This window comes from Gossypium hirsutum, chromosome A09 (assembly GCF_007990345.1).
Source record: "Gossypium hirsutum isolate 1008001.06 chromosome A09, Gossypium_hirsutum_v2.1, whole genome shotgun sequence".
Taxonomy (NCBI): domain Eukaryota; kingdom Viridiplantae; phylum Streptophyta; class Magnoliopsida; order Malvales; family Malvaceae; genus Gossypium; species Gossypium hirsutum.
The window spans coordinates 9260393-9332481 of NC_053432.1; the positions used below are offsets into that span (position 1 = coordinate 9260393).

A 72089-nucleotide genomic window follows, 5' to 3' on the forward strand; every position below is an offset into this window, starting at 1 on the left:
TATGTAAAGTAATTTTACTAGGTAAGTTATGTTTACATATATTCGAACTTACTAAGCATATCGTGCTCATGTTATTATGTTTTTCTTGTAGATTACGAAAAGTCTAGTTGATCGGGAGTTCAAGTTGGGGCAACATACTATCCATCTCTCATCTTGGTAGATGTTTTGAGTTATTTTGGAAGTTGGTTATGAATGGCATGTATTACGATCTTTTGGTTTATTTGTTCATGTTGTTATGTTTAGTATTTAAAATGGTGTTACTTTGTAGTCATGTATATATGTTTGGTATTTTGGTTTAATGGTATTGTAATAAATGCTTTTCGTCTTTGGTGAATGCTTTATGATTATATATAAATGTTGTTTAAAGGATGTGAAGAAATGGAATATTTAAGCAGTGTTAAGTACATATTTTAGATATTGCCTTGGGATGAAATTGTGTGATTGTTGGAAGTAGTCATGAATGATTTGAATTAATGATAAATTAGGTATGTGATTATCCTTGTTCAATGTGAATTTGAATGCAATATAGCTTAGCGTGTGATAGGTGTTTGATTTGGTTTATTTCGACAAATGAATTGTGGTGTCAATGAGGGCACATTGGTTAGGCACCTAGGTTGATTGATTTTGGCATGTTTTAGGTGTGTTTAATTGAGTTTTAATGTGTGAATGTGTTTGGAAATGGTATGTCTTGGTGTGTAAGAAAAGGCTATTAAATTGGCTTGCATTAAGGGTTATTTTGGCAGCACACGGCCTGAGACACTGGCTATCACACTGTCGTGTGCCACACAGGGTCACACACACTACCATGTGTCATTTAAATTTTAAGTGCAGGACGAACAACACAGTCATAGAGAGTTACACTGCCTGGTGACATGGCCGTGTGACTTTACTTCGAATACACACACGGTCTGGCACACGGTCGTGTGACCCCATTTCGAATACCCACACGGCCGAACACACGGGCTAGGATATGACCATGTGTCCCATAGTTCAAATGTTACACGGTTGGCCACACGACCATGTTTTGAGTCACACAACCTAGGCTTTGTCACACGACCATGTGAACTCTATTTCCAAAATTTTCTGTTTTGTTTCAAATTAATCTTTAAATGTTCCTAAATTATTTTTAAGGCCCCGTAGACTCGGTTTAAGGCTCATAAGTGCACTTATACTATAAATGAAGTGTGTATTTGAATGTTGGTTTGTAAATTGAATAATTATTTTTGTTTGAAGTTAAATGTTTCGAATTGTATTCTAATACTTCGTAACCCTAATTTGGCAACAGAGACAGGTTAAAGGTATTACAGGGCTACTCATCTATAGCCTTTGCCTTTGCTTAATCCCACAACATCTCAACCTCGCCTTTAATTACTTAATTTGGTGACCGAATGTTAAAAGGAGAAAAACCTAAAATTTCAAATTTTCTCTTAGCATGAACGACATAAAGGAAGAAGAAAATGAAATGGTTTTATCTCTCTCATAACTCATTATATATACTTGGATTAATGAACTAATTAAACTTAATTAGAAAACAAATCTTATTTAATTAACTAAATAAATAACACTAATCATCATTTAATATACTTAGTGGAAATAGATGAAGTAAATTGTTGTTATCCACTAACACATTAATAATAATGGTTAAATAATCATTAGGTCGTTTGCATAATTTTTAATTAAGCCCTCAAATATATTTTTTTTAAAATTAAAACATAATAGCGATTGTACATTTACGATTTAATTCTTATACTATAATTAATAATTTTCTCGACTTAATTACTTGATTGTTCAACAATATATATTTTTGGTGACAACCGTTCAACAATATATTTTCATACTAAATATGTAGATCCTTCTATTCATAAATTCATCAACTCAATTTACAAAATTCGATTTCAAAACTACATTTTTTGACATTAGTTAAAATCAAGTCATTGTAAAAAGATAGAGGAAATCGAAGAAAGGGAAAAAGAGATTTTAGAGAGAGAGAAGAAATAATATGAAAGAAAAAGAAATGTGTTGAGAGGAGAGAATGAAAAAATATCTTTTTTATTTTTTGGCAAGTGTGATATTCTAATTGGTTAAAGTGCTTTTTAATGAAAATATAAGTTGGATAAAAAAATATAACGGAATAATAGTTTAAATATATTTTTAACAAAAAAAATTAAGTACCTAAATGAAAAAAAATCATAATATAGGTGTAAAATTTTCATTCAAGTTTTTTTATAAAAAACCCAAACACGTCCTAAGGCTTAACACTATGTTTGGATAAATAATTATAAAAGAAAAATAAAGAAAATGGAAAGAAAGGAAGATTAAGGGACGGATATTATATAAGATAAAATTAGTAAAGTAAATGAATATGTATATTTTGATAATAAATAAGGCAACTAAGTGCCTTTAGTTAGCCTTTACAAAGGAATTACCTAATATATCTTCTAACAAAAAATTTTTAATATGAAAATCAATAATTGAAAGTTTGAATTTTCCTCTCGAACAAGTTCTAACGATCCAATTAGTAATCACGTTTCCTCCTCTTTGACTAAATTGGAACTTCATTGTTTGAAAGTACCTATTACCTGCAAAGATCTTCCAAACCAAAGACAACAAGTTACCTTCCTTAAATTTATTTGCAAGGTACTCCAAAGTAAAGGAATATTTATAATCATTAAATTAATAAAATGATTGATTATAATAATTCTGTTTTTCAATTATACCCTTTTGTAAGTAAGATTGGTCAACTAAAAACATTTTACTAGTAGATAGTGAGAGATCTCTTTTTCTTATTCTTCTTCAATTTTCTCTATCAGATACGTAATCGGAGCCGCCATCTTTCTAGGAAGCACCTCGTTGTGACATCTGCAAATGCAGCTTCAACACTTTCAGGCATTAAGGTATTTTCTTTCTTTTCTCAAATCTTTTACTTTTTAAAAAAAAATTCATTTTCTATATGAATTAAATTTACCGATCGTTTTTATTTTACTCTCAGAAAGAAAGCATTTTGGGATTTAGTTTTTGAGTTCTCACTTCTCAAAAATGAGCGTTTTGACTAAGTAGAGCTGTAGCAGAGCCATGAATCCTTGGGTTCTTCATCTCCAAAAACTGGGTCTCAAGCTTAAGTGTCCTCCCCGTTTGAACTTGTTTAAGCGGCCACTGTTGCTCCCTTGCAGTAGTGGAATCTATAGAAATTTGGGTTCTGCAAACAATCTCATTCCATTGAAGATGGGTAGGCAAAAAGGAAAATTTTGATAAGTGCAACATTCAAAGACGTGCTACAGATGAACAATAAGATGGGGTTGATTTGCTATGATCAGTTTGAACAGAAGATGCATGTCCACAACTTGTGTATTGAATGGGCACCTGGAACTATGCTGACTTTCTTTTGTCAACTAACTAAAGAATGACAATAGTTGATTCTTTTTAGCTAGAAAATGTCACTAACTTACTAAGCTTTCTCTTTTAGAAGTTACAACTTGCGTTGAGGTGGAATTGAATAGGCGATGCGTTTACTGAAAATTAATATAAAAATAACGGTGATGATAAAATTAAATACTGTAGTAATTCTGTAGTGTGAAACAAAAAGTAAACTAAATATATTGCACCGCACCCTACTGCCCATCTAAATCAACCCTTAAACTCATTTCTTTGTATTGGAATAGTTATACGAGCTCTTTTGAGTTGGGCTGTATTGTTGGAGAATTGATTGAAATGTAAATGTTCTGTGTTTGGCACGCCAGGGAAATATTATTTCTATTCTCAATAAATAAACATGAGGTTTTCCGTTCTTTTAATTGCTGATTCAGAGTTCATTTGAAGTTGAGTTTTGAAATATTTTTGATGAGCGAACTATTTTAAAAGAAAGAATATAAAAGAGTGTTGTTTCATAAAGATAACATGAATGTGGTTAAAACCATTAAAGATAAATAATCAACAATTGTGAATTCAATATTGGTTAGAAGAATCAAATAAATATTAAAATATGAAAGACTGTAATAATTGAACTGCTGATGGGATTGTAAAATTGATTTCTAATAATAAGAAATGTGTCTAAGTTTTTGAGAAAATTCTTTTAAGGGATTTTGCAAGACTTATGTTGAGATAAAACAAATGAATTTTTAATTTCTAATAATTTAGTATAAGCACTTTGAATTTTGTGAAAATCAATTTCTCCAAAAATCAATCCATCTTTCAAAATCCACTTTCCAGAAATTTTTTTCACTCTAACAATAACACCCTAGGTAATTTAAGTAAAATTAAGGGTTCAATACCTTTTCCTTTCCCTTGATCGAAAAAAAATAAAATAAATAACACTAATTATTTAATTATTAGTAATATTAATCAAATAAAAAATATAAAATAATGTAAAATTATTTTAATTTTTAATTTTATATGGTACAAACGAATTAAGAATTGAACTTAAATTATAAAATTTGCATAGAATATTAATTAAAATTAAATACTTGTTGGATAAATAATGATATAATAATATAATATAATAAAAAATAAAATTTTTTCTTTATTGAATTATCTATTTATAATTTTTATATATTTTTAAAAATATAGACTGAATTTTGCACACCTATCCTACGTAAAAAGAATAAAAAACCGCAGGAAGTGTTTGTTTCGCATGAAAATGTCGCGCCCAAAATAGTAAAATACACCTCAATGCACCAAATCAAACCCTAAAACCCTCCATTTTGTTGCCACCAAAGCGTTCTCCCCCCCACCCTTAAACCCTAAACCCCAGAAAATTCGAAACCGAACTCCTTTCTTACTCTACAATGGCAATGTTCTCACTAGCTATCAGAGCTCGAGCCAAAGCTAACCCTCTCCTAACACGGAGAGCCTTACATTTTCGCAACTTTTGCAACGGCCGTTTTGGTTTATCGACGTCGGAGTCCAACCCGCCTGACCGGCCAGTGGCGGGGACCAAGTTTCTCGAGTCTTTCAAAGAAGAGTTCGAAATTGGATCTCGGGTAATTTCGCTTGAAACGGGTAAAATTGCTCGTTTTGCTAATGGGGCCGTTGTTTTGGGCATGGAAGAGACCAAAGTTTTGTCCACTGTTGCTGCCGCTAAAGGCGACGCTGTTCGAGACTTTCTACCGCTTACTGTAAGTAATATTATTCAATTTTGTCTTCTCTTTTTCTTCCTAATCTAGGGACAATTTGAACATCTTTAATGTTTTAGTTCTCATTTTGGGTTAAATTTAATCTTGGGTCATTGTTATTTAATAATGTTTTGTTCCATACAAATGTTCTAAGTTTGCTCAGCTATTTAGGTTCTGTTTGGATTGTAATTTTGCTTTTTGATGTTTACTTTTTGATTTTAGTTTTATATATGGCGTTCTTTACTTTCTATTGAAACAAATAGAAAATAGAGAAAGCATGAACCTTAGTATGTCCTTGAAGAGGGTTCTAATTATGGGTGAAAGAGCAAGTTATTGATTTTTTAAAGGGATATGAAATCTGGGTTTGCAGAATTGTGCTTGGTTATTTGTTTATTACTATTTGGTTATTGCTTCATCAGAAGTTGTTCTATAAAGAGTAGAAAGCAAATTTATGATGAAAACATGACCTAAAATCAAACCCCAATTTTAACATAGTTATTCATATAAAAGTAAAACCATGTATTTCCTTGTGTAGAAAATACAATTTTTCTTTTTTAGTTCTTATGAACTTATATTTTCTGATTTTGCATCTAAATCAAGATTTTTTTGCATTTTGATCTTGTAAGCAAGAACGCCCAACAAAATTAATAAGGGGCTCTATTAACTATTGAATTGTAATTGATCATTTGGTTATTCATGGAGTAGACATTTCTTGAATGTTAGGGGCTTGCTAGTGTGTGGTCTCATTGGGAATTTTCTTCTTTTAAGGTTGATTATCAAGAGAAGCAATTTGCTCAAGGTCTGATTCCAAACACATTCATGCGGAGGGAGGGTGCTCCAAAAGAACGTGAACTTTTATGTGGTCGTCTCATTGATAGGCCCATACGGCCTCTTTTTTCCGCTGGCTTTTACCATGAGATCCAGGTGTTGTTACTTTTCAGATTCAAACATGTGCATGTATAAATATATTTCAGTTGTCAATTTGATTGGCATTGCCGTATTCAATAGGTAATGGCAAGTGTTCTTTCTTCTGATGGCAAACAAGATCCAGATGTGTTGGCAGCTAATGCGACTTCTGCTGCTCTTATGTTATCAGATATTCCATGGGGTGGACCCATTGGAGTGGTACGGATAGGGAGAATTTGCGGGCAGTTTATTGTTAATCCAACAATGGATGAGGTATAAACATAAGCTTTTGTTTAGTTATGGATGCTGATTAAGGTGCCTCTTTTGTGATTATTATAGGTAGTCTTAGGTCAAGTGTAGAGTTTTGACTTAATTGTAATTTCCGACTTACCTTTTGTTTTTTATATATTGTAATGAGTTAGTTGTTAGATGCTCATCGTAAAGTTATCTCATTGCAAAGTTCTTGCTTATGTAGGACATGTTTAGTTGTGTCATTATTAATTCATGGTGTTTACCTTCTTTGTTTACCTCGTGAAGTAAATCATCTGGTTGGAAACTAGCTAATAACTAAAACACTTATTGGAATCATGGCTAGTTAGAAAGGCATAGTGTAGGGGCAAATAAAGGTAAAGACTGGTCTCAGTGGCATGTGGTATAGTTTGTTTATTTATTCAGGTTTACTCATACTGCTAGGTTTTCTTAAATTCTGGCGGATTGTATGAGATGCTATTGTTATAGTTGGACCATGTTGGGATGGTGCTTTCAGTGTAGCTCTTATAGGCTTTTAGCAGATGTGGAGTTGCTCAAGATTGCTTTGGATGCTTATATGAACTTTCAATTTCCCCACCTCCCTTCCCTTAGGATCTGGATTAAAATTTTTTTTCGTTCAGTTTTCCCTCAGTTGGTATTCCCTTATATTTCCCAGTTTGTTGTCATTTCTTGGGTTCTGCTCTGGTCTCACCTTGATGGTCCTTTGATACAATTTTAATGTGTCATGCACATTGTATATAATGCTATTTATTGTTATTTGGCGAGGAAAGTTGTTACAAGTTTGTCTAACCTATATTGAAGTTGCTTTTAGGCTTTGTAACCCCTGTAAATCTGGTTACAATGAATATAGATCTGTCAGTTACCCTCCTCTGATAAGTCCTTATTTGATGTGGTTCAGCTTAGTTTAAGTGATCTCAACTTGGTATATGCATGTACGAGGGACAAAACCTTGATGATTGATGTGCAAGCTCGCGAAATCACTGAGAAAGATTTAGAAGCTGGTTTAAGGCTGGCTCATCCGGAAGTGAGTCACAGGCTTGTCATAAACTTTTCTTGTGTATCAATTAATGGAAAATGGCTTTAAGATGGTTTATTGATTCAGGCAGTTAAATATCTGGAACCTCAAATCAGACTGGCTGCAAAAGCTGGCAAACAAAAGAAGGAATACAAATTATCCATGGTCTCAGAACAATTCTTTGAGAAAGTTAGAAAGCTGGCGGAAGCACCAATTGATGCTGTTTTTACAGATCCTTCCTATGGAAAGGTGATTACATTTCTCCTTTCACCTATCTTTCTCTAGATATGAAAATGTTACTTATATACACAGATTCATTAGAGTTTCTTGTTTTTAATTAATTTATTTTAATGTATTATTGGGTTTCATGCTGTGGTAATTTGTAATAATATAGTTTGAACGTGGCGAGGCTTTAGAGAAGATAACACAAGATGTAAAAAGTGCACTTGGAGAAGAATGCGATGAGCAAAGCTTAAAAGTTCTGCCAAAGGTTGTGGACACTGTCAGGAAAAAGGTGAGCTCTGGATAAAGCTGTTAAATGAGTTTCTTTTTCATCTTTTTGGCTTGACAAAAGATTTGATTGCATAACAAGTATAACTTTAGACTTTTGGTGATCTTGAGCAATCTTCTAGTTTCTGATGATAAGTAAATGGGAATTTAAACTTCCTTAAAACTGAAGAAGGGGGATGAAAATTGGATGAGTTTTGCTTCACTCTTATATTATTGCCTATCCTTGTTCTTGAACCTCTTGAAGTTGCCATAGCTCAAGTTGAATGAAAATATCAGGTTGTTCGCAAAAGAATTATTTCTGATGGATTTAGACTTGATGGAAGACATCTTGATGAAGTTCGGCCAATATACTGTGAGGCTGGCCATTTGCCTATATTACATGGATCTGCTCTTTTTAACCGTGGGGATACTCAGGTTAAGGAACAGTTATCCTTGTCTCTACTTCTACATTCTAGATATCCGTAGGTTTGACCTTTCTTTGTAGTGGAGACTTATATTTGATGTTTTATTTCAGGTTCTTTGTACTGTGACACTTGGGGCACCTCAGGATGCCCAACGCTTGGACTCCTTGGTTGGTCCCCCAACGAAGCGCTTCATGCTTCACTATAGTTTTCCACCGTTTTGTATCGATGAAATTGGTAAACGAGCTGGCTTGAACAGACGTGAAGTAGGGCATGGTAAACCAATTTCTTAATCACAAAATATGTGTTGTATGTAAAAACGTTTTACCATTTAGATGAGCTTTTGCTTGTCTCTTTTGTTACCCTTAGGAACTCTTGCGGAGAAAGCTCTTCTTGCTGTATTGCCTCCTGAAGATGATTTTCCATACACTGTTCGAATTAATTCTGAAGTCATGGCTTCAGATGGTTCAACATCTATGGCTACTGTTTGTGGAGGTATCAATTTCACTCTGTAAATCAGTTATATTTATTTCCTTTAAACCTTTAGCCTGATGGGGTTTCTTAATACAGGCAGTATGGCTTTGATGGATGCTGGCATTCCATTACGAGAACATGTTGCAGGTGTTTCAGTCGGTCTTGTTACTGATGTTGACCGAGAAAGTGGTGAAATTACGGAGTATCGTATATTGACTGATATTTTGGTGAGATGTTTTACTTGACCAATTTTGGCATATTGTTTAGGTGACAGATCTTGGTTGCTTTTATTTTATTGAATAATAAAACCTTTAAAAAGATGTTAGAAACCAACACTAGAAACTTTTCTACCTTTGATTATGTATGGAGTGGTTTTTTTCTTCATTCTCTTATTAACTTAATGATTGCCTCTAGTTCTAAGGAGTATGGACCAAGGAGTTAGCTACATGGTACCAAGGTCTTGTTGGTAAATACTTTTGTGACAATAATGTGAAGTTGGTAAAGTTCATTAAAACAGTGATTTCTCTAGGGTCTTGAAGATCATCTGGGAGACATGGATTTCAAGATTGCTGGGACAAGGAATGGAGTTACAGCAATTCAATTGGACATAAAACCTGCTGGGATTCCTTTAGATATAATATGCGAGTCTTTGGAGCCTGCACGTAAAGGACGCCTTCAAATCCTTGATCACATGGAACAAGAGATTAGCGTGCCTCGAAATCAAGATGATAGAAATTCTCCTCGTCTAGGTTCAAGTTTTGATTATGTTTGTTAGCTTTTGGTTTTGTACTCAAGTAGCTCAGATACTCTGCAACAATTGATTTTATACTCAACTGTAAATAATGCTCTGTGATGCAGTAACTTTGAAGTTTAGCAATGATGCTATTCGGCGATTTATTGGGCCTTTAGGTGCTCTCAAAAGAAAAATTGAAGAGGAAACTGGTGGGTGTTGAACTTGAAAAACATTTTGCATTTGGTTGGGGATGTAATCTGATTTTGGTTGTGGTTAAGTTTTTTGATCATTTCTGCCATGATGGTACTCTTCCTAGAATAATGATATGAATTATTCTTGTAGTTCATAATTGTTTCCTTCGTTAATACCAGTCATTGAGGATATAGATTTTCACTCTTCACATTGGACATGGAAGAGGATTTATTTTGTTAGACTCAAGCATCAGTTGGACAGCTATGAAAATTATATTTATGCTGAAGATTAAATAGTTCTTTTCAATTATGGATGACTGAAGGACACATCTTTTGTGTACTTTGCTGATTACATTTTATTGCTGCAAATTATTGTTGCATATTGTTCATTCAAGTTGATGCTTTTCAAAATTCAGGTGCTCGGATCTCTGTTGGTGATGGGACAATTACTATAGCTGCTAAAAATCAGGCTGTGATGGAAAAAGTGCAAGATAAGGTATTCATAGCATTCCTTATTTTAATTAATGTCCGATATTCCTGTAGTTTGTTTTAGATATATGCAAACCTTTTAATACTTATTCATTGTACTTATTACTTCCAATTCTAAAAGTCGTTGAAGGCTTTTTTGCAAATTTAATGTACTATAATATCAGTACTCACTTTGGCTAGCTAAAAGTAGACAATTTTTTGAGGAATGGTGATTATTTTCAAATTTAAATGCTTGAACCCTTTTGGTATGCTGCTTCAATACTTCCTGTCTATGTTGCTCGGACTCGGGTACAGATTTTGGGTGCTGCTTTGTTTCTAGATGTCTTACTCAATTGTCTTGAACTTAAGACAAGGGGTTACAACAGAAAAGGGTCCAAGATCTGGACACATACCATTCACTCTAGGATTATTTTGGTCCATCTTGCTGCTAGTTTACAATATCATGAGCTTGCCTGTTCTTCATGCTTTATCCTAATTAAGTTCCTTGAGTGATCTTTTGTGCTACAGGTTGATTTCATCGTTGGCCGTGAAATCGTAGTTGGAGGAATCTATAAAGGTATTGTGATGTCAATTAAAGAATATGGTGCCTTTGTGGAGTTTAATGGTGGACAGCAAGGTCTGCTACACATTTCTGAGCTATCACATGAACCGGTAGGTGACAAAACATTACCATTGATTTAACCATTACTTTTTCTAAATGCCCTTTCAGCCTTTCTGATTTCTAGGTTTTGGATGTGGTTCTCTCTTATTGGTTTTTTGGCTCATATATATGGTTGCTCAGGGTCTTGGTCATTTATTTAAGTTTGAAGGATTGGTGAACTTGATGCTTTTTGTTTTGCTCTCAAATTGGATCGCTATTTAATAACTATAATTCACATTAAGCATGTATCTGGTATGATAATCAATTTTTGCATCAGTCAACATGAAAAAAATTCAGAAACTAATGAGAACGCTTCAGAATACTTATCCATATTATGTTTAGGGTTTAGGCATGTTTTTAATGGATGGTTTATTTTATAAAGCTTTTGCGTCAATATGGAAGGCCACACCAACTTACATGTATCTTTCATCAGGTGTCTCGTGTTTCAGACGTGGTGTCTGTTGGCCAGCAAATTTCTTTGATGTGCATAGGACAAGATGTTCGTGGTAATATAAAATTATCTCGTAAAGCAACTTTACCCCGGCCTGAATCCGAGACAAAAAGTGTAGTTGAAGGATCTGCTCCTGTTACTAAAGAAAAACCTAATATTTGGGCATCACCTGAGAACATGTCAAAAGGTGAACAGCTGGAGTCCACTCTCGAGGAGCTGGTGCCGAGTAAAATGGAGAATACTGAATCAAACCGATCCGCCTCTTTAATGCCATCAGTAGTAATTCGAAGTGCTGCGGAGTGTGACGAGGAGGAGAAGTCTGCTGGTTTGAGTAAGACTTCCAAAAGTGCTCCTAAACCAAAGGGCACGTTGAAAAAGGGTAGTAAACAGAAAAAGATCCAGTCTTCTGATAACATGCCTGATTTGTCTCTCAGTATTATGTTATCGGAATCCTTATCCCGAATGGGAGGGAATCAAGAAGTTACTTCTCAAGATGAAGGTGAGGCTAATCTGAGTGATCAGAATGACAAGGAAACTGGTGGTAACACTCCAGTGACACCTCAAAAACTGAAGCTAGGAACAAAAGTTACTGCTAAGATTTATCAAATTCGAGCACGTGGTTTAGTTCTCGATTTGGGTGGTGGAATTCGTGGCATGTACAAGTATGAGGTACGGTCCTTATTTTAAGAAAAAAATCGTCTCTTTCCATGTACCACCCTTTTTCAAGTATGGCCTTTTATTATCATTTTTTGGTTGGCTCAATTCTAATGTTCTATGTTACTTGGGCATCTGTGTTTGATACAAGCATGTGTCTAATACGAGAATATTCAATTTTTTCCAAGTTTTATTTATGTATTTAGAGAGTTTTTGGAGGGTCATTTCCCCATGCTTGTGTCTGAAAATATGTTGAATACAGGTGTTGGGACACTGGTACTTCAAGAAAAATAAAAAGTAGAAGCAACATAGCTAATGTTTTAAAACCATTCCATTTTCTTGATAGGTGCTCTATCAACTTACAGTTTAATTATTTATTTAGTTGACTTTGGCAAATCTAGATGATGATGTCCAATCATCGTACTAGTGGAATTTGTTGATCTGTTTTATCTCGGCACCCCGTGATCTCTGCTCTCTTTTAGATATTGGTTGATTAATTCAGGTCTTGTTCTAATTTTCAAGACCATCCCATTATCGGTTTCCTTTCTATAGACAGGTGCTCAAAAGAACATTTCTTTGTTAGAAATATCTAAGTTGTGGTTGCCACACTGAGTATATTTGCTTCAGCCTTTGAACCTGCTAACCTATTTTCATTTCCTTGCAGTCCAATGGTGAGAGGGAGTTTACTGTAGGTGACGAATTGCTAGTCCAATGTTCAAGTTTTACAAGTAAAGGTATCCCGGTCATGTCTATGGTGGAGGAAGAATGATAGCACATTGACAGTCCTTGCTGGGAATAATGTTCTTATAGATGTAGACGAGATTGGTGTTCGATGGATATTCTTGTTCCAATGGCTGAATATTATTGAATTATCGACACTGTTTTGGTGAACAAGCATCTGCAAAGGTGGATCAATGAATATAAATTTACCCTGAAGTACACGAGGAAGCTTTCTTGGTGGCTGTACAAGCAAGGTAGTCTTTACAGCTGGGCGAACCATAATACTTCAAAGATTTCATTTTTCGTTTTTTGCATGACATACTTTTGCATGGGCCCTGTACGATGCATGGTTTGCACTCTTAAACCTCGGGGATTTTGAAATTTTGGAGAATAGACTGTATTTGGGAATTTGAAGATATAGAGGAAATTGTAGCTCCTAACCAGATTAGGTTCATTGATTATGAGGTTGGATCCTTCATTGTTGGTATATAAATATTATGAGTCGGGCATAACAATGATTGTAACTTGTGAGCAGGGTTATTGTACCGTATCGATATTGATAAAATTATTGAAGATATTACCTTTGTACTGTTTTGATTTTTGTTGCCCGAGATGCAATCTTTCTCCCTGTTTAGAGCCCATGTTTGTAAGGTGTGCCAAAAGTTGAACTTGAATTAAAAACGAAAGATGTGCAATTTTTGGTCTTCCAAACTGTCTACTAATGCATAATTAATTTTTTTTTTGTAATTTTGTTTAATCACAGGAATCAAATCACTAGCAATAAGGGTTTGATTCTTTGAAATCCTGGGTTCCTATTGGAGCCAACATAAAGCTGTTAACCCTCTTTCAATTTTGAAGCAATAACATGCAAACGTTAATTAAGCCTATTTCTTTTAACTTCAATGGCATATTATAGCTAGTAGTGTGCATGGGTCAGGCCGGGTTGGGGCCGGGCTGGGCTTAGATAAATTTTAGGCTCATTTTTTAAGCTTGGGCCCGGTTCGGTCTGAAATATGGGCTTAAAAATTTGTCCAAGCCCAGTCTGAAATAAAATTGTTAAGTCCGAGAATGGCCCGGCCCATATTAATTTTTTTAACTTATTTCATTAAATAAAAAATTTTAAAATATAATAAATCATTAAATACATTTAAAACAAATATTAAAACAAGAAAACAAATAAAAAATTATATTAAAACAATTTTTAAAACAATACAGAAATTGAAAATATAATAAAAATTGATTATATTAAAAATAAAAATAAAATGTAAATATGATTAAAAATAAAAAAATATATTTACTATTAATTCGGGCCGGGCCAAGTCGGGCTTGGGCCAAAAAAGTTTTACCTGAGTCCAGCCCGTTTTCTAAACGAGCCTTGTTTTTTTTGCCCAAACTCATATTTCGGGCCTATATTTTTACCCGAATCCTCCTATTTTTTAGACGGGCCTTCGGGCCAGGTCGGGTAACCCAGACCATGCACACCTATAATTATAGCCGACAATAGAAAGATACAAAACCTTGCCTACCCTCTTCCGTTAAATTAAATCCCACAAAGTTCCTAGCTCAGAAGAGCCTTAGCTTTGACAGTTCCGGGAATGAAAGTTATTGTAGGGAGACTAGAACCTGGCAACTCAATTCTCCGATCTTACACCAAGAAGCTCCCAATCCTCTCCCTAAATGTTTTAGCTATAGCTGCAACAACTATATATCATGGCACCCTTATATACAGCCCTTAACTGCCTGCTCAAATTTTGCCGATGCAAGGTTCCACGATAAATTAAAAATGTACGATGCAGCATACATCATCCTTGAAATCTAGATCATATCTGTGAGTTAGGAAAGATTAGAATGTCGGAATATGTTTAGGATCCGTCATTTCCGATCTCAAGAGCTCCAAGATATCATGAATCTCTGCTGATTTCAAGTGTGTTCCATCTTCCGAATAAAAGGAATGCAGATGGCTTCTCACCTCAATCCAACTGAAGCCAACACTCTTTTTCAATCCCTTCTCCCTCATTAGTTTCCTAATATTTGAAACATCAATCCATCTCCCCGCTGAAGCATATATGTTGGACAACAAGATGAATCCAGCGGAGTTTTTCTCTGCTAGTTCGACAAGTTTTCTAGCTGTTCTCTCTGCTATCTCTTCGTTTCTGTATGTCTTACAACCACTTATTAAAGCTGCTAGTGCACTAGCTTCGGGTTGAAATGGCATGGAGTTAATTAATTCTTCAGCTTCAGATAGGCGTCCAGATCGAGACAGCATATCCACAACGCATGTGTAATGTCTTCCCTTCGGCCTTATACCATATTCCAATTCCATTGCACCAAAGAACTCGAGTCCTTTATCGACAAATCCGCAATGAGAACATGCAAATAGAACTGATAAAAGCATGAGTTCGTTAGGAGCAACAGAGGAATTTCTTTTCATTTCTTTGAACAAAGCAAGAGATTCTTTTGCAAAACCACTTTCCGCTAGACCTTGAATCATAACAGTCCATGAGAACTCATTTCTCTCCGACATTCTATCAAAGACCTGCTTAGAGTTTTCAATATCTCCACATTTTGCATACATATCAGTTAAGGCAGTGCCCAAGTAAACATCATATTGAAAACCAAGTTTTAAGATCTTTCCATGAACATCCCTGCCTTTCTCTAACGAGGTCAGACTTGCACAAGCACAAAGCACACTCGAAAAAGTGGGCTTTGTCGGAGTCTCCCCTGACAAAAGCATCTCATTGAAAACTTCGAACACCATATCGAATTGCTTATATTCTACATAACCACCAATAAAAGCCCCCCAGGAGATGTTATTTCGAGCAGGCATGTTATCAAATAAATACTTAGCTTCATCCATTTGACCATTCGTACTATAGCCACCGATCATCGAATTCCACAAAACAACATTTTTGTTTTCGATCAAGTCAAAAACTAGCCGTCCGTCTTTAGTTTCCCCACACTTACAGTACAAGTCAACAAGAGAGCAAGCAATAAAAAGATCTCCCTCAATCCCGATTTTCATAACATGTGCATGAAGGTTCTTTCCTGCTTGTAAACTCTCAAGGCTAGCCAATGCACAAAGAATACTAGAGAAACACGAGATTGTCGGCTTAAATCCTTCTCGAACCATGTTTCGAAAGAGTTTCAGTGCCTCTATATGATCGCCATACTGACTATACCTCGCAATTATTGCACTCCAAGAAACTTCATTTCTTTGTGGCATCTCATCAAAAATCCTCCTTGCCTCTCCCAACTCTCCCCTCTCGACGTACATATCGAGTATTGCTGTCCAAGAAACAACATCTCTTGTTTCCATTCGATCGAACACCCTCCCAGCCTGGTCAAATTCATGCATTCTTAAACACAATGTTATCAAAGAGTTGGAAACCGATACATTATTCTCGAACCCGGTTTTAATTATCAACCCCAAAACACTCATTCCCAAATCAAAATCACCCATTTCTATACATGCGCTAACTATAGAACTAAAAGTAACTTGATTTGGCTTAACACCAGATTCAAGCAATCTTACAAAAAGCTTCAAACCATGAAAACTTGACCCGTTTTTAACGAACCCAGTAATTGCAGCTGTCCACGAAACCACACTTTTAAATGGGTTCCTTTCGAAATACCACATTGATTCTTCCAATCTTCCATATTTCATTAACCCTGAAATCAATAACGTCCATGTAATATCGTTTCTTTCAGGCATTTCGTCGAACACTTTCCGTGCTTCACTCAAATTCCCCAACTGAATATTAGCCTTAATCAAACAATTTTGAACAACTAAATCGAACCCATTAAAGTCCTTTATAATCTGATTAGCTTCAGACAATTTCCTGAATTCAAGGTACATTATTAATAACTTGATAGCTATACATCTCTCTGATGAAACACCATTCTTGAGTAAATGGCAATGGAAGACAGTTCCTCCAGCAACCAAGCCTTTGTTTGAGAATATCTTTAACAAAGAAACACATTTTTGAATATAGGAGTTGAAGCTTTTGCTTGGATTCGTCAAGAAAAGGTTCTTCAACGCAGTTTTCATCCCACTAAAAGTTGCGAGGGAAACAATTTTCTTCTATGAAATTTGGTTTCTATTTAGAGGAGAGATTTCCACGTGTTAAGCTACGATTGGTTGTTGGAATGAAAAAAAGCCATTTAAGAAAAGGTTAAATCACTTTCTGGATTTTAAATTACAATTTTTATGGGACTGAATATTTCTTCTTTTTTCAAATTATTCACATTCGACTCAACTTTTTTTATTAGCACTGAATTTAGAAATTATTTTCATGAGTTTGAATTTTTTTATATTATTCATTGAAAATTTTAAAATTCAAGCTACAATTATTAAGTTAAAATCTTACTAAATCAATTGTTAAGTTTAAGATTTAATTTTAAAAAATTTAGGTCCTAATATAAAAATAATTGACAATTTCAAGCCTCAAATGTTGATTTAACCTTAAAACAAATATCTTTTTTCTTTACAGCTGAACGAAAAATATCTCTCCATATATAACAATCTTATGAGAAAAAAAAATAGAAAACTAAAAGAAGAAAAGAAACACCGTGATAAATCAATAATGATAGCCAGTGGGGTTCCAATTTACGAACTATCAGTCCCAAAAAGTTGTAATTTTTATGAAAAATTCAGTTCAAGCAAATCAAACCCAAGGTAAATTCCATGAAAATCTTTCAAAATTTTGTATAAACTAAAAGATTTATGATTGATTCCTTTTTTTTTTTAAGGTTGGGGCCGAAATGGAGTGAAATAAGATGTTGTAGAAACCAAAAGATTGGAGGAAAATCAAAATCAAAATCAAAGAAAAACTACTATGAGTTACTTGGAATCCCTTTCGATTCTACTATGCAGCAAATTAAAGAAGCTTATAGAAAGCTGCAAAAGAAGTATCATCCTGATATTGCAGGCCAAGAGGTTAGTTCACTTCCTCTCAATTTCTTATTCTAAATTTTTATTAAATTGATAGCTTTCTTTATTCAAAAACTCGAAAGTAAGTGTTGGATATGGATCATATTTTCATTCAAATGATTACTATTGTTAAAAGTTTTAATTTTTGCCTCAATATATTGCTCACTTTTATTGTTAAAAGTATCGTGGTGCCACTATAGTAAGGGCTTAAATCGCATTTGGCCCCTTTTATTCAAAAAATGAGAAATTTAGCCTTAATTTTTATATTGAAGACCAATTGGTCCATTCTTTTAAATATTTATTTATATTGTTAAAAATTGGTGTAACACATGTGCCTCTTACTGATGTACACTGACAAATTTATGATTAATTTATTTTTTTATCTAACATATAAAAATTAATTTGCTCATCTTTTTAGTAGAGGGAGTAAAATACAATCTGACTAGTTTGCATGGTATTTTATCATAGGAGGACTAATTCGCTCTCCTACCTATAATATTGGGAACTTCCAAATGGTTTAACTATCTATTTCTTATATTAATGGTTTGAATTTTATACAAATTTTACTTTTGTAGTTTTGATGGGTTAATTTTGTTATATTTGTTTAGGGACATGAATACACTCTAATGCTGAATGAAGCCTATAAAGTACTGATAAAAGATGATCAAAGGAAGGAATATGATGCTTCCATTGGTTCAATGAAAGCAAAATTTGGAAGCAATGTATCTGGTTTTAGCTCTTGGAAAGGGCCCTTAAGACCCCAAGCTTTATTTGTTGATGCAAACAATTGCATAGGTTGTTCCATTTTAACCTATTTTTATGTCCTATTTATTGCAAGTTTTATGTTTATGTTCCAAATTCCAGCCTAGCTCCATTGACATCCACGTTTGCAGGTTGCAGGGAATGTGTCCACCATGCAAGCAACACATTCGAAATGGATGAGGCTCTCGGATGTGCTCGAGTTAAGGTTCAATATGGAGACGATGATCGTAAAATCGATGTAAAGAAGCATGTTAATGTTGTGTGTAGAATCTAATTGCTGTAAAAATGCATAATTTTGGAACCAAGTTTTTGCAGGTTTCAGTTGATTCATGCCCAGTGAACTGCATACATTGGGTGGACAGTGAAGAACTGGCAGTGCTTGAGTTCTTGATACAACCTCAGCTAAAGGAAGGGTATGGAGTATTTGGTGGAGGTTGGGAAAGGCCCTTAAATGTATTTATGGCTGCTAAGGCTTTCACCAAGCAGTTAAAACAACAAGCTGAGGCTGCTCAAGGACAATACAAAAATGGTAATAAAATTGGCCAAAATTTTTCATGGAAATGAATGCATTCAACATTCTATTTTGTACTTGTCTCATCCCATTGCCATCCATAGCTTTAATCTCTACATTAATGAATTCACTGTTGTATATGGTTTATGGTGGTAAAAGTCCTGGACTAGGCCTCTACTAAAAAAAAAAAGGAGGTAAATTAGTCTCTATACGTTATATCAAAGAGCAAATTGATCTATTTGTTAAGAATTTCAACTATTTTTACGATTAAAAATTGGTTCATGTAAATAAGCATGGGGTGTATGTGGCATGCCACATGTTACTGTCTGATTATTTCGTCAATCATGTCAGTTTTTAACATTACAAATGTATGGAATTTTTAACAAAACGAACCAATTTGCTCTTTGATCTAACGTACAAGGGCTAATTTGTCTATTTTTTAAATAGAGAAGGTAAAATATAATCTGACTCCTAATACAGGGCCTCCATGATACTTGTACTGGTTTATGGTATTTGTTTATCTGGTTCCTTTAACTGCTGCAGGGAGAGTGAGATCAGTTGAAGAAGAAGAGACCCCTGCTCAAGCTGAGGCTCGAGCCAATGCTACCATGAAATTGAACATGGAAAGATTCAACAAAATTTGGGGTAAATTTAAACAATTTTTTATAATCTAATATAGGGATTTGAATGACGGTGTAAATTGCCTATATGGATATGTTAAAATCTAATGTCAACATATGATTATTCTCTCTTTCAATCCATAATAAACTTATTTAAAAATCTAATTTTTTATCTAAATTCAAAAAAAAAATTTAAATAATAAAATGAGGACATTTGTGGTGGAGTTTTTAAATTTTCAATGGGAGTTAAAAAGATCTTCATGTTTCCTAGTTATTTATTTAAATATTAATTACGGGCACATGATAGTTTTTTTTTTTAAAATCAACTTATGAAGTTAAAATAATTTATCATTAATATACTAAATAGTTATCTTAAAAGGATGAAATCTATTTTTAAATAAAGATTATTACTGTATGGGAATAACGATACAATATACGTTTGAATTAACCGAACTTGAAAATGAAATTCGAATACATATATATCTATACGATTTGTTGAAAAGATGCACATGCATATCGATACAATATATTTTGATGGGTGTAAAATATGACTTAATCCAGTAAATATCTCAATAATATACAAAAAATAATAATATAAAAATTCAATTACTCTGTTGATTTAGTCTTAACTTGATTAATATTGATATTATTATCAATATAGGAAGACGTGAGTTCTATTAAGTGCGACTAACTTCGAAAAATTCATCTAAAACCTTACAAAAACCTATTTAATTTCACTTAATGTGATTTCTATTATAATTTTGATGTTTTATTTTCAACTTACAAACATCTAATCACTTACTATAATCCAACAATAAAACAAAAAAAAAATTAATCTGTCTCCCCCAAGAGTAAGATTGACGTGAAACAAAAGAAAAATAGGTGGAAAAATGTTGAAATCTTAATTTTAAGAATTGAAATGTTCTTGAATGATGATGAAATCAATGAAAATTATATTTTGATGAAATGTGATTTGAAGATTGAGAGAGAATTGAAGAAAAAATTTCCTGATGAATCTCTCAAGCATGCGTGAAATGAAGAACGGGATAACTGTTCCCACCTACCATTTTTTACAAATGGGTTATTTGCTAAAATGCGTTTAGAGAGTAATTATCACATAAACCTTTTCTTATGTCCAAAATCATGTTTCTAACTTTTAGACATTTGACGACCCTTAAATTTACTTTTTATTACAAAATAGTCTATACCTCAAATTACTAATTTTATGATTCTAACAAATTTAACAATAATAACTAATGTAAATTCACTTATATCAAATTATAAAAATAACACAAAAATTGTTTTCGGAAAACCTCGCAGTTTAGATTCTCAAAATGTCACGAAATTTTGATACCAAAATTTTGAGATATTACACAAACATCTATGATCCTTTCTTCTCCACACAAATGTTTGCCTTTATTTGTGAGTAGTGTCATGAACAGTTATAACTACAATCATATTTGCCTATTTTAACCTTAGGTCTCTTGACATCGTGAAGCATCTTGGTTTTGGTATGCCTAAGTACTCCACAATAATGACACACGTTCTTGTGACTATGGTTCACTTGCTTGTTTGTATGGATCAGCATCGCTTTCTTAGAGCATTATCCATGATCAGTGTTATTTGTAGCTTTGACAAACATTGTAGGAGTCTGTACAACAACCTTTCCTTTCTTTTTGATGTATCCTAGGGCATTCTTTCTTGAGCTTTTCTCTCAACAATTAGTATTTCATCAAGTTTCCCACTACTAGTATTGAATTCATCCAACATACACTAAGTTCCTTCCATGTAGTGTAACACCCCTCGCCCAACCCAGTCGCTAGGTTCAAGCTAAAGGATGCACATTTGTTGCCAGAGTAACTATAATCAAATACACAGTAAGTAACCATTCACGCATGCAATTAACTGTTAAACACATTTAAACCATGTTAAACAATCAATTCCGAGTCTTAATCAAGTTTATGAAAGCTATTTTGTCAACCCAAGCTCGAAATATGACCAAATTGCAAATTTTAAAAATTTAGGACCAATATCGTGATGTCATCCCTTTTATGTCAGGATGTCGCCAAAATAGTATTGTAACACCCTATTATCTAGCTTGATTATCGGGTTCGAGTAATGGAATGTTACATTCATTGCCTGGGCAATTTTCATCATACGTTTCATAATTAAATCAAACACATGGATATAAACATACATACAAATTGAATTAGCCTAAATCTAGCATACGAGGGTCAAAATTTGAAGTCTGAGCATGAAATAGGACTGAATTGCACAAATTTAAAACTTTAGGAGCAGGTATCGATACTTTGTGAAAGTATACTTTGTAATAAGTATAGATACTTGGTGCAAAGTATAGATATTTTGTGCAAAGTATCGGCACCTTGGCTTGGTACCGATACCAAAAACATTATGTTTGTATTATAAATTGATTCAAATGGTTAAGTATCCATACCTTTGCCAAAGTATCAATACTTTCTTGCCAAAATGGTAAAAAGAACTTTCTTTTGCATGCCTAAACCATTTTAGTTCTAATGGTACTTTATTACTTTATAAACCTATAAAAACCTAGCCAATTACATCAACGAATCATCCATTCATAATAACACAAACTTGCCAATCATTCCAACACAACTAACTCATACCAAATCCTCAATTTCATATACATAATCAATTTCTCAATTCCAAATATGTGAAAGCCTATTTCATCACAAAACTGATTCAATTACACATTTACAATAATATACAATATTTTCAAAACTATTCAATTTGTCCTTTTCACTAACAATCAATTCAAATAAACTCTATTCAACTTGTTTTATCATTTTAAACATACCTTATGATCTTACCATGCAACATAGTTCATAAGTGCATCAATTGAAAAGGTTCGAATTATAGAAATACAAACAGTAAACTTCGAGCTATTTGTTGATAGCCTTATTCTTTCCCTTTCTTTTCAAGAAATCCACGTCTTCATTAGCTATGGATTAAATAAATATACAAAAATGTCAATATATAGTCAATACTACACTTAATTGTAAGTTTACACAAATTTTACATTTTATTCAACTTAGTCCCTAAAATCGGGACTAACATAACTTTCAAGTTAGAACTCCAAATTAAATTCTGATTTCAATATAATCCATTAGGGACCTCCTATTTCCCATTTATACAACCAATTTTACAAATTATTCAGTTCGGTCCTTAATGTACAAAACTATCAATTAACTTTGCAATTAGTCCTTTTTCACTTCTAAGCTTAAAATCTATTGATTTAGTACCTAAAACTTCAAGAGTTCAACCTTGGCATCTTTCTTAACCTTTAACACTTTCGAAAAATAACACATAGGTTAGATAGATTAAGCTCTCGGGATTTCAAAAACGTAAAAATTTAAAAAAAAATGACTAAACTACACTAAACAATTGATAGCTTAAACCCTAGAATTTTTTTCGAAACTATGACTTCCTCCTTGCCCCTAATCAAGCTTGGAAAGATAGAGAAGAAAATGTCTTTCTATAACACCCCTTAACCTGTATCTGTCGCTAAAATAGGGTTACGGAGCATTACCATAACTTTCAGAATATTTTTCAGATAATTCTTGTAAATTACTATTCATTAATCTAGATCATTCAAAATGTCCCTTAATTGGACCCTCGAGGCCCAATACGAGCATTAGAATCGGTCGGGACTTAATCAGGAACTCTAAGAATTATTCGTGACATTTTAAAAATTTTCCAAGTTATAGGGCTCACACTCCCGTGTGGTTCAAGGGACAAGCTCATGTGACCCTGGAACAAGCCCGTGCTGCAGGCCATTTTCAACCCTGTGTAACTCTTTGACTTGTGCACACAGCCATGCCACATGCCCGTGTGCTAGGCCGTGTGGTTAATTAATTCATTTCAAAATTAGGTGTAGGTTTCACACAGCCAAGACACACGCCTGTGTTCTAGGCCGTGTAGCACACACGGCTGAGACACACGCCCGTGTGCTCAATTCTGAACATTCTGTTTCTTAAAATTTAGAGTGAATGGGACACATGGCCTAACTACACGCCTATGTACTCGGCCGTATGTCACACAAGGTCTGGACACACGCTCGTGTGTCTGCCCGTGTGGACAAAATAAAGCCATTTCTAGCTTCATTTCTCACCCAAAATCACATCCATGACCTGCACTTGGAACACACATCCAATACCAACCATTCCAAGCATTCAAATTAAACATATTCTACCATTACATGCATACATGTTCATAATCTTGCCTTAGTTTGGTCCATATGTCAGACATAATAGATCAACTACTTAACACATATGTAGTTACCATAGTATGACATTACAAATATATCAAAACAAACCATTACTAGCCATTCCAATGGCTAGATTACAAGCATCATTTACATTTACATTTACATTTACATGCCAATATGGCCAATATAACCTATGCATGCCATTACAACCATACCATATACACCGATATAGGTCGATGGATAATTTGAGTGATATCCACCAGACTTCCAGTCCAACGAGTTTTTGATTTATTATAAAACAGGGAAATAAAACTAAGTAAGCATAAAATGCTTAGTAAGTTCGTACAACATGGTACTTAACTTACCATTCATTCTATTTTGAGGTAACTATGTAAGGCATATTCAATCAATTTGCCCTCAAGCCCTACACAAATTCTCATTGCCCTTGTTAGTCATATAATCCATAATAACATCACAAACATTTATGGGCTCAACAACAATCAAGTTTCCATACACATATGCTTTCCACAACATGTATTCATTTAACATGTATAAATAATTTCTTTATGTTACAAGTATAATTTCATAATGATTCATCTCTAGTTCAGATAATTTAATATCAGAACTTTACCCATATTACTCGGAATATCAAGGTCACGATTAGTACACTCAAGGTGCACAAGTCTAGAATCAAGGATATACATACTCATAAAATAAATTCCATGTACAATATCATCATTTCATATTCCCATATATCAATTACCACGTATCGTCATTTTCATGTATTTCAAGCTGGTATGTGTAATAACTCATTTCTTATTCATATATTCTCATGTCAAGAACTTTTACCCGTTGAATTTATCTGAAATAACGATGGATACGAATCAAAATCCATCAATTCATGTCCAATGGTACCCATAAGGTACTATATCAGAGAGTACACTCTCGAGCCACACATGTATATGATAGGATTACCAGTCCAGGCTAAATCTGTAATAGCCAGATTTTGGGCCTAGTCGAAAAAGTGGTTTCGAGAACACTAACCCGAGGTCAGAGAAATTATTTTTTTATATTATTTTATTTTATGTGTGTTGGCATGCTTATAAAGGTGCATGAAAATTTTGGTAAATTAATTTTAGCGTTTGTGAGCGTAATTGAAAAAAAGGACTAAATCACATAAAGTGTAAAAGTTCTATAAATAGTTAGAGAACCTAAATTGGAGGTCTTTAAGGGGAAATTAGACCCTTTTGAAGAGCATGGCCGACCATAGGAGACAATTTTGGTCAAAAAAGTCAAAAGAGGGCTAGGGTTGGTATTTGATGACATTAGCAAATTGAATATTAAAATAAAAAATCAAATGGGTCATTTTTCTTCTCTATATTTCCACCGAAAATAGAATCCATTAGAGGGTTTTGAAAGCTTGAAATTTCAGCCACTTAGTCTCTCTACAAGTAGGTGATTTTGATGATTTTACTTGATGATTTTTGCACTTTTAGAACCCTTATAGCATGGGCTTTCATATGATGGGGCTATTTTACAAAATAGTTGAAAGTCTAGGGTTTTAACATGAGAGTGATCATGTTATTTTCTAAAATTTTATGGAAGAATATGAGTTATGGTTGTATAATAAACAAGTTTTGTGAAGTAGTTTTCATGGAAACCATGACTAGGGACTACTTTGCATAAGTTGAAAATTAGATGATAAATGTGTGAAATAATGAGAATTGTGGGCTGCTTTTAGTATAAAAAGTAATCGGCTAGGCTTATGATATGAATAAATTCTATAAAAATTGATTTTCGGACATATGGGTAAAATGGTCATTTTACAAAAGTCTAGGGGCAAAATGGTTATTTTTCCTAATTTTAAATTGTTGAGTACCTAGATCGATAAAATAATTAAATTTTTGAATTTTTGTTATCTTAGATCAAGAAGTACAAAATTTGAACCTAGACCGAGGGAAGGCCAAACAAGTTGATTAAACCGACCAATCGCTTACATTTTGTAATCTGGGGTAAGTTGTATGCAAATAATACTGCTACATTGTTATTATACGTGGTTGAACTAATATAGCATAAATTGCTTGTTTTTGGAAATGGTTATGTATGTTGAATATTGAGATAGTAGAACTCTCGTTTGAGCCGTAGGAAATATATCGGATATTCATGCCATGACATTTGGGTCATATGTGTGCTAGTGTAAGACATGTCTGGGATATGCATCGGCCACATTATGAGAGCCAGTGTAAGACCATGTCTGGGACATGGCATCAGTATTGAGACGAGAGCTAGTGTAAGACATGTTTGGGACATGCATCGGTCTCGAGACGTAAGCCAGTGTAAGACATGTCTGGGAGATGAATCAGCTATGAGATGTGTCAATGTAAGACCATGTCTGGGACATGGAATTGGCACGGATATGTAAGAGCTAGTGTAAGACCATGTCTGGGATATGGCGTCGGCCTCGATGATGATAGTTAGTGTAAGACCATGTCTGGGACATGGCGTCGGCTTCAATGATGATATTCAGTGTAAGACCATGTCTGGGACATGACATCGACTTAAGATATGAGCCAGTGTAAGACCATGTTTGGGACATGGCATCGGTATTCTACCCAATGTTTGAGGCTTATTGAATATCCGGTAGTGTTCTAAATGGTTCAATAGTGAGAGTTATGGTTTAAGTTAATGAGAAAAGTATAATCGTGTTATGAGTGATATAGGCACCTATTTGGTATGTATGAGATGTGAGTTCAATATATGCTACATGATGTGTATTAGATAGTGATGAGTAAGTTGTGCTTATGCCTACCTTTGTATTAAGAGCATGTAGATGAATGGTAAAGTTGTTATGTATTTGCATGCTACTTACTAAGCTTTATGCTTACTCCCTTTCCTTTCCATTTCCTTATAGTGCCGCCTAAATAGCTCGAGGACCAATCGACGTCGGAGGCAACGATCACACTATCATCTGAAGCACTCGGTATAGTTAGATTACTTGTTTTTGAGTATGGCATGTATAGGGTTTGGACTTTAATGTTTTGGGTCATTGAAAAATTGGCCAAATGTGTTGGCTTGGGTTGATACCCCTTCACTTTGTATTAAGCCTTGAATGATGGCTAATATTCCTTTTGATATATGCAAATTATGTTATTTTTATGGATGAGCAAATTCTATATATGAACTGTTGTCTATTGTGGTTGTGTTAGTTATGAGGATCATTCTTGTATTGGTGTTGGTTGATTTTGTGTAGGTTGTATAAGTAAGGGTGACAAAGAGGCTTGGTAGATAGCCTTATTTTTGTCCACATGAGTAGACACACAGGCGTGTGTCTAGGCCATGTGTGACACACTGTTTGCCCCACGGGCGTTCGATCCGGCTATGTGTACCCTGCACGAAAAATTTGCAAGCCAGTAAGCATGGTAGTAAATACACGAGTAGAGACACGGCTATGTATTTCAGCCATGTGAAGGGCACGGCCCAGCATACGGATGTGTGCCTTGGCCGTGTGGCCCTTAAAGATTGCTGAAATTAGAAACAGAATGTCAAGGTTTTTAGACACGGGATAGGGCACAGGCATGTCATGGCCATGTGAGGGACACGGGCGTGTGTCAGGTCGTGTGAAAACCCCTGTAGGTTCGAGTTTAGAATTAAATTCACATGGGCATGGAGCATGGGCATGTCCCGATGTGCTTAGGCCGTGTGTGTCACACGGGCCATCAGTACGACCATGTTAAATTGGTCACACGGGTGTGTTGCCCCACCCACACGGGCATGTGCCCTTGTGTCTAGTGTTATTTTTCAGAGTTCGTTGAAGGGCTTGAATTGGTCCTGATTGGTTTTAAATGAATGTTTGGAGTCTCGTAGGCCCATATTGAGGAAGTTTGAAAAAGTTCTAATTTTGGTTAAGTTTTAATGATCCGTTAATGTTGGTATGCTTGAGTTTAAGAGTAGTAATGCCTTGCATCCCGTCCTGACATAGGACTCGGGTATAGGGTGTTACAAAATCCTTTTTATGACATATGCTCTAAAGATATTGATCTGGATTACCCGTCCGGGCTAAATCCAATCCATAGCATATGCTCGAGAGGACTCATATCAGGTTTACCCGTCCGGGCTATATCCCGTCAGCAACAAATGCAGGACCTCATTCACTTTGGGAAATCACATATCCATCGAATTTTTCATTTATTCAAATGGAATTTAGCATCTTTCAAGCATTATCAAGCATGTGGTCAATCTCATATATTTATGCATTTATGCAATTCAAATGTTCACATTAAACTCAAGCATAAAATTAACATTTTTAACATTTTTATCATTTATCATTTGTCGGGCGTTATAATTGATTGGGCACTTTCACTTATCAGTCTTTAACGAGTATGTGATCATTTCACATATTTATGGAATTTATACAATTCACAAATACAATATTTAATTCAAGCATAAAAAACATATACAATTTAGTTACATGAACTTACCTCAACAAATGTTCGTGTACATAAATATACTAATCCGACATTTTCCTCATTTCCTCGTTCTAGCTCTGAATTTGGTCTATCTCGATCTATATGAGTAAATTTAACATCAATTTATCATATTTTATATTCAAGTGGACTCAATTTTTATCCTAGGAAAAATTATTATTTTGCCCCTAACATTTTCATAAATTCCCATTTCGTCCTTAAGCTCGGAAAATAAAATTTGTGCAATTTACTCCCTATTCTATGCCTAAAAAAAATCCCATTAAAAAATTTACAGCACATGTATTCATAAAAATTCAGTATTTTTCTTTAATTTCACAACTTTACATTTTAGTCTGTAAATCATGTTTTCATCAAAAATCACTTTGTAAAAGTTATTTATCTATCAGCAACATTTCATTTTCTACCATATTTCTAATTTTCAGCATATACATCCATGACCCATTTTCCATACTTTGATAACTTCTCAAATTGAACCCCCAAATAGATAGATTAAGCTATCCCGGTTTCAAAAATATCAAAATTACTAAAAACGGGCCAAGAAAACTTACCCAATTTGGCCATTAAAGTTTCTTCTCTCTCCCCTAAGGTTTCCATGTATTTTTTGGGAAGAAGATAAAATAAAATGATATTTTTTTATCATCTTTTAATTAATTAAATATTTTCACTTTCCAATTTAGTCCTTGTATTTTTTCTAAATTTACATGATTGAGTCACCAAAATAGCTACATACTTTTTATTAATGGTTTAATTACCATATAAGGACCTTAAGTTTTGAATTCCATAGCTATTTGATCCTTCTAGCTACTAGAATCCAACTTTTTCATTTTATGCGATTTGGTCCTTCTCGTAATTAAATACTTAATCGATAAAATTTTCTTATCAAAATTTTCACATGACATGTCTATCATAATACAAACTATATAATAAAATAAAATAAATTGTATTTTTCGGCTCGAATTTGTGGTCCCAAGACCACTGTTCCGATTTCACCGAAATTGGGCTGTTACACTTTCTCTTTCTTTCCATTTCCAAGATTTTATCTTTCTTTAAGCTTATTTTAATTTATTTTAATTAAAATTTTCTTGCTAAATTCATAAAAACTAATACATTACCGTCCACTATAGATTAAGGAGGTATAATTGCCTTTTTAATCCCTTCCATTTTTTTCTAATTAAAATTTCTCTAACAATTGAACTTTTACTAGTTTTATGATTTAGCCCGTATGCCTTAATTTATCACTAATTCGATAAAATTACTTATCTAAAATTAAATTCACTTTTAAAATAACTTCATAAATATTTAATTAAAAATATTTACGGTCTCGGTTTAAAAAAATAGGGTCCCAAAATTAGATTTTTAGACATCACTGATTTTAGGATTGTTGCACTTGTACCTTAATAACTATCAATTAAATAAAAATACCAAACCAAACCTTAATATATTTCTATACTAGCCTTATAAATATTAAATCTTTACGAACACAGTTTACTAAAATGGCATTTTGAAATTGGAGTTTTCGACACCACTGGAAACCAGGTCATTACAAGTATGTCATGTCATGACGTTAGGCCACTTGATGTCATGACATCACTTACTGTCGGCTGACATTGCGACGAGGAAAGATGCTTGTCGGGACGAGGACTCTATTTTTGGTAAAAATAACCATTTGGTAAATATTTCAAAGCTTCCAACCGAACCTACAACACTTGTACTAAACACCAAATTCAGTTGATGCAAAGCATAGCTAAAACCATACCAAACAAGCTTAAACACTCAATTCAACTTCTTAATAAGATATTCAATATATTTTCATCAATTAAACTTAAACATTTCAATACCAATTGACATGTTAACCAAAACATTCAAATGCCTATTTTTACCTAAACCAAATCAATCAACACATGCCATTTCACTTCCAATACATACACTATTCATTCACCTACACTTTTATAACGTACTTCATGAACCAAACATACTATTCAGTACTAATATGTAACTTAAGCATATCAACAAGTTATACCTTTTCAACTGGGTATCAACCAATTCCAAATCATGCATTTCTAATTCACATACTAACTATTAGGTTCATGTTTTAACTTACTAGTGTATCCAACATTACTTAGTCAATATCGACCAATTCACTAGCTATGTACATCATTTAAATTCAACATATACCAAAATCATTACCATATTCAATATAACAAGACTTTTATACATTTAAGTAAGTAAGAAGACACCTATATACATGCCATACCCTAAGGTTTAAAATGATCAAACATCTACTAATTCGATGATAGGATAGTGTGAGCTTCGAGCAATCAAGCTTGACGCGTTCTGCAAGGAAATAATCTACAAGGAAAAGGGAAAAACAACTAGGTAAGCATATGAAATGCTTAATAAGTTCATAGGAGTTAAACAAAAAACTTACCTTATGTAACACCCCTTACCCGTGTCTGATGCCGGAATAGGGTACGACGCATTACCGAGCTTAATCGTTCACAAACATGCAAAAACTGGGCTATAAAATTTCTTTTAATTCAAAACTTTTTCAAACACATGCAAGTCATCCCTTATTTGGGTCTACGAAGCCTAAAACATACATCGGGATTGATTCGGACTAAACCGAGAACTTGAGAAGTTTCTTGAAAACTTAAAAATTTTTTCCCATGAAACAGGGTCACACGCCCACGTGACATAGGGACACACCCGTGTCCTCAGGCCGTGTAATTCTCTATTTATGAAGTCAGCATGCAAGTTGAACCACACGGTTGGGCCACATGCCCGTGTCTCCAGGCCGTGTCCCTTACACGGTTGAGACATACGACCATGTCTCAGCCCGTGTAGTCAACACTTAGGATATTTTCCAAGCCTTCTTGTTACCCATAAACCCTTACAACCTTATATATATTAAAACCACAAATCATGGCATCATTTTAGTGGTTAAACACTCTTTATTAAGACATATTCACAACATTAACATGTCCTCTTACATGTAATGCATCTACTCATGCAATACCAAGTCTAGATTCCTTAATTCACATTCATAAGACTTGTCATATTGATGATCACTTTTATCATTATACTATGGTTACCAATTTATCGTGCAATTACTACATGGCTATGATCACCTCAATTGGTCATAGAGCATACATCCAACACACACATGTCATATTACAAACCAAGCATGGCAAACAAACATAATCACATCATAAACCTTAGACATGACATGAATAGCTAGGTTTACAAGCCATAATCAATATGAGCCACATCTCATGGCCTATACATATAACTCAATATAAACCAATACATTTGGTCAAAGCATAATAACACATGTCAATAAACTAAATTCCTATACATGCCACTCACTTGAAATTTCTAATATATGCTTCATTATTCCAAAAGTAGTGACTTGATAGTCTGATGCTGCCTCCGATGATCTCCAACCCCGAGCTAACCTGTCAACACTAAAGAAAGGAAAGGAAGGGAGTAAGCTTTATAGCTTAGTAAGACCGTAGGAAAAATAATAAGCCACTATCAACTTGCTCCTCAAGGTAATACGACCATATTTGCACTTTTACTGATGCTCAGGTCAAGCTGTTTTCTCGAGTCATAGACACTAAATTGTTGTAATTAAAGTTTCAAACCCCCTAGGCAGATTTGTTTTTGTAGATATAGTTTGTAAGAGTTGTCTGTTAATATTTCGAGACATTTGTTTTCTGGCTGATCTAATTTTATTGCCCTTTGATGAGTTTGATATAATTTTGGGTATAGATTGGCTAATTTTGCACGATGCTATTATGAATTGCAAACGAAAAATTATTGATTTGAGCTGCAAGAATGATGAAATAATTTGAATTGAATCTAGTTATTTAAATGGATTGCCTGTTGTGATATCTTCGATGAAAGCTTTGAGTATTGTATGAAAAGGTGGTGAAGCTTACTTTGCCTATGTGATTGATTCGATAGTGTCTGAAAAGAAAGTTGAATCAGTGCCTGTTTTCTGTGAATTCCTTAATGTGTTTCTTGAAGAACTTCCGGGACTACCTCCGATTTGAGAAGTTAAATTTGGCATTGAGTTATTATTGGGAACTAATCCGATTTCGATAGCTCTGTATAGAATGGCTTCGACCAAGTTAAAAGAATTAAAGTCTCAATTACAAGAGTTGACAGATATAGGACTTGTAACACCCCATACCCGAAACCCACAATGGGGTGGAGTACAAGGCATTACCTAATTTGATATCATGCTTACAACCAACCTCAAGTTACCGAGACTCGGTCCAAATTAAAACTTTTTCTATTTCTACTTTAACCTTCTTATTAGAGGCTTACGAGCCCTAAATCGATCATTGAAAACTATTCAGAAACTTTTTGGGTCCTTAAACCAACCTTAAGAAATTTGCCTTTAAAACAGGACACACGCCCATATGAAAGGGTAACATACCCGTGTGACCATTTTGACATGGTCGTGCTGATGGCCCGTGTGGCTCACATGGCCTAATCACCCTGGGACACGCCCGTGTCCCACACCTGTGGAGAATTAATTTCTACTTTTCACCTACATGGGTTTTCACACGGCCGAACACACGCCCGTGTCAATGGCCCGTGTCCCTCACACGGCCATGACATGCCCGTGTTCTAGCATGTGTGCAAAAACTTGGACATTCTATTTCTGAAGTCAGCATCCCTAAAATGTCACACGGCCATGGCACGCGCCCATGTACTAGACCGTGTCCTCCACAAAGCTGAGACACATGGCCGTGTCTCTTCCCATGTGTTTATGCATACTGACTTGAAATTTTTACGTGCAGGGGACACACGGCCGAACTACATGCCCAAGGGGTAGACTGTGTGTCACACACGGCCTAGACACACGCTTGTGTGTCTACCCGTGTGGGCAATATAAGGCTATTTGCCAAGCCTCATTGCCACCCTTATATACCTAGTTCCATGCAAATACCAACCAATACCAAGACAAACACAATTTCTATAATCGATTACCACAATAGACATTCATTTAACCATGGCAATATATCTTTATAAATCAAAATGAGTGCTAGCCATCATTCAAGGCTTAATACAAAATGAAGGGTTCCCAACCCAAGTTGTTACCATTGGCCAATTCTCAAAGGCACAAAATAATAAAATCTAAGCCCTATACATGCCATATTCAAAAATATAAATCCAACTATACCGGTTGCTTTAGCTGATAGTGTGATCAATATCTCTGACTTTTGGTGATCCTTAAGCTAGATAGGCGGCACTGTAAGGAAATAAAAAGGAAAGGGAGTAAGCATAAAGCTTAGTAAGTTGCACATAAATAGATATACAACAATAAGTCTACCATTTATCAACAACTCATGATACCAAAGTGGGCATAAGCATGACTTACTCTTCACTTCATACAAATTACATAGCATATACAATGAGTTCACATCTTATACATATGTATCACTTAGGTACCTATAATACTCACAATACGGTTATACTTTCCGTATTAACTTTAATTTATAATACTCACACCTTACACTGGCTCTCATAATGTGGCCGATGCATGTTCCAGACATGTCTTAACTAGCCCAAAATAACCTATATGTCATGGCATGAATGTCCGATTTAATTCCTAGGTTTGAACGGGAACTCTTCTACCTCTATTATCATTATGCTTTCTCAATTCTAAAATCAAGTAATTCATGCTATATTAATTTCAAGTACAATTCAACACATACACTGATAATGTAGTTGTATTATTTACATACAACTTACCTCAGATTTCAAAATATAACGAATATACAGTTTAGTCGATTCGCTTGGCTTTCCTCCGGTCTTGGTTCTAATTTAGAAATTCTTGATCTATATTAGAAAAAATACACTCATTTAGTCACTAATTGCAATTAGGCAATTAAAAATTTACATATTTGGTAAAATGATCATTTTGCCCCTAGACTTTGGCAAAATGACCATTTTCCCTCTATGCTCGAAAATCGATTTTTATCGAATTTCTTCACATCTTAAGCCTAGCTGAAATCTTTTTACTCTTATAGCAACTCCAAATTCCCTCTATTTCACACACTTATCACTTATTTTGCAATAGTCCCTTTAGGTGTTTTCATGCTAACACCTTTCACAAAAGTTGTTTATAAGACAACCAAGACTCATTTTCTTCTATAAAAACTCAGCAAACAATACAAATCCTTTCATGGCAAAACCCTAAAATCTTGATCATTTTGCAAAATAGACCCCTCATTAGAAAGCTCATGTTTCTAGGGTCTCAAAAATGTAAAAATAAAATCACTTACTTGTGAGTGCTTCAAGTTGCTAAAAATTTTTGAAGCTTAAAGCCCCAACAATGGCTGATATTTTCAGCTAAGAAGAAATAGGAAATAGGGTGATATCATCTTCCTTTTTCTATTTTTTATTTTGGTCAAAATTGGTTACCTAATCCCAGGAAAATTGAAATTTTTGACCACACGTCTCCTATGGCCGGCCACACTATTTCTAGGGGTCTAATTGCCCTTTAAAGGCCCAAAATTTAGGTTCTATAGCTATTTAACACCTTTAGCTATCAATTTAGGACTTTTGCACTTTATGCGATTTAGTCCTTTTTCACAATTGGGCTCACAAACATTAAAATTAGCTCACCAAATTTTTCATGAACTATAATAAACATGGTATGACTCTATTTTAAAAAGATAAAATAATTCCTCCAACTTCGGATTTGTGGTCCTGAGACCACTATTCCGACTATGCTTTAAATCGGGTTGTTATTTTTCTCCCCCTTAGGGATTTTCGTCCTCGAAAATCTTACCAGTGAATAAGTTCAGATACTAATCTCTTATAGTCTCCTTGGGTTCCCATGTGGCTTCCTCAACTCCATGTATATGCCAAAAAACTTTCACAAGTGCTGTATTCTTATTTCTCAACTGTTTGACTTCCTGAGCCAAAATCTTGACTGGCTCTTCACCATAAGTCATGCCTGGATGAATCTCCACCTCTGACAGCGTAATCACAAGCGAAAGATCTGATCTATATCAACGTAGCATGGACACATGAAACACGTCATGAATCTTTTCCAACTCTGGTTGTAAAACCAATCGATAGGCAACCGACCCCACTCTTTCGGTAATCTCATAAGGTCTTATGAAACAAGGACTCAACTTACCTTTTCTACCAAATCTGAGGATTTTCCTCCATAGAGATACTTTTGAAAATACTTTATCACCGATTTGAAACTCAATTTCCTTTCGTTTCAAATCCGTATAGGATTTCTGTCTATCTGAGGCGGCCTTCAAGCAATCACAAATTACTCTATCTTTCTCTTCAGTCTCCTTGACTAATTTGACCCCGTGAATCTGACCCTTTCTAAGCTCAGTCCAATATAAGGGCATTCGACATTTTTACCCATATAAAGCCTCATAAGGCGCCATTTTTAGACTTGTCTGATAACTGTTATTATAGGCAAATTCAACCAATGATAGATATTTTTCCCAACTACCTTGGAGATCGAGGATGCAACACTGTAACATGTCGTCTAATATCTGAATTACTTTTTTGGACAGACCGTCGGTTTGCGGATGGAAAGCTGTGCTAAAACTCAACTTTGTTACCAAAGCCTCTTGTAACTTTTTCCAAAACCTCGAGGTAAATCTCGAGTCTCTATCTGAAATAATCGATATGGGAACCCTGTGTAGTCTCACAATCTCGGAAACATACAAGTCGGCTAATCTCTCAAGGGAGTAGTCGGTACACACAGGTATGAAGTATGTCGACTTTTTCAGCCTATCCACAACAACCCAAATAGCATACTTTTTCTTTGGGGTTACCGACAAACCCGTCACAAAATTCATAGTGATCCGATCCCACTTCCACTCGGGGACCATGATAGGTTGAAGTAGACTCGAAGGTACTTGGTGTTCAGCCTTCACTTGCTGATACACTAGGCATGTAGAAACAAACTCTAAAATGTCTCTTTTCATACCCTACCACCAATACATTTTCTTAAGGTCGTTGTACATTTTCACACTGCCCAGTGGACGGACAAACAACCATTATGTGCCTCTCTCAGGATCTTCTGAATAAGCTCATTGTTCTTGGGAGCACAAACTTTGTCTTTATACATTAAACATCCGTCGGTACCAATACAAAACTCGAACTCATTTTCCTTTTTACACTGAGCCATCTTAGCTTGCAACTTCTTATCACCTTTCTGAGCTTCACGAATCTCTTGTAGAAATGTCAGTCTAGCTCTCAACTCTGCCAAAACCGAACCATCATTAGACAAAGCCATATTGACATCCATTACTCTCAGTGCAAATAATGATTTTCTACTCAATGCATCAGCGACCACGTTCACCTTTCCCGGGTGGTAGTTAATTACCAACTTGTAATCCTTTATCAGGTCTAACCACCTTCGTTGCCATAATTTAACTCTTTTTGAGTCATCAAATGCTTTAGACTCTTATGATCACTAAATACTCGGCATTTCTCTCTATACAAGTGATGTCTCCAAATCTTCAACGCAAATACTATAGCCTCCTGTTCCAAGTCATATGTCGGATAGTTTCTCTCGTGTGGCTTGAGTTGTCTTGAGGCATAGGCTATGACCTTGCCTTCTTCCATAAGCACACACCTCAAGCCAATCAAGGAGGTATCACTAAAAATCACAAATTTCTTGCCCGACTCCGGTTGCACTAACACTGGTGCTTCGGTCAACAAAGCCTTCAACTTTTCGAAACTGTGCTGGCGCTTTTCTGTCAATTCAAACTTGGCATCTTTTTATAGCCTCGTAATTGGATTAGCGATCATAGAAAACACATTTACAAATCGTCTGTAGTACCCAGCCAATCCCAAGAAACTTCGAACCTCTATCACCTTCTTTGGAGGTTTCCACTCAACAATAGTCGAGATCTTACTTGCGTCAACTCGGATCCCGTCTCCCGACACAAGATGTCCTAGAAACCTGACCTCCTTAAGCCAAAATTCACACTTACTGAACTTGGCGTATATCTTGACTTTCAAGGTTTGCAACACAACTCTCAGATGCTCCTCATACTCTCTCATCACTCGAATAAACCAGTATGTCATCGATAAAGACGACGACAAACTTATCTGGATATGGCCTGAAAATGCGGTTCATCAAATCCAAAAATACCGCCAGGACATTAGTGAAGCCGAAGGGCATGACGATGAACTCATAATGCCCATATCTCGTCCAAAAAGTAGTCTTTGGTACATCTTGCTATTTTACTCTTAACTGGTAGTATCCAGATGTTAGATCAATCTTGGAAAATAACGTGGCTTCCTTAAACTAATCAAATATGTCGTCAATCCTTGGCAAGGGATACTTGTTCTTCACTGTTACTTTATTAAGCTATCTATAGTCGATACATAACCTTATCGATCCAGCTTTCTTCCTCACGAAAAGCACCAGGGCACCCCACGGTGAAGAGCTCGGTCTCGCAAAACCCTTATCCGTTAACTCTTGCAACTGTACCTTCAATTATTTCAATTCTGTCGGAGCCATCTGATACAGAACAATCGAGATGGGTGTCGTACCGGGGACCAACTCAATTCCAAACTCAACTTCCCTCACTGGAGGTATTCCGGGTAATTCCTCTACAAACACATCTATAAATTCTCAAACCACTGGTACCGATTAAATCTTCAACTCGGACATTTGAGTATTCAGCACAAAAGCTAGGTAAGGCTCATATCCTTTCCTTAAATATTTCTCAATATTTAAAAACAATACTACTCCAGGCAGATTATCTGACCCATTTGGTCCAACTCAAAGAACATTCCCGTCTTTACATTTCAACTCAATTATCTCTTTCCCACAGTCCACCACAACACTATGAGTAGTCAACCAATCTATCCCAAGGTTTACATCAAATTCATTAAATGACAATAACATCAAGTTAGCCAGAAAATAATGACCTCTAATTGTGAAAGGACAATTTCTACACACTTGGTCCACTAACACATATCTACCCAAAGGATTGGACACTTTTATCACAAATTCAGTGGACTCTACTATCATGTTCATTCGAGGTATCAATTCCATACAAATATAGGAGTGGGTAGACCCCGAATCAATTAAAGCAATGACAGACATATCATGGATAGAAAAAGTACCCGTAATCACTTTGGGACACTCCGCTTTTTCGCGGACACGAATAGCATAAGTCCTTACAAGCACTTTGCCCTCGGACCTCACCGCAGTATCTTTTGCTGTACCCCAGCTACTAGCCCTACTCTCGAGGTTCTTTTGTGATCTACCCCTTAATGGAGCACTGCTTGCCTTCATTTCTTATTCTTTTCTCTCTCTTCCATATCAGGGCAATCACAGATAAAGTGTTTTAGTGACCTACACTTGTAGTAGCCCCTCTCGTTTCCTTGGTACTCGCCAAAATCACGCCTACCACATTGAAAGCATTCTGTCCTATTTGCCCAAGCGCTACCGATTCTTGCGACTGAAGTGGTCTGGGCTCTCGAAGTGGTGTTCTGCCGGTTCTTATTTCGATTTGAAAACCCCACTTCGATCGGGTAGTGAATTCCTCACATCTCTTAGACGAGAATTGATATGATTTCCCCATCTGTGTCTTCTTGAAATCTCGCGACTCAATAGCCGTTTTCTTCCTCTCTTTTACTATCTCCTCTGCCTTGCATGCTCTCTCAACGAGCACTACAAATTCTCTCAGTTCTAGGATGCCAACAAATACTCAGATATCTTTATTAATGCCGTCCTCAAACCTCTTACACATGGTAGCTTCAGTGGATACGCATTCCCGCGCATACTTGCTGAGTTTCACAAACTCGCATTCATACTCCTTCACAAACTTAATACCTTGCTTCAACTCTAAAAACTCCTTCCTTTTTTGATCTATGAACCTCTAGCTAATATACTTCTTTCAGAATTCTTCTTGGAAAAATTCCCAAGTTACTATTTCTCTCGATACACGGAAACGAGAGTATTCGACCACTGATATGTTGAATGTCGTAGGAGCGACAAGCATATTTTACACACTCTTCAGGTGTGCATGATAACTCATCAAATACCCTAATGGTATTTTCTAACTAAAACTCTACTCTCTCCAGGTCATCATCTATGCTAGCCCAGAATTCTTTGGCCCATTGTTTTCGGATCTTGTCGACTGGAGGTTTCTCTCTTCTAAACATGTCCGCACCTTGCGGAGCTACTGGGGCATACTGAGGAATCGGAGGAGGTAGGGGGGGTGGAGTGTTCGGGTTCGCACAAACAAACTCCGTGTACCAAGCATCTATCATTCGGAGGTAGGCTTCTCTAGCCGCTCCATCTTGGCCCGTAGTCACGGGCTCCCTCTCAACTAGTGCGGTCCTTTCTGCGGGAGATGGCGCATTACTTTTCATGTCATCCTCTGTGGTTCTATCCAAATCTATTTACTATTTAAAAACATAATTATAATCGTCAGAAATCGTCACACTAATAATATATAATTATGGCATGTATGGCTAGACTTGTACTCTAGCTAGGTTAGTCCTAGAACTGACTAAACCATAGCTCTAATATCACTAAATGTAACACCCCATACCCGTAACCCACACTGGGGCAGAGTACAAGGCATTACCTAACTCAATATCATGCTTACAACCAACCTCAAGTCACTGAGACTCGGTCCAGATTAAAACTTTTTCTATTTCTACTTTAACCTTCTTATTATGGGCCTACGAGCCCTAAATCGATCATTGAAAACTATTCGAAAACTTTCTAGGTCCTTAAACCAACCTTAAGAAATTCGCCTTTAAAACAGGACACACGCCCGTGTGGAAGGATAACACGCCCGTGTGACCATTTTGACGTGGTCGTGCTGATGGCCCGTGTGGCTCACACAGCCTAAGCACCCTGGGACACGCCTGTGTCCCATACTCGTGTAGAATTAATTTATACTTTTCACCTACAGGGGTTTTCACACGGCCAGACACATGCCCGTGTCAATGTCCCATGTCCCTCACACGGCTACGACACGCTCATGTTCTAGTCCGTGTGCAAAAACTTGGACATTCTGTTTCTAATGTCAGCATCCTTAAAATGTCACATGGCCATGGCACATGCCCATGTACTAGGCCGTGTCCTCCACACAGTTGAGACACACGGTCGTGTCTCTTCCTGTGTGTTTATTACCATGCATACTGACTTGAAATTTTTACGTGCAGGGGACACACGGCCGAGCTACATGCCTAAGGGGCAGACTATGTGTCACACACAGCCTAGACACATGCCTATGTGTCTACCCATGTGGACGATATAAGGCTATTTGTCAAGCCTCATTGCCACCCTTATATACCTAGTTCTATGCAAATACCAACTAATACAAAGACAAACACAATTTCTATAATCAAACAGCCATAATAGACATTCATTTAACCATGGCAATATATCTTTATAAATTAAAATAAATGTTAGCCATCATTGAAGGCTTAATACAAAATGATGGGTTCCCAACCCAAGTCATTACCATTGGCCGATTCTCAAAGGAGCAAAATAATAAAGTCTAAGCCGTATACATGCCATATTCAAAAATATAAATCCAACTATACCAGTATCTTCAGCTGATAGTGTGATCGATATCTCTGACTTTTGGTGATCCTTGAGCTAGATAGGCGGCATTGTAAGGAAATAGAACGAAAAGGGAGTAAGCATAAAGCTAAGTAAGTTGCACATAAATAGATATACAACAATAAGTCTACCATTTATCAACAACTCATGATACCAAAGTGGGCATAAGCATGACGTACTCTTCACATCATACAAATCACATAGCATATACAATGAGTTCACATCTTATACATATGCATCACTTAGGTACCTGTAATACTCACAGTACAGTTATATGATAAACCGTAATTTATACATATTTCTATCCCATGCTTAGCACATTTTATGGATGATTTTTCCTTAGATTTGGTGAATTCGCTGCTCCTCATGCCTTAATTTCATGTTTTATACTTAGGTGAGTATAGAAGAGTGAAAGGAATGAGAAACGGGCCAAAAACGGAGAAAATGAGCCAACGTACGAAATCAACACGGCCTGGACTTCCTAACACGGGCAGACCACACGGCCGTGTCAATTTGGCAGAATTGAAACACGACTCACATGGGTAGACCACACGCCCGTGCCTATTTAACATGCTTGACGACGGCTTGAAGTAATTGCACACGGGCGTGTCACACGGGCGTGTCCCTGTCGAGCCAAAGTAGAGTCCTATTCCGAAAAGGCCACTTTTGAGGGCTCTTAGGCATTCCAAAGCCTATAAATACACCCTAGAAGAGGAGAAGAGGGGGGATACACAGGAGGAAGGAAGGAATTGCTCAAAGAAATCTCTTTGATCCATCTTAGAAGCCGGATTCACCATCAAGACTGAAGATCTCCCTTCAGATTCCCTCAAGAGTCTGTGGTTTTCTTATGTTTTGTTATTTTTATTCTTTTAAGATGTTTTCTTTCATTAGTATGAACTAAAAACAACCCTAAATACCCCAGGGGAATGAAACCTAAGATGGATCTTGTTATTATTATCTGAATTGTATGATAAATGTTTGACTTGTTCTTAATTATGTGTTCTTAATTCTTGTTTTAATATTCCAGGATATTGATTCAAGTTAAGCTCTTATTCAGAGGAGGAATAGACCCTGTCTAAGAGTAAATTTGTCAAAATGAAGCGGAGTTGGTTGCGCGCCTAGAGATAGGGTGACAAGATTTTACCGGATTAGGGTGAAACCTAATATGGGAATCCATAGATCGAATTAATGCAACCTTAGGGCGTTAATTAGAAAGGGATTTTAATTATTTAATCTAGGGTTAGACGTTGTTAGTCTTGAGAGAGATAATAATATAACTTAGGGATCTCTACGGAACAAGTTGAATGAATAAATCGTCCGATTCAGAGTCAAATGACAAGTGAAGTCTAGGTGGATTTTTCCTTAGGTATTGTCTTAATCAATCGAATTTTCCAAAAAGTATTTTCCCCAAATTTCTTTTTTGTGATTTCTTAGTTTAATTAATTAGTTAGATAAACAAAACCCTTTTATTTTTTAGGATAGATAATAAAAAGAAAGTTGATACTAGTACTTTTAGTTCCTTTGGGTTCGATAATCTGGTCTTGCTAAAGCTATACTACTGGTCGATAGGTACACTTGCCTTCATCGTGATAATAGTTAGTTTCAAGAATGATTCATTATAAATATTTAAAACCTGTCACGAATATCACGTATCATTATACTTTCCTAATTAACTTAAATTTATAACTCTTGTTGTTGAACCATTCAAAACACTACCAGATATTCCATAAGTCTCAATCATGGGTAAGATGCCGATGCCATATCCCAGACACGGTCTTACACTAGCTATCATCACCAAGGCCGATGCCATGTCCCAAACATGGTCTTACACTAGCTCTCACATATTTGTGCCGACACCATGTCCCAGACATGGTCTTACATTGACATATCTCGTAGCCAATGCATGTCCCAGACATGTCTTACATAGGCTTACGTCCCGAGGCTGATGCATGTCCCAGACATGTCTTACACTAGCACTCTTCTCAATGTCGATGCCATGTCCCAGACATGGTCTTACACTGGCTCTCATAATGTGGCCGATGCATGTCTCAGACATGTCTTACACTAGCCCACAATAACCTATATGCCATGGCATGAATATCCAATTTAATTCCTAGGTTTAAACGGGAACTCTGCTATCTTGTTATCATCATGCTTTCTTAATTCTAAAATCAAGTAATTCATGCTATATTAATTTCAAGTATAATTCAACACATACATTAACTATTTAGTTGTATTATTTACATACAACTTACCTCAGATTTCAAAATGTAGCGAGTATACAGTTTAGTCGATTTGCTTGGCTTTCCCTTGGTCTTGGTTCTGCTTTAGAAATTCTTGATCAATATTAGCAACAATAAACTCATTTAGTCACTAATTACAATTAGGCAATTAAAAATTTACATCTTTGGTAAAATGACCATTTTGCTCCTAGACTTTGGCAAAATAACCATTTTGCCCCTATGCCCTAAAATCAATTTTTATCGAATTTCTACACATCTTAAGCCTATTTGAACTCTTTTTACTCTTATAGAAACTCCAAATTCTCTCTATTTCACACACTTATCACTTATTTTGCAATTTGTGGAAAATAGTCCCTTTAGGTGTTTTCATGCTAACACCTTTCACAAAAGTTGTTTACAAGACAACCAAGATTCATTTTCTTCGATAAAAACTCAGCAAACAACACAAATCCTTTCTTCCATAAAAACCCAGCAAACAACACAAATCCTTTCATGGCAAAACCCTAAACTCTTGATCATTGTGTAAAATAGACCCCTCATTAGAAAGCTCATGTTTCTAGGGTCTTAAAAATGTAAAAATCATTAAGAGAGACTATCAAAATCACTTACTTGTGCGTGCTTCAAGTTGTTATAAATTTTTGAAGCTTAAAACCCCAACAATGGCTAATATTTTTAGCTAAGAAGAAATGGGAAATAGGGTGATATCATCTTCCTTTTTCTATTTTCTATTTTAGTCAAAATTGGTCACCTAATCCCACAAAAATTGAAAATTTTGACCACACATGTCTCCTATGGCTAGCCACCCTATTTCTAGGGCTTTAATTTCCCTTTAAAGGCCCGCAATTTAGGTTCTCTAGCTATTTAACACCTTTTAACTATCAATTTAGGAATTTTTCACTTTATGCAATTTAGTCCTTTTTTCTCAATTGGGCTCACAAATGTTAAAATCAGCTCAACAAATTTTTCATGAACTATAATAACCATGATATGACTCTATTTAAAAAAAATAAAATAATTCCTACAACTTTGGATTTGTGGTCCCGAGACTACTATTCTGACTAGGCCCTAAATTGAGCCGTTATAGGACTTGCAAGACCGAGTTTCTTAGCTTGGGGTGCTCATGTTTTGTTTGTGAAATAGAAAGATGGTACGATGAGAATGTGTATTGATTATCATTAGTTGAATAAAGTAACTATTAAGAACAAATACCCTCTTCCCCGAATTGACAATTTTTTTGATCAGTTAAAAGAAGCTACTATGTTTTCAAAGATCGATCTGAGATCGGGCTATTATCAGTTGCGAGTAAAAGATTCAAACATTTTGAAAACTACTTTGGAATGAGGTACGGACGCAACGAGTTTTAGTTATGCCTTTCGGATTAACAAATGCACCTACTATCTTTATGGATTTGATGAACAAAATTTTTAGACCATATTTAGATCAATTTTTTGTCATATTCATTGATGACATATTGATTTATTCGCAAGATGAATCAGAGCATGTTGAACATCTGAGAATAGTGCTACAGACTTTGCGAGATAAGCAACTATATGCAAAGTTTAACAAGTGTGAATTCTGGTTACGAGAAGTTGGTTTTCTGGGCCATATTGTATCAGCATCTGATATTCGAGTTGATTCAAACAAAATTTCAGCTATTCTAGAATTGGAAGCCTCCGAGAAATGTCTCTGAAGTCCATAGTTTTCTGGAACTTGCTGGTTATTATAGGCGGTTTGTAAAAGGCTTTTCTATGATTGCAACTCTGCTGATGAAATTGCTTCAAAAAGATGTAAAATTTGAATGGTCTGAAAGGTGTCAGAAAAGCTTCGATCGGTTGAAAGCCCTATTGACTGAAGCTCCAGTGTTTGTACAATTCGAACCGAGTAAAGAATTTGTGATCAATAGTGATGCTTCGTTATACGGTTTGGGATGTGTTTTGATGTAGGAAGGGAAAGTCATTACTTATGCTTCGATATAGTTAAAGTCACATGAAAAGAATTATCCGACACATGACCTTGAGTTAGCTGCGATTGTGTTTGCTTTGAAAATATGGCGTCACTATCTGTTCAGTGAGAAATGTCACCTTTATTTTGATCATAAGAGTTTGAAATATCTGATAACTCAGAAAGATTTGAATCTGCGACAGAAAAGATGGTTAGAACTGTTAAAATACTATGAGCTTGTTATTGATTATCATCCGGAAAAAGCAAATGTTGTTGCTGATGCTTTGAGTCAGAAATCATTGTTTGCTCTACGTACGATGAATGCTTATTTGGTTGTGTCTGATGATGGTTCAGTTTTAGTTGAATTAAAAGTAAGACCGTTATTTATTCAACAAATTATCGAAGCTCAGAAGATTGATAATTAAATTTTAGCAAAACGAGCTTAGTGTAATTTAGATTCTGATTCAGAATTTAGAGTTGATAATTATGATTATTTGAGATTTCGAAGTCAAATTTGTGTTTTGATAAATTCAGAGTTGATTCAAATGATTTTGAATGAAGCTCATAACAGTCGTTTATCTATTCATTCTGGTAGTACTAAAATGTATAATGATTTGAAACAGCATTATTGGTGGTCTGGAATGAAAAGAGATATAGTGTCCCTTATCTGGCGTTGTTTCTAAATGTTTAATCTGTCAGCAATTAAAACTTAACATCAAGTGCCATCTGGTTTGTTACAACCAATTATGATTTCGAAATGAAAATGAGATAAAGTGACAATGGATTTTGTTTCGAGGTTGCCCCTATCTCCGTATAAGAAAGATGCTGTAAGGGTTGTAGTTGATCGAATGATGAAATCAACCCATTTTATTCCGGTATGATCTAATTACTCGCTTGATAAGTTAGCTGAGTTATATATTTCCAATATTGTGAAATTACACGGTGTACCATTATCTATTATGTCAGACAAAGATCCCAGATTTACATCACGATTTTGGAAGAAATTGCAAGATACTTTGGGTACGAAATTGCATTTCAGTACTGCTTTCCATTCACAAACGGATGGTCAATCCGAGTAGATTATTCAGATTCTTGAAGATATGTTGAGATCTTGCATTCTTGAATTTGGAAGTACGTGGGAACAATATTTTCCTTTGATTGAATTTGCCTACAATAATAGTTTTCAATCGAGCATTAAAATGGCACCGTACAAAGCCTTATATGGTTGCAAATGCCGTACATCTTTGTATTGAACTGAGCTTTGTGAAAATAAAATACACGAGGTTGATTTGATAAAAGAAACTGAACAAAATGTAAAAGTGATCCGAGATAGTCTGAAAGTGGCTTCGATCGTCAGAAATCATATGCAAATTTGAAATGAAAAGACATTGAATTTGAGATCAGCGACAAGGTGTTTCTAAAAGTATCCCTATGGAAGAAAGTACTCTGATTTGGCAGAAAAGGCAAATTGAGTCCAAGATTCATCGGGCGTATGGGATTATTGAGCGTACCGGGCCAGTTACTTATAGATTGTTGTTGCCACCAGAATTAGAAAAGATTCATGATGTGTTTCATGTATTGATGCTTCGACGATACAGATCCAATCCTTCGTATGTAATTTCTCCGTTTGAGATTGAGATTCGGTCTGATATGACCTACGACGAAAAAACGATCCGTATCTTAGCGTACGAAGTTAAAGAACTACGAAATAAGAACCTTTTGTTAGTTAAAGTATTGTGGCCTTCTATTTGTTAAAAGTGTCTATTTGATATGGCTTATTAATTATGAGGTCCTTATGTTGTTATTATTCCATTTATATCAAAAGTGGACTAAAATGGCCTTATATGTTAATGTTTTTATATATTATTAATCAAGGGCAAAATTGGAATTTAGTAATTTAAGTTATATTAATAAAACAAAACATAAAAACAGGCCATTATATGTTTGTTTATGTCGAAAATTGATGAACAAAAGAAAAGAAAAAGAACTCTAGGGTTCGGCTAAAGAACTCTATGATTAAAGAATGTGTTTTGATCCATTTGTGATCATTTCTACGTTTTTGTAATCGTTGCTTAGTAATCCATCAAACCCATGTCTCAATTTCTGATTTTGTTGATGATTTTGAGTTGAGCCATTGATGAAATTATAAGCTTTGTGAAGTTAGTTGATAGTATATAGAAGCTTGATGTTCGGTTAACATGTTTTGTCTTTGAATTTTTGATGAATTTGAGTACAATGGACTAAATTTTGAAAATGAGTTTTTGAGGGACTAAAATATGAAGTAAATGAAATATGTGGGCTTGTATGAGCTATATAAAAATTTGGCTAGACATGTGTATAATGAAATTATGTGTATTTTGTGATTTTGTGAATTAGGGACTAAAGTGTCAAAATGTGAAAATGTGAGGGCTAATCTATAAAATGCCCTAAATATGTGTTTGTGGATTAATTTGAATGAAAATGAAAATGAATAAGTTTAATTTGAATTGATTTAGATCAAGAACCAAAGAAAACAAAATTAGATCAGGGGAAAATGAAAGTCGTCGAATAGTTGCTTATTTCCCTTCATTTTCGTACGAGGTAAGTCTACATACAGATAAATGTATTTGAAATTGTTTATTTATATGTTGGCATCGACTTACGTGTAAGACCACGTCTTGGACGTTGGCATCGTATTTTATTTACCTGTAAGACCACGTCTGGGACGTTGGCATCGTATTTGATTTTATGTAAGACCCTGTCTGGCACAGTGGCATCGATATTTGATTACATGTAAGACCACGTTGGGGACGTTGGCATTGTACAAGCCTTCCGAGTTATCTGCGTATCTTTATGATTACGAACTGTTCAACTGGCATTTCGAGAAATGAATGATAATGAAATATGTATTCGATTCAGGTACGTTCGAAGTTGTATACCATATTTGATGTTGAAAGATAAGTTTATGTATCTTTATGGTTAGATAAGTATATGTGACAAAATCATAAGAAAATATGCATTATGTGCAAATGGATGAAGAATATGTGAAATGTATTTGAGCTATGTGTTTTGTGATAGCATGTGGTTAAAGATTATACGTATATTATGATGCTTATATGTTTATATTGTTAAGTTTTTTTGTATATGGCTTACTAAGCTTTTGAAAGCTTACTTTGTGTGTGTTTACATTGTTTTATAGATATCGTAGCTATTGGGAGCTCGGGGATCATCGAGGATCATCACCACACTATCAAACTATATTTTGGTACCTTTTGAAAATGTATATATTGAAGTATGGCATGTATAGGCTAAAAGTACTTTGATTATGTTTTGTCATGTATATAAATCTAGCCATGTGATTTGGCTTGATTATGCTTGTGTATATGAATGAGTTTTTGGTATAAATATGTGATGCAATTGATTATTATGATGTAATTTGAATGGCTATAGAAATTGGTCATTTTGGTAAGTAATGGTATATGTTTATTTGAGAAAATGGTAAGTTTTGATCATGAGATTGAATGATGTAAGTTGAGGTATTGAAACATATATCTTGGTATGATTTTGGTTTAGATTTGATATGATTTGGTTGATGAATTGAGACTGAAATTTGTTGATAATGTAATGGCATGAATAATGTATGTTTTGGTATTTAAGTTGGCTTAAATTATGATGCAAATGTGCTTGGTTTGATGTTTATAGGTTCGACCCAAAATGGGTGGCAAATTGGCTTTTCAAATGACCTATTTTTGTCCACACAGACATGTGCCTCAGCTGTGTGCGACACACGATCATGTTGCACGGTCGTGTGTCCCCTAGGGTACCCTACGATTTTAAGTCAGGCTTAAGCACGGGCAAGGCACACGGACGTGTCTTGTGGCCGTATGATTAAGTCAGTATGGATGCCTATTTTTACACGGCCTAGACACACGGATGTGTCTAAAGCTGTGTGAGGCTCACGGCCTGTTCACACGGGCGTGTGACCTGTATAACTTTGAAATATGTTTAATTTTTGAAAAATTCTGTATGAGCTCGGTTCAGTCCTGACCCCTTTCTAAAACATGTTTAAGATCTCGATGATCTAAATAAATGACATTATATTGATGTTTGATCTTTGATGCTATGATATTTTTGAAATGAATGTTAAATGTTCCGATTTGTCCGGTAATGCCTTTAACCCTAGTTCGGTGATGGATATGGGTTAGGGGTGTTACATTTGGTTGGTGTCAGAGCTACGGTTTAGTCGATTCTAGGACTAATGTAGCATATGTGAGTCTAGCTATACATGCCATATTTATGAATTGTGATAGTGTGATGAAACCTGATAATGAAAATGCGTTTTTATATAGCATTTGGATCCCAAACGAGCCATAGCTGACAATGTCGAGAGTAATGTGCCTGCTCCCGAGTAAGGGACAGCGCCATCTAATTCTAGACCGGCTACGAGTAGCCATGATGGAAAAGCTAGACAAGCCTTCTATCAAATGATGAATGATTGATTTAGTCAGTACATTAGAACTAATCCGGCTGTTCAACAACCTCCAACCCCGGCTAATCCTTCGCAAGTCCCTGCTATGTTGCAAGTTAATCCGAATCAGTTGATTAAGCCTCCGGTTGATAAGATTAGAAAATATGGGGCCAAAGAGTTTCGAGCTACCACTAGTGATGATATTAAGAGAGCTGAGTTCTGGCTAGAGAATACGAGAAGAGTATTTAATGAATTGTCTCTGACTCTGGATGAATGCATAAAATGTGCCGTTTCACTTCTGAGAGATATGGCGTATCATTGGTGGAAGACTTTGATATTAGTGGTTCTGAGGGAACGAGTTACTTGGGATTTCTTCCAAGTTGAATTTTGAAAAAAATACATCAGTCAGAGATTTATCGATCAGAAACGTAAAGAGTTTATTGAGCTTAAACGAGGCCATATGTCTGGTACAGAATATGAGTGAGAATTTGTAAGACTGAGTCAGTATGCTTGGGAATGTGTATCTACTGAGGCAATAATGTGAAAAAGATTTGAAGATGGCTTGAACGAGGATATCTATTTGTTAGTCGGGATTCTTGAGATTAAAGAATTCGTTGTGCTTGTTGAACGAGCATGTAAAGCTGAAGAGCTCGGGAAAGAGAAAAGAAAAGATGATTCAGAAACTAGAGATGTAAGAAAGAGATCTGCAAGTAAATCATTTTAATCTGCGTCAAAGAAATTCCGAGATGATTATAGCCATTCAAAGGCTAATGTGGGACATTTGAGTAGAGATTATGCTAAATTGCATTCATGTTTCAAAGCTCCAGATACATCTGTTGCTAGTGTTAGAAATGTTCGATTTGATCGCCCTGAGTGCAAACAATGTGGTAAAAGACATCCCGACAATTGTAGACTGCAGGATCGAGCTTGTTTCAAATGTGGATCATTAGACCATTTCATCCGTGATTGCCCTGAATCTGTTGAGCAATAAATTGTACAAAATCTGAGACCTAGAAACACTTTAGCTCGAGGTAGACCTCCCAGAAATACGGGTAATGTGAGTATCAGTCAGAGGGAAACAAAAGACATTACTACTAGATCCGAGGCTCGTGCACCTGCTAGAGCCTATGCCATTCGAGCTCGTGAGGAAGCTTCGTATCCAGATGTAATTACGGGTAATTTTACACTTTACTATACTTTTGTGATTGCTTTGATAGATCCAGGATCAACGCATTATTATATATGCATGAACTTAGTGAACAGTAAGACTTTGCCTGTAAAGTCTACTGAATTTGTATTTAAAGTTTTGAACCCCCTAAGAAGATCTATTTTGGTTGATAAAGTTTTCAAGAACTGTCCGTTAATGTTTCGAGACATTTGTTTTCTGGCTCATCTGATGTTATTGCCCTTTGATGAGTTTGATATAATTTTTGGTATAGATTGGCTAATTTTGCACGATGCTATTGTGAATTGCAAGTAGAAAACTGTTGATTTGAGATGCAAGAATGATGAAATAATTTGAATTGAATCTAGCGATTTGAATGGATTGCATGCTGTGATATCTTTGATGAAAGCTCTAAGTATTGTGTAAAAAGGTGGTGAAGCTTACTTTCCCTATGTGATTGATTGGAAAGTGTCAGACAAGAAAGTTGAATCAGTGCTTGTTGTCTGTGAATTCCCTGATGTGTTTCTTAAAGAATTTCTAAGATTACCTCTAATTTGAGAAGTTGAATTTGGCATTGAGTTGTTATTGGGAACTAACCTGATTTCGATAGCTCCGTATAGAATGGCTCCGACTGAATTAAAAGAATCAAAGTCTCAGTTACAAGAGTTGACAGATAGAGGACTTGCAAGACCAAGTTTCTGACCTTGGGGTGCTCCTGCTCTGTTTGTGAAAAAGAAAGATGGTACGATGAGAATGTGTATTGATTATCGTCAGTTGAATAAAGTAGCTATTAAGAACAAATACCCTTTGCCCCTAATTGATGATTTGTTTGACTAGTTAAAAGGAGCTACTGTGTTTTTCAAAAATAGATCTGAGATGGGGTTATTATCAGTTGCGAGTAAAAGATTCAAACATTCCAAAAACTACTTTCCAAATGAGGTACGAACACGACGAGTTCTTAGTTATGCCTTTCGGATTAACAAATGCACCTGTTATCTTTATGGATTTGATAAACATAATTTTTAGACTGTATTTAGATTGATTTGTTGTCATATTCATTGATGACATATTGATTTATTTGCGTAATGAATCAGAGCATGCCGAACATCTGAGAATAGTGCTACAGACTTTGCGAGATAAGCAATATGTGAAGTTTAAAAAATGTGAATTCTGGTTACGAGAAGTTGGTTTTCTGGGCCATATTGTATCAGCATTTGGTATTTGAGTTGATTCAAACAAAATTTCAGCTATTCTGGATTGGAAGCCTCCGAGAAATGTCTTTAAAGTCTGTAGTTTTTTGGGACTTGTTGGTTATTATAGATGGTTCATAAAAGGCTTTTCTATGATTGCAACTCCGTTGACAAAATTGCTTCAAAAAGATGTAAAACTTGAATGGTTAGAAAGTTGTTAGAAAAGCTTCGATTAGTTGAAAGCCCTATTGTAACAGTCCGATTTTGACCCTAGTCGGAATAATGGTTTCTGAGTTAGAAAAATATTTTACCTATTATAAGTGAATTTACATGTGTGAAAGTCTCGTGTGAAGATTTAACTATTTGTGTGTTTAATTGGCAAAAAAAGGATTTAATCTCGTAGAATGTAAAAGTTGTGTGCTAGATGCTAAAGTGCCAAATTGCTATTTCTTTATAATTGTAAGGTCCTTAGGTTGTAAATGGACCCTTGGAATAATGCATGGACAAAGTTAGTCATGATTTTATGAATTATTAATGTTATAAAGCAGGGGTATATTGGCAAAACATGTATTAATGTATGTTTAATAAAACAAAACTTAAAAATAGGCCATTATGTTCATCTTTGGCTGAAAATTAGAAAAGAAAAAGAAGAAAGAATGCAAGCTAGAGTTTCGGCATGTTGAGCTTGAATTAATGTATGTTTTAGTTTCAGTTTTTGATGATTTTTATGTTTTTGAGATTGTTGCTTAGTCTACTATCAAGCCCATGTCATAATTTGTGGAATTGATGATGTGTTCATGAGATGAAGTTGTTGAATATGTGATTCTTATGTTGTTAAATAATTAATTATGGAAGCTTGGTATGTGATTAATATATTTTGTCTTTGGATTTTTGATGAAATTGAGTATTTTGGGCTAAATTGTGAAATTATTGTTTTAGGGGACTAAAATGTGAAATAAATGAAATATATGGATTTGTATGAGAGCTAGGAGAATTCGAGTAGGCTTTTGTACAAGCAAATTCTGTGTAATTTGTGACTTGTTGAATTAGGGACTAAAGTGTCGAAATGTGAAAATGTGATGGCTATTTTGAAAAATGCCCTAATTGTGTGTATATGGATTGTTTTAAATAATTTGGTGAATAAAAGAGTTAATTTTGAATACATTTAGATTAAGAAAAGAGGAATTCGGATTTAGACCAATGAAAGCCGAAGACTGTAGAATAAACGTTCAAGTCGACAACTTCGAGTACGAGGTAAGTTTGTACGTAGAACATGGTATTATAAGTACATATTTATATTTTGATTATACATAGATGTTTAAATAATTGAGCTGAATGTATATGATGATGAATCGAAAGCTTTAGCACTAAGTGTGCGATTTAAACTAGCTTTGGCTACTTGAGGCACTAAGTGTACGATACCGACTTAGTCTCACTTATTTGAGATGGCACTAAGTGTGCGAAAATATTCTAGCTTTGGCTGACCTTATAGCACTATGTGTGTAGATGTTTAAAATATGAATAAGCTATGGAAAGTCTTATAACATTCAATAAGAGGTAAGTATGAAAGTGAATAAGTACGGGAAGATCCAGGTATGTATGATACCTAAGTGGTAGATGATATTATGTATGTGAATTTCATTGAGTTGATATGATCTTATGGATTGGCATTGTGCAAATACTCATATGTTTCATATAATGTTGATGATTTGAGTACGAGCTTACTAAGCTTTTGGAAGCTTACTGTGTTTCATATGTTTCATATATCGTAGCTACTGCAAGCTCGAGGATCTTCTAGGATCATCAGCATACTATCGAACTTCATTTTGGTATATTTTGAATATATATATTTGAAGTATGGCATGTATGGGCTAGTAGTTGTAGAAGTATGTTTTGTGATGTATATATATTTAGCCATGTGAATTGGCTAATTTGTGTTTGAACTCATAGTTGATAATGGTTTATGATATGTGATGTTAATTTGAAATTGTAGTATGCTTAGTTGGATAAAGAAAATGGTAAGCGTGGTGAGTTTTTGGAATGATATTGCGTGATAATTTGATATAATCTTACATTATGTTCATTATAAATAGGTAAGGTTTATAAGTATGTAAATGGTTGATAATATTATGGTATGAGTGATATGTGTTTTAGCATGAAAAATTGTTTGATTGGATTGTACATATATGCTTATTTCCATGCTTGTAGGTTGACCCAAAAAGGGGTGGCAATTTGGCTTAAACCAAGCGTGCATTGTGCCACATGGCCATAGCACACGGGCGTGTCTGTTGGCCATGGGGAAAAGTCAGTATGTAAACTTTGTTTTGGCACGGCTGGTTTCAAGGGTGTGTCTGGTGCTCGTGTGAGGCACACGGCCTGGTTATATGGCCGCGTGACCTCAACAGAATGGAAAAATTTTCTAAGTATTGAAATTTGTGAATGTGTTCGGTTTAGTCCCGACCTCTTACTAATGCATGTTCATGGTCTCATTGACCTAAGAAAGGAACTTAATGTTTATGTTTGATTATAATATGATGATGTTTGACTTTTGATTGTAAAGTGATTACGAAATGTTCTGATGTGTCCAGTAATGCCTCATAACCCTAGTCTGATGATGGATACGGGTTAGGGGTGTTACATTTAGTTAGTATCAGAGCTATAGTTTAGTCGGTTCTAGGACTACCATAGCGTATGTGAGTCTAGCTATACATGCCATATATCTGAAACTGCGATAGTGTGATGAATCTTGACATTGAAATGTGCTTTTGTATAGCAATGGATCCCGATAGAGCTGTACTGATATGTTGAAAGCAATGCACCTGCTCCCGTGCAAGGGACGGTGCAAGCTGATTCTCGACCGGCTACAAGTAGCCGTGATGGTGAGGCTAAGCAAGCCTTCTATCAGATGGTGAATGATTGGTTCACCCAATACATTAGAACTAATCCGGCTGTACAACAACCTCCACCCCCGGTTGATCCTCCTCAAACTCCTGTTATGCCCCAAGTAAATCCAGTACAATTGAGTGGGCCAACAGTTGACAAGATTAGAAAATATAGAGCTGAAGAATTCCGAGCTACCACAAGTGATGATGCAGAAAAAGCTGAGTTTTGGTTAGAGAACACAGTAAGAGTGTTTGATGAGTTATCTTTGAGTCTAGAAGAATGTATAAAATGTGCTGTTTCACTTCTGAGAGACACGGCGTATCATTGGTGGAAAACTTTGACATCTATAGTTCCGAGTGAAAGAGTTAGTGGGATTTCTTCCAAGCTGAATTTCGAAAAAAATATATCAGCCAAAGATTGATATATTAAAAACGCAAAGAGTTTTTTGAACTTAAACAAGGTCATATATCTGTCACAGAATATGAGCGGGAATTTGTAAGGTTGAGTCAATATGCCTGTGAATGTGTATCTTCGGAAGAAATAATGTGCAAGAGATTTGAAGACGGTTTGAATGAGGATATTCGTCTGCTAGTTGGTATTCTAGAAATCAAAGAATTCGTGGTGCTAGTTGAACGAGCATGTAAAGCGGAAGATCTTGGGAAAGATTAAAGAAAGGTTGATTCTAAAGCTAGAGAGGTACGAAAGAGATCATTGGGTAAATCATTTCAGTCTGGATCCAAAAATTTTAAAGATGATAGTAGTCATTCAAAGGCTAGTGCAGGATATCTGAACAGAGATCGTGTTAGATTGCAATCGAATTACAAATCTTCAGCCACGTCTATTGCTAGTGTTGATAATGCAAAGAATGAAAGGCCTAAATGTGATCAATGTGGAAGATGACACTTTGGTGAATGCTGGGGAAAGAGTAATAATCGACCTTGTTATAGTTGTGGTTCACGAAACCATTTTATTAAAGATTGCCCAGATTTAGCTGAACAAGATAAGTTTCAGAATCTGAGACAGAGTGGTAATGATTCTCGTGGTAGACCTCCTAAAAATTTAGGAAATGTGAGTGGTAGTCAAAGAGGAGCGAAAGATACAACTGTTAGATCTGAGGCTCGTGCACCTACCAGAGCATACGCTATTCGAGCTCGAGAGGAAGCTTCATTGCCAGATGTGATTACGGGTACATTTACTCTCTATGATACTTTTGTAATTGCTTTGATAGATCCTGGATCAACACATTCATATATATGCATGAACTTAGTGAACAATAAGACTTTTTCTGTAGAGTCTACTGAATTTGTGATTAGAGTTTCGAACCCCCTAGGCAGATGTGTTCTAGTTGATAAAGTCTGCAAGAATTGTCCGTTAATGTTTCGAGACAATTTTTTTTCAGTTGATCTTATGTTATTACCTTTTGATGAGTTTTATATAATTCTGGGTATGGATTGGTTAACCTGGCATGATGCTGTGGTGAATTGTAAACGAAAAACTATTGATTTGAGATGCAAGAATGATGAAATGGTCAGAATTGAATCTAATGATTTGAATGGATTGCCTGCTTTGATTTCTTCGATGAAAGCTTTGAGTATTGTGAGAAAGGGTTGTGAAGCCTACTTTGCTTATGTTATTGATTCAAAAGTGTCAGAAAAGAAAGTAGAATCCGTACCTATTTTCTGTGAGTTCTCTGATGTGTTTCCTGAAGAACTTTTGGGATTACATCTAGTTAGAGAAGTAGAATTTGGCATAGAATTGGTACCTGGTACTACTCTGATTTCGATAGCTCCGTATAGAATAGCTCCGAATGAGTTAAAAGAATTAAAGTCCTAGTTGCAATAATTGATCGATCGAGGATTTGCAAGACTAAGTTTCTCACATTGGGGTGCTCCAGTTTCATTTGTGAAAAAAAAGACGGCACGATGAAAATGTGTATAGATTATTGTCAGTTGAATAAAGTGACTGTCAAGAATAAGTATCCCCTGCCCTAAATTGATGACTTGTTTGATCAGTTGAAAGGAGGATTTGAAATCGGGCTACTATCAGCTACGAGTGAAAGATTCAGATGTTCCAAAGACTGCTTTCAGAACGAGGTACGATTACTATGAATCTTTAGTTATGCCCTTCAGATTGACGAATGCACCTGCTGTCTTTATGGATTTGATGAATAGAATTTTCAGACCGTATTTTGATCAATTTGTTATGCTATTCATTGATGATATATTGATTTATTCACGTAATGAATCTGTAAGAGTCCAGTTTTGACCCTAGTCGAAATAGTGGTTTCGGGACCACAAATCCGAGTTTAAAAAATATTTTAATATTATTTTCTATGTCTATGATATGAGAATTTGCATTTGTGAAATTTCTACGATTTAATTTGTCTGTTTCTGTGCTTAATTATGAAAAAAAAGTAAATTGCAAAAAGTGTAAAACTTGAGTGTTAGATGATAAAACACCTATTTGGCTTGGCTTTTAAAATAAAGGTCTTTGCATGTCAATTGTACCATTTGTTTAAATGGTGGACAATTATGGGCATTAGTGGATGGAAATTTATGTTTTATTAACAAGGGCAAAATGGGAAAATGGTTAATAATGTTAATTAAAAAAATGAAAACAAAATAAAGATGGCCTTATTCTCATGCATGTTAACCGAAAATCAACAAATGAAAGAAAGGTTTGAAGCTTTTGTATATTCGGCACTTTGATTGATAAATTAAGGTATGAATTTTAGCCTGTTTTTGATAATTTCTACGCTTCTGTGATCGTTGCTTTGTGTTCTTCAAAGCCTATGTTCGAATTTTTATTTTTGTTAAAGATTTCATGAAATGCCATTGTTGATATCATGAGTTTTTTGATGTTGTTGGATGAATTATGAAGGCCTGTTAGATGGGTTATATGTTTTATTCTTGTATTTTTTATGAAATGAGCTAATTGGGCTAATTTGTGAAATGAGGTTTTGAAGGACTAATTTGTAAATTAAAAATGTTGTATGTGCTTATATGGAAGCCATGTATATTTGGCCAAGTTATAGTCTTGGTGAATTTGGTATATTTGTGAATTTGTGAAAAATGGACTAAAGTGTCAAAATCTGAATTTATAGGGGCTAAATTGTAAAGTGCCCTAAACATGTATTCATGGACTATTTTGAAAGAAATATATGATTGAATGGTTGAATTTGAATTGTATTAGATCAAGAACAAAGAAAATCAGACTTAGATCGAGGGAAGTCCAAAGTAGTCGAATAGTCGACTCATTTTCGTCCGAAATCCGTACGAGGTAAGTCAAACTACACTTATGTGTTAAGTTGATTGAATTCTGTGTTTATAAATTGTTATATACATTGGACGGCCTTGAAATCCTGATAAAAGAATGTTGGTATTAATCTGAATTATCGTGTAAGACCGTGTCTAGGACACAGGCATCGATTTGAAATTTACGTTTAAGACTATGTCTGGGACATCGGCATCGTATCTGATTTCGTATAAGACCCTGTCTGGGACAGAGGCATCGATACTGAATTACATGTAAGACCATGTTTGGACGTTGGCATTATACTCGTTTATGAATATTTGTATCGTTTCTGAACCGTCTGATGTCAAAGTATGAGATATGAAAATGAATATGTGAAATGTGTAGTCTATACAGGTATGTTTGTATCGTACTTAATTTCTGAATATGAAAGACTCTGTTTCTGCGAAGTAGGTTCGGAATCATGGAAATGAATATATATGCATACAAGCAAATGAGCATGGTTAAGTTTATGAACAAGTCTGAGAAATGTATATGAATTCTTATTGTTGTTTTGAAATAAATATATATGCTTTAGTAATTATACCATTTGTGTTTGGCTTACTAAGCTTTTCGTAGCTTACTCTGTGTGATTTCTGTCTGTATTTCAGTTGTCGTAGCTACTGAAGGCTCGGGGATAGTCGAGGATCGTCACCACACTATCGAACTCATTTGGTACTCTTGAAGTGTAAATATTGCTAAGTATGGCATGTATAGGCTAGAATGTCTATGTATTAAGTTTTGAATTGTATAAAAGTTATGCCATTTGAATTGGCTAGAAAATGATATGTTTGTGTATTGTTTTGGTGTATGTGGTAATGTGCCATGTTCTAATGTCTTTTGGTCATATTTGAGCACGGAATTGGTTGGAAATGTTAGTATAATTGTTGCATATTAATACTTGTAGGATTGGAACCATATGTGGTGGCAAATTGGCTTAAACCAAGCTTGCATTGTGCCACACGGCCAGGGAACACGGGCGTGCCTTGTGGCCGTGTGAAAAAGTCAGTAGCAAGCTAAATTTTACACGTTCATGGCACACGGCCGTGTCTGTTGCCGTGTTAAAAAGTCAGTAAAGGACCTCTTTTTAGCACTGTTGGAGCACATGTGCGTGCCTTGTGCCCGTGTGAGTCACACGGGCGTATGACTTTGTCAATTTTGAAAAGTTTGATTAAGTTCTAAAAATTCTGAATGGGTTCGGTTTAGTCTCGACTTTCCCTAAATTTATGTTTTAGGTCTCGTAGACCATTTTAATAGATGAATTGTTAAATAATGCAAATGTATTAATGTTATATGATATCTGTGAAGCTGTGTTGTTCGAAAATGCTCTATCTGTCTCGTGACACCCTTTACCTATTCCGGCGACGGTTACGGGATAGGGGTGTTACATTTTATTGGTATCAGAGCCATGGTTTAGTCGGTTCTAGGACTACCATAGCGTTTGTGAGTCTAGCTATACATGCCATATGCCTAAAACTGTGATAGTGTTATGAATCTTGACATTTGAAATGTGCTTTGATATAGCAATGGATCCCAATAGAACCGTAGCTGACGATGTTGAGAGTAATACGCCTGCTCCCGCGGAAGGGACAGTGCAAGAAGATTCTCGACCGACTACGAGCAGCCGTGATAGCGAGGCTAAGCAAGCCTTCTATCAGATGATGAATGATTGGTTCACCCAATATATTAGAACCAATCCGGCTGTTCAACAACCTCCACCCCCGGTTAATCCTTCTCAAATTCCTATTATGACTTCCGTGAATCCAGTTCAGTCAAGTAGACCACCAGTTGACAAGATTAGGAAGTATGGGGCTGAAGAATTTCGAGCTACAACGAATGATGATGCTGAAAGAGCCGAATTCTGGTTAGAGAATACGATACGGGTGTTTGATGAAATGTCTTTGAATCCGGAGGAATGTGTTAAATATGCCATTTCACTTTTGAGAGATACGATGTACCATTGGTGGAAAACTTTAATATCTGTGGTTCCGAGTGAATGGGTTACCTGGGATATCTTCCAAGCTAAATTTCAAAAGAAATACATTAGTCAGAGATTTATTGATCAGAAACGTAAAGAGTTTCTCAAGCTTAAACAGGGCTGAATGTCTGTCACTGAATATAAATGGGAATTTGTGAGATTGAGCCAATATGCTCGAGAATATGTATCCAATGAAGCAATAATGTGCAAAAGATTTGAAGATGGACTAAACGAAGATATCTGTCTGCTAGTGGGGATTTTGGAGATTAATGAAATGGTAGTACTGGTTGAGCGAGCATGTAAAGTTGAAGAATTAAGCCAAGAAAAAAGAAAAGTTGATTTTAAAGCTAGAGATGCTAGAAAGAGATCTTCGAGTAAATCATTTCAGTCTGGACCAAAGAAATTTCGAGATGATCAGAATCGTTCAAATACTAATGTGGGACATTAACACCGAGATCGAGCTAGATCGTATTTGAACACCAGAGCCCCTGTTACTTCTATTGCAAGTGTTGGAAATGTTCGATCTGAGAAACTTGAGTGTAAACATTGTGGTAAAAGACATTCGGAAAATTGTAGATTGAATGACTGAGCCTGTTTCTAATGTAGGTCCCTGGATCATTTTGTAAGAGATTGTTCTGAACCTGCTGAGCAAGAGAATGTACAGAATCTGAGACAGAGTAACACCTCAGCTAGAGGTAGACTTTCCAAAAACACGAGAAATACAAGTGGTGATCAAAGAGCTACTAGGGATACTACTGTTAGATCTAGGCCAGAGCACCTGCTAGGGCCTATGCAATCCGAGCTCGTGAAGAAGCCTCGTCTCCAGACGTGATTACTGGTACTTTCACTCTTTATGATACTTCTGTGATTGCATTGATAGACCCTGGCTCAACGCATTCTTATAACTGTATGAATTTAGTGCACAGTAAGACTTTGCTTGTAGAGTCTACTGAATATGTAATTAAAGTATCGAACCCTTTAGGCAAGAGTGTTTTAGTTGATAAAGTCTGCAAGAACTGTTCGTTAATGATTCGAGATACCTGTTTTCCTGCTAATCTGATGCTATTGCCTTTCGACGAATTTGATATAATTCTGGGGATGGACTGGTTAACATTGCACGATGCTATTGTGAATTGTAAAAGAAAATTCATTGACTTAAGGTGTAAAAATGATGAGATAATTCGAATTGAGTCTAGTGATCTAAATGGGCTACCAGCTGTGATATCTGCAATGAAAGCACAGAATTATGCAAAGAAAGGTTGTGAAGCCTACTTAGCTTATGTGTTAGACTCGAAAGTGGATGACAAGAAAATTGAATCAGTGCCCGTTGTCTATGAATTCCCTGATGTGTTTCCTGAGGAACTACCTGGTTTGCTTCCGAATCGAGAAGTCGAGTTTGGCATTGAATTGGTACCTGGTACTTCTCCGATATCGATAGCTCCGTACAGAATGGCTCTGACTGAACTAAAAGAATTAAAATCTCAGTTGCAAGAATTGACCGATCGAGGATTTGCTAGACCGAGTTGCTCACCTTAGGGTGCTCCCGTTCTGTTTGTGATTAAGAAAGATGGCACAATGAGAATGTGTATTGATTACCGTCAACTTAATAAAGTGACTGTAAAGAACAAATACCCTTTGCCCAGGATCGATGACTTATTCGATCAATTGAAAGGTGCTACTGTGTTTTTAAAGATAGATTTGAGATCGGGTTACTGTCAGTTGCGAGTAAAAGACTCTGATATTCCAAAAACTGCTTTTAGAACAAGGTACGGGCATTATGAATTTTTAGTTATGCCTTTTGGATTAACGAATGCGCCTGCTATCTTTATGGATTTGATGAATAGAATTTTCAGACGGTATTTAGATCAATTTGTTGTTGTATTTATTGATGACATATTGATTTATTCATGTAATGAATTTGAACACGCCGAGCATTTGAGGATAGTGCTACAGACACTACGAGATAGACAGTTGTATGAAAAGTTCAGTAAGTGTTAATTCTGGTTGCGAAAAGTTAGTTTTCTGGGTCATATTGTATCAGCCTCTGGTATCCGAGTTGATCCGAGCAAAATTTCAGCTATTATAGATTGGAAACCTCCAAGAAATGTATCTGAAGTCCGTAGTTTTCTGGGACTTGTTGGTTACTATAGAAGATTTGTGAAAGGTTTTTCGATGATTGATACTCTATTGATGAAATTTCTCCAAAAATATGTGAAGTTTGAGCGGTCAGAAAAGTGTTAGAACAGTTTTAATCAGTTGAAAACTTTGTTGACTGAAGCTCTGGTATTAGTACAACCTGAATCGGGTAAAGAATTTATAATTTACAGCGATGCTTTGTTGATTGGTCTGGGATGTGTGCTAATGCAAGAAGGTAAAGTCATTGCTTATGCTTCAAGACAGTTGAAGCCACATGAAAAGAACTATCCGACACACGATCCTGAGTTAGCTGCTATTATGTTTGCTCTGAAAATTTGGCATCACTATCTGTTCGGCTAGAAATGTCATGTGTTTTCTGATGATAAAAGTCTGAAGTATTTAATGAAGCAAAAAGATTTGAATCTGCAACAAAGAAGATGGTTGGAATTGTTAAAAGACTACGAGCTAGTTATTGATTATCATCTGGGAAAACCAAATGTTGTTGCTAATGCTTTAAGTCAGAAATCGTTGTTTGCTTTGCGTAAAATGACTGTGCATTTGAATCTATCTAATGATGGTTCAGTTTTAGCAGAACTGAAAGCAAAACCCTTGTTTATACAACAGATCTGCGAAGCTCAGAAATCTGACAATGAATTGATAGTTAAACAAACTCTGTGTGATTCTGAATTTTGGGTTGATGTCAAACGAACATCGTAACTGGTTGTTCTATAAAGACTGATGTTGGATATACCACAACTATGTAGAGGGATATGGTTGATCAATATAGGATAAGTCCCTCCTACATAATGGGGGTAATATCTTAGGCCACTTGATTGAGTGAGACTAGAAATGCATGGCCATGCTCAAATAAGTATGAATAAGTTGATATGAGATGTCATACTTATGTAACACCCCGAACCCGAGACCGACACCGGAGTTGAACACGAGGTGTTAACAGATTTTAAGCCCCTTAAAAAAAAATATTTCCCAGACACTGCCAATCTGTGTACTAGTCTCTTTAAAAATCATATCTTGAGTTTCACAACTCGAAAATCAGTTTAGTGATTTTTCTCTGAAACTAGACTCATATTCCCATCTACATATTTTTTTCTAGAATTTTTGGTTGGGAAAATTAGTACAGTTTATTAGTCAAAGTCTCCCATGTTACAGGGATCGACTACACTGACCTTTGCGCAATACGACTTGGATATCTCCCTGCACAGAGCTTCAATACTGATGCCGTTTGTTTCTATAGAAACTAGACTCAGAGAGGAATCTATAAATATATGGAATGACTTCTAATTATCTCTGGTTAATTTATAATGAATTTCCAAAGTCGGAACAGGGAATCCAGAAACCGTTCTGGCCCTGTCTCACGAGAACCTGAATATCTCTTAACATACTGTCCGTATGATTGTTTCGTTACTTTCCTATGAAAATAGATTCATCAAGGTTCGTTTAAATAATTTATTCACTATTTAATTCCATTCCTACTATTTTTAGTGAATTTCCAAATCTACATCACTGCTGCTGTCAGCATCTGCCTTTAAGGTAGACTTTACCTATTTCATAGTTTCCATGATTCAACTAGCCCTTTTTGCATAAGTAGCACAATTTATGATAGTGATTAACCATTCCCATGGCCAATCCTTGTCAAGCCTATCCACACCTCTCAATAACCATATCCATACCAAATGATTATAACATTACACTCAAACATATATAAGCCATTTTCGCATGGCTAACCAAAATTATACAAGTCCAAAGGGTCCATGACCCACAACAAACGGGTAGTCCTATACATGCCATTTCGAAGTTCAACCAAAATTGTACCAAAAGGGGGGCTTTGATAGTGTGGGCGACTTTGACTTCAAGATCCCGAGTCCGATAGCTGGAGAACCAAATCTCGGATGTTGTCAAACGATTCCGATGGCTATTCGACCACTTTTTCCTTCCCTTTATCGGATTTAGTTCCCCTTTGCTCTTGAGCTTAATCTAGATATAAGTATGGCCAAACCTCCTCCTAATCCTCTTCCAAATCAAACATGAAGCAAGAACTCCTTCCTCATTCCTTAGAATTTTCAGCCAAATGAAGATGAAAAAGGATGAACAAAATTTTCTCCTTTCTTTTCTTTAACTCACAGCAATGGGGGGGGGGAAGACAACCACACACATTTTTTTTTGTTTCCATCATATTCCCTTTCATTATTTTATGCCCATGCTCCTTATTTTATTTTTCCTAACATACCTCACTAACATAACATGTTTGTGACATGTTTCCACTCATGATGCACTAACACAACATGTCTATGACATGTCTTGCCCATCACACTTGGTCTACCATGCTTGTCATGGCCGGCCACTACTCATTAGGGGGGGGGGAATTTGACATGCAAGTCCCCCCTTTTTCCACATGCACTAATAGGTCCTTACGCATTGACCTATCACATTTTAAAATTTTCTCACATAAGTCCTATTTGATGAAATTCACTTACAATTAACAAAATTCAAACACGAAATTTTCACACATGCACATGTACATATAATGAGCATCAATTATGACGGTTAATTATTTTTACGACTCGGTTTAGCGGTCCCGAAACCACTTCCCGACTAGGGTCAATTTTGGGCTGTCACAACTCTCCCCCACTTAAGAAATTTTCGTCCCCAAAAAGCTTACCGGTAAATAGGTTTGGGTATCGTTCTTTCATCGAGCTCTCGGTTTCCCAAGTAGCTTCCTCGATCCCGTGTTTGAGCCATAACACCTTCACTAACGGAACCCTTTTGTTTCGCAACTCCTTCACTTCACGAGCTAGGATACGCATCGGTTCTTCTTCATAACTCATATCGGCTTGAATTTCAACCTCTGATGGGCTAATTATGTGCGATGGATCAGATCGATAGCGTCGAAGCATCGAAACATGAAAGACGTCGTGAATCTTTTCAAGCTCAGGGGGCAAAATCAATCTATATGCAACCGGACCAACTCGTTCGGAGATTTCGTACGGCCCAATGAATCTCGGGCTCAACTTGCCCTTACGGCCAAACCTGAGTACCTTTTTCCAAGGTGTAACTTTAAGGAACACTTTATCTCCCACCTAATATTCAATGTCTTCTCGTTTCAAATCCGCATACGATTTTAACGATCTGTGGCTGCTTTCAGACTTTCACGGATTACCTTTACTTTCTGTTCAGCATCTTTAATCAAATCAACTCCGAAAATTTTACTTTCACCGAGCTCGGTCCAAAACAATGGTGTACGGCATTTACGACCGTACAAAGCCTCGTAAGGTGCCATCTTAATACTTGATTGAAAACTATTGTTGTAAGCGAATTCAATCAAAGGTAAATACCGTTCCCATGAACCACTGAACTCGAGGATGCAACATCTCAACATATCCTCAAGTATCTGAATTGTCCGCTCGGATTGACCATCAGTTTGGGGGTGAAAAGCAGTGCTAAAATACAGCTTGGTACCCAAAGCTTCTTGCAATTTCTTCCAAAATCGTGAGGTGAATCTCGGATCTCTATCCGACACGATAGAAATAGGTACCCCGTGTAATCTCACAATCTGAGAAACGTACAATTCAGCTAGTTTATCCAATGAAAAATCCGTACGCAAGGGGATAAAGTGAGCCGACTTAGTCAGCCTATCGACAACAACCCAAATCGCATCTTTCTTACTTGCTGACAATGGCAGTCCGGACACAAAGTCCATTGTGACTCGATCCCATTTCCACTCAGGTATCATGATCGGCTGAAGTAATCCTGAAGGCACTTGATGTTCCGCTTTCACTTGTTGACATATTAAACATCTCGAAACAAAGTCGGAGATGTCTCGTTTCATACCATGCCACCAAAACCAACATTTCAAATCGTTGTACATTTTCGTACTCCCCGGGTGAATTGACATTCGGCTACAATGGGCTTCGTTCAGAATCATCGAAATGAGTTCCGAATTCCTTGGAACACACAAACGACTTCTGAACCTCAAACAATCATCATCATCAATTTGAAACTCCGATTCCTTGTTCGGAGCACACTCAGCCCGTTTTGCAACCAATTCATCATCAACTTTCTGGGCTTCACGAATTTGATGAATCAATAATGGTTTGGCTTTTAATTCAGCTATTAACACATTGTCGGGTAGAACAGACAAGTGCACATTCATCGCTTGTAAAGCAAACAATAATTTCCGGCTTAAGGCGTTCGCAACCACATTAGCCTTTCCCGGGTGGTAATCAATGACAAGCTCGTAATCTTTCAACAACTCAAGCCAACGTCTTTGTCGCAGATTTAAGTCTCTTTGAGTCATCAAATATTTGAGACTTTTGTGATCAGAAAATACATGGCACTTTTCACCAAATAAGTAATGTCGCCATATTTTTAAAGCAAATACGATGGCAGCTAGTTCAAGATCATGGGTTGGATAATTTTTCTCATGTGGCTTTAATTGTCTCGACGCATAGGCCACCACTCGACCTTCTTGCATCAATACACAACCCAACCCAAGTGGGGATGCGTCACTATAAATGACAAACTCTTTGCCTGATTCGGGTTGCACTAAAATTGGAGCTTCAGTCAAATAAGTTTTTAGTTGATCAAAACTTTTCTGACATTTCTCCGTCCATTCGAACTTAACATCCTTTTGAAGTAGCTTCGTCATTGGTGTGGCTATCATCGAGAAACCTTTGACAAATCGTCGGTAATAACCGGCGAGCCCCAGGAAGCTCCGAACTTCGGTAATATTTCTTGGAGGCTTCCAGTTAAGTATGGCTGAAATTTTGTTCGGGTCAACTCGAATACCCGATGCGGATACCACATGACCCAAGAAGCTAACCTCTCTTAACCAGAACTCACACTTACTGAACTTAGCATATAACTGCTTATCCCGCAAAATTTGCAACACCAATCTCAGGTGCTCAGCATGTTCAGTCTCATCTCTTGAATAGACCAAGATGTCATCAATGAACACAACTACGAACCGATCCAAATATGGTCTGAAGATCCGATTCATCAAATCCATAAATACCGCAGGGGCATTAGTGAGTCCAAACGGCATCACTAAGAACTCGTAGTGACCATATCTCGTCCTGAAGGCAGTTTTGGGTATGTCCGATTCTCGAATTCGCAACTAATAATAGCCCGATCTCAGATCTATTTTTGAGAACATTGAGGCTCCCTTCAGTTGGTCGAACAAATCATCGATACGCGGTAACGGATATTTGTTCTTTATCGTCACTTTATTCAGTTGACGATAGTCAATGCACAACCTCATGGTTCCGTCCTTCTTTTTCACGAACAATACTGGTGCACCCCAAGGTGAGAAACTTGGTCGAGCAAAACCTCTATCCGTCAATTCTTGCAACTGAGCTTTCAACTCTTTTAACTCGGTTGGTGCCATACGATACGGAGCTATCGAAATCGGCGTAGTCCCAGGTACAAGCTCAATACCAAACTCTACCTCCCGAACAGGTGGTAAACCCGGTAATTCTTCAGGAAAAACATCCGGGTATTCACAAACCACTGGCACAGATTCGGGTTTCTTTTCTAATTCTTTTTCATCAAGTACATACGCAAGGTATGCTTCGCACCCTTTTCTTACATATTTCTGGGCCAACATTGCTGATATTACAGCTGGCATCCCCTCCAAGTCCGTAGACTCAACTCGGATTACTTCGTTATTTGCGCACCTCAAATTAATAGTCTTGCTTTTGCAATTCACAACCGCATCATGCGCGGTCAACCAATCCAAACCAAGAATAACATCAAATTCATCAAACGGCAAAAGCATCAAGTCCGCCGGAAAACAGGAACCTCGAATTTCTAGGGGACATTTCTTACACACTTTGTCGACAAGCACGTAACGGCCCAAGGGATTTGACACCCGAATTACGAACTCAGTAGACTCAATAGGTAAAGTCTTACTATGCTAAGGTTTCACATATGTAAGAATGAGTAGAACCGGGGTCAATCAAAGTAATGACATTAGTATCAAAGAGAGTAAAAGTACCGGTAATAGCATCAGGCGAAGAAGCATCCTCACGGGCACGTATAGCATAAGCTCTAGCAGGCGCATGAGCCTCGGATCTGGTCGTAGCATCTCTAGATCCTCTCTGACCACCACTAGCATTGCCCGTATTTCCAGATGGTCTACCTCGAGCAGTGGTAGCACCCGGTTTCCCACTCTGATTTACATTCTGTTCAGACAACCTCGGGCAATCTTTAATGAAGTGGTCAACTGATCCGCACTTGTAACAGGAGCGGTCAGGGAATCTACAACTCCCCGAATGCCATTTACCGCAATATCGACATTTCGTTCTGTCTCGATGTTCATTCCCAACACTGGTGACCGAAGTGCCTCGTGTACCCACAGGGGGTCGATCACGATCTCGTCTAAAAAGGCCCGAAGTGCCTCTCGACCAGCCCACATCATCTCGAAATTTCTTCGATGCCTGTTGAAGAGACTTTCCCGAAGATCTTTTACGAAACTCTCCAGTTCCCACATCAACTTTTTGTTTTTCTTTTCTAAGCTCTTCGGCTTTGCAAGCTCGCTCGACAAGTACTACGAACTCTCGTATTTCAAGAACGCCAACGAACATTTTTATATCTTCATTCAGCCCATCCTCGAAGCGTTTACACATGATAGCCTCGGACGAAAAACATTCCCGAGCGTATTTGCTAAGTCTAACAAATTTTCGCTCGTAATCAGTAACCGACATGGAACCTTGCTTAAGCTCAAGAAATTCCTTCCGTTTTTGATCAACAAATCTCTGACTGATATACTTTTTCCGAAACTCAGTTTGGAAAAACTCCCAAGTTACTTGCTCTCGGGGCACAACAGAAGTCAGAGTACTCCACCAATAGTAGGCAGAATCACGTAGCAAGGAGATAGTACACTTTAGGCATTCATCGGGTGTACAAGATAGCTCATCGAGTACCCGGATAGTGTTGTCCAACCAAAATTCAGCTTGCTCGACATCGTCGCTATCCGTAGCTTTAAATTCAGTAGCCCCATGTTTTCGGATTCTGTCAACTGGGGGCTTATTTGACCTTATTTGGTCAGTTATCGGAGGTATTGTAGGTGCGGGGGTTGTATTAGTCGGGAAGGGAAGTTGTGGAACAGCCGTATTAGTTCGAATGTATTGGTTGAACCAATCATTCATCATGCTATAGAAAGCTTGTCTAGCTTCATCATTCGGGTTACTAGCATTAGGTTGAGAGTCCGCCGGCGCTGTCCCTTGTGCGGGAGCAGGCGCTACACTCTCAAGATCATCAGCTACCTCTCGGTCGGGATCGGGATCCATTACTATAAATAAACACATTTACAATTGTCAGAAATCACCACACTATCAAGTAATCACATAAAATGTCATGTATAGCTAGACCCAACGCATTACGGTAGTCCTAGAATCGACTAAACCGTAGCTCTGATACCAATCAAATGTAACACCCCGAACCCGAGACCGACACCGGAGTCGAACACGAGGTGTTAACAGACTTTAAGCCCCTTATAAAAAAATATTTCCCAAACACTACCAATCTGCGTACTAGTCGCTTTAAAAATCATATCTTGAGTTTCACAACTCGAAAATCAGTTTCGTGATTTTTCCCTGAAACTAGACTCATATTCCCATCTACATATTTTTTTCTAGAATTTTTGGTTGGGCAAATTAGTACAGTTTATTAGTCAAAGTCTCCCATGTTACAGGGATCAACTACACTGACCTTTGCGCAATACGACTTGGATATCTCCCTGCACAGAGCTTCAATACTGATACCGTTTGTTTCTATAGAAACTAAACTCAGAGAGGAATCTATACATATATGGCATGACTTCTAATTATCTCTGGTTAATTTATAATGAATTTCCAAAGTCGGAACAGGGAATCCAGAAACCGTTCTGGCCTTGTCTCACGAGAACCTGAATATCTCTTAACATACTGTCCGTATGATTGTTTCGTTACTTTCCTATGAAAATAGATTCATCAAGGTTCGTTTAAATAATTTATTCACTATTTAATTCCATTCCTACTATTTTTAGTGAATTTCCAAATCTACATCACTGCTGCTGTCAGCATCTGCCTTTAAGGTAGACTTTACCTATTTCATAGTTTCCATGATTCAACTAGCCCTTTTTGCATAAGTAGCACAATTTATGATAGTGATTAACCATTCCCATGGCCAATCCTTGTCAAGCCTATCCACACCTCTCAATAACCATATCCATACCAAATGATTATAACATTACACTCAAACATATATAAGCCATTTTCGCATGGCTAACCAAAATTATACAAGTCCAAAGGGTCCATGACCCACAACAAACGGGTAGTCCTATACATGCCATTTCGAAGTTCAACCAAAATTGTACCAAAAGGGGGCTTTGATAGTGTGGGCGACTTTGACTTCAAGATCCCGAGTCCGATAGCTGGAGAACCAAATCTCGGATGTTGTCGAACGATTCCGATGGCTATTCGACCACTTTTTCCTTCCCTTTATCGGATTTAGTTCCCCTTTGCTCTTGAGCTTAATCTAGATATAAGTATGGCCAAACCTCCTCCTAATCCTCTTCCAAATCAAACATGAAGCAAGAACTCCTTCCTCCTTCCTTAGAATTTTCGGCCAAATGAAGATGAAAAAGGATGAACAAAAATTTTTCTCCTTTCTTTTCTTTAACTCACGGCAATGGGGGGGGAAGACAACCACACACATTTTTTTTTTGTTTCCATCATATTCCCTTTCATTATTTTATGCCCATGCTCCTTATTTTATTTTTCCTAACATACCTCACTAACATAACATGTTTGTGACATGTTTCCACTCATGATGCACTAACACAACATGTCTATGACATGTCTTGCCCATCACACTTGGTCTACCATGCTTGTCATGGCTGGCCACTACTCATTAGGGGGGGGGGAATTTGACTTGCAAGTCCCCCCTTTTTCCACATGCACTAATAGGTCCTTACGCATTGACCTATCACATTTTAAAATTTTCTCACATAAGTCCTATTTGATGAAATTCACTTACAGTTAACAAAATTCAAACACGAAATTTTCACACATGCACATGTACATATAATGAGCATCAATTATGACGGTTAATTATTTTTACGACTCGGTTTAGCGGTCCCGAAACCACTTCCCGACTAGGGTCAATTTTGGGCTGTCACAACTTATTTGTGTATCATAGTTCACTTAAGGTATCAAGAAACATGAGATGGACTATGCAAGTGTGATTATTCCATGACTTGTGTCCATTCCAAAGATATAGGACTTAAGGATTAATGCATGAAAGGTTAATCACAAAAGGTTATGTCGAATCATGACTTTTCGTAACTTAGGTAGCAATGATGCATTGCTAGATGTCACTCATTGTTTGTAACATTAGAATCATTCTAATATTACTGCTAACGTTATAAGAACCTATAGGGTCACACCCTATGGTTGAAATGAACGGAGTAAAACTTAGTTGGTATTGTATTCTGATTGTCAGATGAATTAAATTAATTATAGAATTAATTTAATTGGGCAATCAAATTGTTGAACATACTATATGTACAAGGATGTTGTACACATAATCAGAACATAATTTCATTAGTATATGAATTTGGTTCATATATAAGTTTAAAAAAATATAGTTTACCGAAATCTTTATTATGATTAATGTAATTATAATTTTCGGTTAAACATTATTATATTTATTTTAATGATGACTATTATGTTTAGATTAATTTTAATGAATTAATATTCATTAAAAAAAAGATATACCAATTAAAAGGGTGTTATTTATGGCAAGGGTAAAAACCCTAAAGAAATAATATATAAATAAGCCCGAAACTATGCTAAAGGATCTAGCAGCCGTCAAGGATAAAAATTACTGAAATAGTTTATGAGATTTTTCTACCGTTCATTGTCAACTGGGTAGACTACGTAGAGGCCGACATCGAAAAAGTTGCGGCTTGGTCCGATGTGGTTCAAGATTCCCGTTGCCTAGGCGTCGCTGTCTACTCAGGTTGAAGTTTCAGTAATTTCGAAACCTTTTATCACCCCGATATGTTCCTTACACATGGATCCATGGTTTGGATCGCCGGAATATC

General features: G+C 36.1%; 3 protein-coding genes across 4 annotated transcripts; 2 read left to right on the forward strand and 1 right to left on the reverse strand.

The window, feature by feature from the left end:
* The first annotated feature begins 4581 nt into the window (after nucleotides 1-4581).
* Nucleotides 4582-13267, forward strand: LOC107888666 (polyribonucleotide nucleotidyltransferase 2, mitochondrial). Its single transcript, XM_016812837.2, has 16 exons — nucleotides 4582-5111; nucleotides 5877-6032; nucleotides 6117-6287; nucleotides 7183-7308; nucleotides 7387-7548; nucleotides 7694-7813; nucleotides 8086-8223; nucleotides 8324-8486; nucleotides 8580-8705; nucleotides 8781-8911; nucleotides 9214-9433; nucleotides 9543-9626; nucleotides 10025-10104; nucleotides 10605-10748; nucleotides 11171-11857; nucleotides 12507-13267. Exons 1-16 carry the CDS (start codon nucleotides 4782-4784, stop codon nucleotides 12609-12611), a joined length of 2943 nt encoding a protein of 980 aa, XP_016668326.2. The 5' UTR covers nucleotides 4582-4781; the 3' UTR covers nucleotides 12612-13267.
* A 1138-nt stretch (nucleotides 13268-14405) lies between these two features.
* Nucleotides 14406-16610, reverse strand: LOC107888665 (pentatricopeptide repeat-containing protein At2g13600). The gene has a single exon (XM_016812836.2). It carries the CDS (start codon nucleotides 16608-16610, stop codon nucleotides 14406-14408), a length of 2205 nt encoding a protein of 734 aa, XP_016668325.2.
* Nucleotides 16611-17059: 449 nt separating this feature from the next.
* LOC107888664 (chaperone protein dnaJ C76, chloroplastic) lies at nucleotides 17060-19514 on the forward strand. Of its 2 annotated transcripts, none has more exons than XM_016812834.2 (6): nucleotides 17060-17237; nucleotides 17312-17498; nucleotides 18101-18287; nucleotides 18386-18492; nucleotides 18570-18783; nucleotides 19309-19514. In XM_016812834.2, exons 1-6 carry the CDS (start codon nucleotides 17089-17091, stop codon nucleotides 19437-19439), a joined length of 975 nt encoding a protein of 324 aa, XP_016668323.1. In that variant the 5' UTR covers nucleotides 17060-17088; the 3' UTR covers nucleotides 19440-19514. The 2 variants fall into 2 exon arrangements, with proteins under 2 accessions (XP_016668323.1, XP_016668322.1); XM_016812833.2 differs by having other exon boundaries at nucleotides 17077-17237; nucleotides 18561-18783.
* Nucleotides 19515-72089: the final 52575 nt, after the last annotated feature.

Excerpts from the sequence above, each read along its gene's own strand:
- LOC107888666 (XM_016812837.2), top strand. The coding sequence starts at position 4,782 with ATGGCAATGTTCTCACTAGCTATCAGAGCTCGAGCCAAAGCTAACCCT. Across the intron at positions 10,105-10,604 it reads TGGAAAAAGTGCAAGATAAG|GTTGATTTCATCGTTGGCCG; the intron begins GTATTCATAGCA and ends TTTGTGCTACAG. Across the intron at positions 11,858-12,506 it reads GTGGCATGTACAAGTATGAG|TCCAATGGTGAGAGGGAGTT; the intron begins GTACGGTCCTTA and ends ATTTCCTTGCAG.
- LOC107888665 (XM_016812836.2), bottom strand. The coding sequence starts at position 16,610 with ATGAAAACTGCGTTGAAGAACCTTTTCTTGACGAATCCAAGCAAAAGC.
- LOC107888664 (XM_016812833.2), top strand. The coding sequence starts at position 17,089 with ATGAGAAAAAAAAATAGAAAACTAAAAGAAGAAAAGAAACACCGTGAT. Across the intron at positions 17,499-18,100 it reads CTGATATTGCAGGCCAAGAG|GGACATGAATACACTCTAAT; the intron begins GTTAGTTCACTT and ends ATATTTGTTTAG. Across the intron at positions 18,493-18,560 it reads ACGATGATCGTAAAATCGAT|TTTTTGCAGGTTTCAGTTGA; the intron begins GTAAAGAAGCAT and ends TTTGGAACCAAG.